The sequence below is a fragment of the Bos indicus genome, chromosome 22 (assembly GCF_029378745.1).
Source record: "Bos indicus isolate NIAB-ARS_2022 breed Sahiwal x Tharparkar chromosome 22, NIAB-ARS_B.indTharparkar_mat_pri_1.0, whole genome shotgun sequence".
Classification (NCBI taxonomy): domain Eukaryota; kingdom Metazoa; phylum Chordata; class Mammalia; order Artiodactyla; family Bovidae; genus Bos; species Bos indicus.
Window position 1 is genome coordinate 2,232,794 of NC_091781.1, and position 72,089 is coordinate 2,304,882.

Genomic DNA, 72,089 nt, shown 5'->3' on the forward strand with positions numbered 1-72,089 from the left:
GTGGTTGATTACTACATTATTTTCTTAAAAAGGCTAGTTTTGAGTTAACTATATAATTTTTTTTTCTGTTAATGATGCTACCGTGTTGCTAACAAGATTCTAAATTTTAAAAAGAAAACAAAATCAATCCAGAAAGAGAGAGAGATTTTAAGGAATTGGCCTACCTGATTGCAGTATTTGGCGAGTCTGAAATCTGCAGTGCAGGTTGGCAGGTTAGAAGCTGTAGATTTAAGGCAGAATTTCTTCTTCTCCAGGAAGCCTCAGTTTTTGCTCTGAAGGCTTTCAACTGATTGGATGAAGCCCACCTACATTATCGAGGGGTAACTTCTTCACTTAAAGTCAACGGAATATAGATGTTAACCACATCTACAAAAATACCTTCACAGCAGCACCCAGGTTAGCGTTTGATTAAATAAGTGCATATTGTAGCCTAACCAAGTTGCCACGTAAAATTAAGCATCACACCTTCTCATCTGATTTATAAATACCCCAAAGGCTGGAACGGCAGCTACGTGGAGGACTTGGTGTGCCCTGCTGCCATCAATCTACCTCAACTATTTCTGGCCCATGTGCCTTCTGTCTTCTGGAGACATCTGTTATCTTTCAAAGTTCCAATCTGCTTTCATTTTTAGTTGAAGGTCTTTTCTTCCTGGTCTATGCAGGAATACGCCTTGCCTGGTCCCCAGCTTTGTAACTAGTCAGACTTTTGTCTGGTAACTTGAATGGTATGAGACTTTGCAGCGATTGTTGATGCCATGGCCACCATGCACTATCATGTGGGTTGTATAGTACACAGCTCTGGGCAGTGAGATTTATATCCTAGGCTATGTGACTGTTAGCCTGTAGAGGAGCAGAGGGTAGAGGTTTACAATCCTACACAGAGGGTTACAGTTCCCAGACAGCTGTCCATCCAACCATCCATCCATCCATTACCTCGTTTGTCTCATGACTGCTGCCTTAGCCATCTTTGGAGGGAATCCACATTCAACACTTCATTCATTTGGGAAGACCAAAGTATGGAGAGATCATCTGAAGTTACGAATACCAGATTTGTGTGTGGTAAGTTGCTCAGTCGTGTCTGACTCTTTGTGACCCTATAGACCACAGCCTGCCAGGCTCCTCTGTCCATGGGATTCTCCAGGCAAGAATACTGGAGTGGGTTGCATGCCTTCCTCCAGGGGATCTTCCCAATCCAAGGACAGAACCTTGTCTATTACATCTACCTACACTGGCAGGCATGTTCTTTACCACTAGTACCACCTGGGAAGCCCAAGGTGAAAGTGAAGTCGCTCAGTTGTGTCCGACTTTTTGCAGCCCCATGGACTGTAGCCTATCAGGGCTTCTCCATAGATGGGATTTTCCAGGCAAGAGTACTGGAGTGGGTTGCCATTTTTTTCTCCAGGAGATCTTCCTGACCCAGTGATTGAACCCAGGTCTCCCGCATTGTAGGCAGACGCTTTACAGTCTGAGCCACCAGGGAAGCCCAGGGGCAAGTTTAAATCCTCCTTCATTCTTAAACCCTCAGGGTAAATAAATTTAGCAGATTTTCCCTGAAGGCAGATCTTGATAAGTATATAAGACAGGTAACAAGCCTGACAAAGAATTTGAGAGTATTCTTTGAAAGCAGAAATTCATGAAAACACACTTCACAGATTTCTCTACAGTTAACCTTGCCCTACACTGCTGTTAGATGAATTTTGACTATATTTCTCTGAAAGAAGTACTAGAAACTGACCTCTCTCCTAAACCACTGCTCATAGTATTTTTCTCTTTCACCAGCTCACTGATCATTCAACAAACACAGACTGGGTACCTTTCATGAGTCGGGCACTGTATGCGCCCCAGTCCTTCTTTTCTTGGACAGAGAAGTTTCCAAGTCTAGTCTCCCATTCAGATCCTGCCCTCTAATTTCTAATAACGACCTTTATCCCAAATGCCTGAAGATACTGATAGTCTACGGGCTGAGAAATAGAAGTATTTCTGGTTTATTATAAAATGTAGGTCCTGGGAACATGGAGCATTATTGAATGGGGCCATGGAAGCATTCAACTTAATATACAGACTGGACAGAATGCAGGCAACATGTGCGGTTGTCTGAGGAGCAATAAAAGGTCAGGTAATCTGTGCTAATGACACAGATGAACCAAAGGAAAAAGAGATGGAGCTAAATGATTTCTGTAAGCTTTATGCTTCCTTTCAGCAACAAGTTTATTAGGTGTAAATTGATTTTGGCAATACATTTACATATATTTTCCTTTTCCTGAGAATTTGGAAAAGTACAAATCACAGCCCTTCTGGGACTTGAGAGACCAATCTGTGGGTTGCTATTGCAAGAGCAATAAGTTAGACCATCTCTCCATCTAGAAATCTATTTCCCACTTTTCTAGGATAGTTTTAAGGACTCTTACAAAAATACATGGATTGTACCAAGATTAGAAAAGAAAAATAGATGAAAAAAGTAAGAAATGGAAAAATGGAAAGACCTCTGTGAGTCTACAGCTTGCAGATAGCTTTCTATTTTGTTGAAACTTATCTATAAGAATGTTGTTTCTCACAACTTACCATTTGTATAATTTCATTTTTTCTAATAACCATATCTTCTCCATGTTTTACATCTTTGAAGCTTCTTTTACAAAAAGATGGCATCTTAGATAAATAAAATATAGTAATTGGGTGCCTATAACTAAAGTCAGACCTTATTTGGTGTTTCATATGTATGTCAACCAGGTTTTCAGTTGCTTCTTGTGTCCACATTTTGTTTTTATAATTAGAATTATAAGTTTCTTAAGGAAAAGAGTCCCTAATAGTGCTGGGCCCTTTATATGCACTGTTTTATTATGAATTCTTTCAAAAACTCTCTGTGGTGGGTTATTCTTACTTTACAAACAAGGAAATTGAGGCTCAAGGAGGTAAGGTCCTATAGCAAATTGAGAAGTAGAATCAGAACCTAAGCGCAAATCTGACTCCAGTATCTGTTCTCTCCCAACTGTTCCAGTCAGCATCTGCTATCTCAAAGTCACAGATCAGACCTACTACTGATTTGGGGTTCCCCATAAAGTTTCTGCTCCTTCTATGTAGGCACTTCTAGGTGTTCAATAAATTCTTGTTAATTCAGTTCAATTCAGTCACTCAGTCATGATGTCTGAATCTTTGTGACCCCATGGACTGCAGCATGCCAGGCTTCCCTATCACCAACTCCCGGAGCTTGCTCAAACTCACGTCCATTGAGTCAGAGATGCCATCCAACCATTTCATCCTCTGTTATTCCCTTCTCCTCCTGCCTTCAATCTTTTCCAGTATTGGGGTCTTTTCAAATGAGTCAGTTCTTTGCATCAGGTGGCCAGAGTATTGGAGCTTGAGCTTCAGCATCAGTCCTTTCAATGAATATTCAGGACTGATTTCCTTTAGGATTGACAATTGAAAGAATGATTTCTATCTCATGACCTTTTATAGAGCAATCCAGTTGGCATGGGACCAACTTTGATTTCTACTTTTTTTATTCTTTGGGATGACTTAACTATGTTGGAACTGCCAAGAACAGAAAACGTAAAAAGCAGAGAGCCTCTTGAAGGGCAAATCATGCCTTTTAACTCCCCCACTTTTTACTGAAAGGGTCTTTTTGCTAAGCCCGGGGTTGTAGGAGTAACTCTCTGTGGGGAGGTGAACGTGGGGGTCTATGTGGTTTTGACAAGGGTGGGCTAGAATTTACCCTGGAAATCTTGACTAAAATGTTTTTGTGGGTCCCGGGCACAGTTAGGTTCACACCTAGGAAACTCTCTGAGGGTAAAGCCACAGCTTGGTTAAATTGGGTGACTCACAAGTGCGAAGGTTCATATTTTAGCACCTGGCAGTCAGAGGCAGAATTAAACCACTTAAAAATGAACGCTGATGAAAACTCAGAAGCATTGCAGGGGCTCCAGGCCATGGCATATATTAGACTCTTAATTGCAACAAAGAACTCAATTACCATCTAGTTGATCGTTGATTCACGTTAAAGGAACATGAAGCGACGACTCTAGGTGGGCGAGTTGAGCCTTTGTGTCCTGTCCTCAGGTCATATTCTGTGCTCAAATGGATCTGATTTCAGAAGCCCCTCCTAAAAAGTAGGTTCACTGTGATATTTACTGGGTAGGCTTGCAACAGGGCAATTTTGAGGTCCTGAAAGTTATATATATTTTTTAAAAATTCAAGCCTCAGAGACTTGCAGAGGTAAGAAAAAAAATTATAATTGTACGAGTATATCTAAAATTCAGTACTTTGTTTAAGGATTGCACTTTTGTTTCTTCAGGGAAAAAAATGCAATTGTGTGCATTGGGGGGTGGCTTGAGGAGGGGAGGCCCTACTGTGTGCCAGTGCCCTCTTAGCGGCAGCCACCTCACTGAGCAGAGAAGACAGAGGAGTTGGTAACTGCAGCTCACCATACTTCAGCACCCTTCCGCCTGGGAGAATTTGTAGATTTTTTAGAACTTCTGTTTAATTTTTAACCCTTCTGGTATTCTTTTGGTGATTCTTCCAGGGCTATCAGTTTATAAACATGATGGAAGTAATGAAAACGAGAGTGGTTTTATTGCTGACTTGTGGAGATGTGTGCTTGGAGTTCAGTCATGTACTCTGCCTCCTTAGCCAGCACTGTGGCTCTCCAAGCTTACGCTTCATAGATTTTTAAAACGCAAGCTATTTAGACTTCCCACCTTTTACAACTTTTCAGGATATTGTCTTTCCCTACAGTTTGAGACACTGACTTTTATAGTAAATATTGAAGCTTATTTTTAATTGATTTTAATTGGAGTATAGTTGCTTTATGATGTTGTTAGTTTCTGCTGTACAATAAAGTGAATCAATTATGCATATATATATATATATATATATATATATATGTACACTTTTTAAGATTTCCTTTTCACTTTAGGTCACCCCAAAGCATTAAATAGAGTTACCTGTGCTATAAAGTAGGTTCTTATTAGCTATGTTTTATATCAATAGCGTATATGTGTCAATCCTAATCTCCCAATTCATCCTACCCCCCTGCCCTCTTGGTAACCATAAATTTATTTTCTACTCCTTTGACTCTGTTTCTGCTTTGCATTAAATAAGGTTACGTAGTAACATGGATGCCAAGCTTATGTCTCCAGGGTTCTTGGTTCCTTGGAGAAATAAAATAAATAAGAATTGGATCCACATTAAATTTAATCATTTCAACCTCTTTTTCTTACTGGACTTCAAGCTCTGTGTGGAGAATCATGGCTGATTTTGTTTCTCTCACAGTGCCTGGGGATGAGGCAGGAATGATATGAATATCTGGTTAATCAAAGAATGAATTAGTGAATAAGGCAGAGGAGGAACTGTGCCTGCCTGTCATATCTGCATTCTGAAGTGTAGACCTTGGTACTAATATATGTTCAATAAACAATAACAGAATTGAATATCTTCCTGGAGCTCAAAATATCAAGTTGCTAGGTTTCATGAAATTCAGCAATTACTTATATATATTATTGATTTTTAGAGACAGTATTTCAGGTTGGCGCTTCCCAGATAGAGTAAACAGGGCTAGGTCTTATCTTTGCAAAGGCCCACAATAAGGAGGTGCCTCTACAGGTGCTGTGTCCTTGCCTGGCTTTGGAAGGCTCACCCCCTGGCTTGTTTACTTTGACTCTTATAACTCGGAACTGAGTGTATTCAGCAATCAAATCCATTTGTCTTCAGTTGCAGGAATGGTGTAAGGTGGGAAATCTACACCTTGGAGCCACATTACAGAAACCAGAACCACCTAAAATACAGCCCCCTGGGGACAGTGTAATGGACGGTGAGGAGCAACGGATGGTAGTCTAAGGCTCAGGAGGTGCCTGCTTTGCCAGAAACCATGGCTGGCTTAACTTCTTTGTCTTTCTCTCTTTGTCTATAACAGGGATATCTTTTGAAGAAAAACAGTATCAAGGAAATCATGTCCAGGGTAGAAAAAAATTATAGCTAGATGATACATACATCTGTTTGCAAACATACAGTCACATGGTGAATTCCAGTTTGCTTAGAAGTCACTTCTTAAGGATGAATTTCCAGTGCTTTGTTAGAGATCTTGGAAATTCAAATGCAAGTATTTCCCATTCCATCTGTTAAAGGAACCTATAGATGCTGTCTAATAGCCTTATTTGATGCATTAAAAATTGAAGTTCATAATTTATTCTGTTTTTTCCCTTTTTCTTCCTATTCCAGGCAAGATAACATTTGTCAACTCAATCTCCAAGTAGGACTCTTTTGCCTCCCTGTCATCCAACGTGCAATACTTTGATCTAATTGAAATACTTTCTCAATGTGCTATCAAAGAAACTCTAACCATTACACATCAACAGCCTACAGGAAACCACCATCTTGATGTTAGAAAAGAAACAGGATGTACTGCTTATCTCTGGGCCACCAAGATTTCTGAAGCACTTACCTACTCTGCTGGGCTCAGGCTTTGACACCAAAGCTTTCACATCATTTATGGCATTTCCCAAGATTTAACCTAGTTCTTTATAATACCACTGCAAAAGTTCACATGCCAGGAAAATGGGTAGTTCTTAAAACAATTCAACATCGAATAAAAACTTTGTAGTGTTTTCGAATTACAGCTTCATATGAAGAGGAGGATCTAACACATATACAGTAGGAACTAAATCTTGGAAGACACATATAAGTGCACAAATACACACACACTCTGGGAAAGAAGATGGAACGAGATGTACCATATGTCAGAGCTGCTTGCATTAGGTAGTGGACACGGGACAAGAGTTTTACCTGTTTATTTCTGCTTATCTGCTTACCATTTTATCCAATAAGCCTATATTACTTTTGTAATGGGTGTGCATGCTAAGCTGTTCAGTCGTGTCTGACTCTTTGCAACCCTCTGGACTGTAGCCCGCCAGTCTTCTTTGTCCATGGGGTTCTCCAGGCAAGAATACTGGATTGGGTTGCCATGCCCTCCTCCAGGAAATCTTCCCAACCCAGGGATCGAATCCACATCTCTTACATCTCCTGCACTGACAGGTGAGTTCTTTATCACCAGTGCCACCTGGGAAGCCTGTTTATAATGGGAAAAGATTCTACAGAGAAATATTATTGAAAACTATATTAAATAAAACCTTAGTCCTCAGCAGACATTCCATATTGAATTCTGAGTGGAGTCTATGCACCATAATTTGATAAAGGAAGAAACCAAGGCTCAGAGAAGTAAAGTTCTCACTCATGGTCTAGGGGTTGAGGTGGGCAGGAAGCTATGGGAAGCCTGGATTAGAATCTCAGATAGGTACTATACTTCAATAAGACAAAAAAACACAGAAAAAAAAAACCCACAGCACTGTAAATCAACTATACTTCAATGAAAAAAATTTTAAAGAGAGAGCCTATTGTTAAAAAAAAAAAAAAGAATCTCAGGTAGGAGCTCTGTGTATTACCAGTGTAGTTACTCTTGCCTAATGTATATGTCACAGCGGGTAGATCTCTAGATTGGAAACCACTTTAAGATCTTCTCCAAGAGTTCACCAGAAGGAAAGCGCGATTTTCTTAAAAAGTGTGATCAAATATCCTGTCCCCCTTGACTTGAATAATAATTGGCCTGATGATAAGAAAGCAAGTTTCCCCTTATCTGGCAATGAGTGCGCTCAGTTACCCTACCCCAAGGGGGCTGGTCTACTAGGCAGACTTGAGGCCTGGTGTCTGTCTTCTCCACTGACAACCTGAACCAGGCACTGTCCACCGAGAAATGTGTAAACCCAGCGGCGGGGGAAGAGGGTGGGGAAAATACCTTTCCAGGAAAAGGAAAAGAGAAAACCAGATTCTGATGCTGTGAACAAAATAAAAAATAAAACACAATAACCTTGTGGGAGAGATTTTATTTTTAAATTCCAACTTACAGCTGAGTAAACTATCACTGGAAAGTTAAAACATTTGTCAAAGATGATAATTGGGCTTCCCAGATGGCTCAGTGGTCAACCTGGCTGTCAACGCAGGAGACAAAAGAGATGCAGGTTTGATCCCTGGGTCGGGAAGATCCCCTGGAGAAGGAAACAGCAACCCACTCCAGCACTTCTGCCTGGGAAATCCCATGGACAGAGGAGTCTAGTGGACTACAGTCCATAGGGTCGCAGAGTTGGACACGACTGAGTATGCAAGATCATAGCTAACGAAGGACATAGGCAAAATCTGAATTGCAAGTTGCCTTCAACCCAGACTCATGTAATTTCTAATCTTCTCTCGAGTCATAAAAGCCTATTTATTAGGAAGTATAATACCCATTGCATAGAACAGATATAACAAAGTGTTAAACCAGAAGTTTTGGCCCAAGTGCTAGGGTGCAGATGATTTTGCAGACTGGCACTCTCAGAATAGACACGTACCTGCTAGACATCTGGGATGGATACTGTTGGTACTCCACCCAGGTCTCCTTTCCTGGTGCAATGCCTTTCTCCCCTAGATGCTGTGAGTTTTGGTTCTAAACTCCTTTTCTGGAGAACTGCTCTCAGCTGAACAACCCATGGGACCCACCTCACCTAGGAGGCAGCCTCATGACTGACAGAGGTCTGAAGGCTGCCCCTAACATAGGACTCGCCATGTTACAGAGCACCTCATTAGATCTGGTTGAGTTCCATCTCCAGCTGAAACCACACCCTCACTTAGCTTCTCCCCTCATCTCTTTTGGCTTCCCTTGTTCCCTGCCTCCTGAAAGCATACCTCCAATAAATCACTTGAACAAGAATTGAAAGTCGCTGGATTTAGGAAAAACCAACACATAAGATATTCAGTTCTGTTTGGACTGCAGGTCATCAAAGAATGCTATGTGAGTATACATGTGTCCCATGTAATATTTGGAACATACATTTACTGAAAAATTATTTGTTGAAATTTAAATTTAACAGGACATCTTGTATTATATCTGGTCACCAACTCAAATAAGAATTCATATTTCAGACTCTGCTCCTAGGGATCCTGGCCCACAACATCTCATCCACATCAAATACAGAAAAGTAACCGCTGTGAAAATTAAAGAACAGTGCAGAAGGATTTCATTGGTAATTCCCTCATCTGCTGCCCCCAACATGTAAGGGCAGGGTAGCAGGGTCCTGTGGCTACAGTTGGGAAACTGCATTCCCGTCTGATGGTAATCATAGAGTGTGGATATCAGGGCCCACATGTAGAACTCATGGAAGGAGTGTGGACCTGGGGTCACTTTTAAAAGAAATTATGCCCTAGAGGGTAACCCTGGGAAGGGAACGCCAGCAGGTTGTTAGGTGGGCATCCAGCCAAAGGCACAACAGAGCTTAGGACAGGGGTTGGAAACCCTTTAAAGGGTCTGATGGTAACAACTTAACCTGTGAGTCATAAGGTCTCTGCTGCAGTTACTGACTCTGTGGCTGTTGCACAGAAGCAGCTAAAGGCATTATATCAATGGGTGGGCATGGCTGTGTTCCAATAAAACTTTATTTACAAAAACAACAAAGATGGAATTTGACCTCTCTGCCATAGTTTGCCAGTCCTTCTTTGGTTTAGAACAAAAAAGAGAAATTAGAGGGAATGGACAGGGGAATCTACAGAAACCCTATGAATTCGCCCATCAGAGAGTCCCTTCCAGTGTCTGGTTGTTTCCTGTCTACACCAAGCTAGTGGAATCAGATCTGCTGCCCTTGCTCTCTGTTCCTCCCAAACCACAGCTTTGGGAAGGTCAGAAATGACGATGAGTAAACCGAAAGAGAGTAGGAAAAGGAAAGACTTCACTTTCAATCAAATTTGCAGGTCTGACAAAGGCACTGGGCAATTTTGATTCTTGAATTGAAACTGTGGTGTAAAGCGGCTGTGGGATTTCCCATTAGCATCAAGTGACCAGAAGAGGCACACAGCCTGGTTTGTTTTCACCCGGTGACAGAGAAAGGACGCTCTCCACGGAGTACATTTGAAAGCGGTAGTGAGAGACAGAAATAAAGGTGCTTTTTGATTACCCGGTATGTGTCCAACTGTTGGCGGTACCTCTTACATTTATATCTGTGGGTCCTAGTCTGGGATATAATCTGAAAATGTTCTCAACATTGGGGGCCCTCCGAAGAAGCCAAGAAAAATGCCTCTTGAAACAGAGTCAGTTTTAAATACCACTGAGGTCCGGAGATTACAAAGCTAGGGCAGGAGCGGGTCAGTTAAACTTTTCTGTTCCCTTAATTCTCTGTCTTCCTCTCTGTTCAATCAGAAGAGTCAAGTAGAGAGAAGAATCAGAACTATGGATAAACAACAAGGTCCTTCTGTACAGCACAGGGAACTATATTCAGTGTCCTGTGATAAACCATGATAGAAAAGAATATAAAAGAGTGTGTGTGTGTGTGTGTATATACATATATCTGAGTCACTTTGTGGTATAGCAGTAAATAATACAACATTGTAAATCAACTATACTTCAAATAAATAAATAAATTTAGGGACTTCCCTGGTGGTCCAGTGGCTGAGTCTCCAAGCTCCAAATGCAGGGTCCCAGGTTCAATTTTTGGTCAGGAAATTAGATCCCATATGCTGCAACTAAAGATCCTGCATGCAGCAGCTAAGACCACGAACAGCCAAATAAATCAATAACATTAAAAAAAAAGGTGAAGAAGAAAGAAAGAAAATTTTAAAAAGAGCATTGAAGTACATGGAACTCTACTCAATGTTATGTGACAGCCTGGATGGGAGGAGAATTTTGGGGAGAATGGATACATGTATTGTTAACTGGCTATACTCCAATACAAAAGAAAAAGATTTTTTTAGAAAAGAGGTATTGACAGGCCAGTGGGGAGTTGGGGAGCGGGGAGGAGGAGCACACCCTGCCCGGAAGGCACAGGGGGCTGGTGGGTGGGGTTACATTTGCTTTGTTCAGAAGTGACCTGATGCTCTACAGTTAGATTCCTGAATTAAGACTGTTTGGGACTTGAAATGAGTGTAGGACTTTCCGTGCCTGAGAATTAGTAGTTGGGTCGCGGCCTCACTGATCTTTCTGGGGAAGGAAGGGGCTGTTCCCACTGAGCAAGACCGGAAACAGGAACACAGTTTCCATGGTTACAACACAGGACTCCCCCACGTCCAACTGGCTGGGTGGACAGGAAAATGGGAAGCAGAGCAGGATTTGGGGAGACCTGTGTGCTGGCTCCTGCCCCACCCCTACCCCATTGCAGTTCCTGGGCAGGAAGGCCTGCCCAGGATACCTGGGTTTCAGCGTGCCCAGCTGGCAACCACTGTGCCCCGCTGGTCCTCCTTTAATCTGGAGGCCTGCAGAAAATGGTACAAAACCGCCGAAGTGTGATGACACCAATTAACTACCTCTTGGCATTTTCCTTGGAAATGTGCCTCAAATGGACTTCAGAGTACATCCTAGAGCGATGCTATATTTCAGGATTCAGCTAACTTTTCCTCTAAGGGGCCAGATAGTAAGCAGGTTAGGTTTGGTGAGCCCTACAATGTCTGTGGTGGCCCCTTGGGGCTGCTGTTCTAGCTTGAAAGCAGCAGGGACCATCTATAAAAAAGTGAAATGCTGTGTTCCAATGAGATTTTATTTACAAACACAGGCAGGTGTCCTGTTTGGGTTTGCCAATCCCTGCTATATGGTGCTGAATTATCCGTTTTCTGTTTTTCTAAAAGAGACCCGATTTTTCATCCAGAACCACCCCTCCCACCAACTCCACTCCCAGGCCATGTGGTTCAGATGGTTTGGTCTCCACTCTTGACCCAGCAGTCGGCCTGTGAGCCAAGCCTGATCAAACATCCTGTGATCCTGTATTCACTATGATTGACCTGAGCTGGAGTCAAATTAATTTAAATGAAGGGGTTCTTGCTTGGACAGCTCTGGATTTCAATCTAGAAAGAGGTAGGTCAGAAATGTTTGAAACAGCATCTATAAGGAATCTGCCTGTCTTCAGTGGGATTCCCCTTATCCCAGGATTTTCTTCCCAGGAAAAGCCAAGGGGGCATATGGAAGTCACACTTGGAAGGGAGGGAGGCGGAACACAGATGTAATAGTAGGCAAAGTTCTATAACTGTGGCTCAGTTTTTGGGGAGGTAGGACAGCTCTGGGGATACTGCAAAGCCCCCTGCAAAGGTGCTTCCGGTTGGGGTGAGGGGGTTGGGCATTGACACCTCTGCATCTGGACTTTTACTTTCCTAGGCAAATCTGACTCTCAGGGAAGCAGCAGGCAATGCTGCCTCAGAACCAAAATGTGAGGAAGCACGGGCCCTTAGAGGTGAAAGGCCCTAGGTAAAGAGACACCTGTATACAATGGAGTATTACTCAGCCATAAAAGGAGCCAGATTGTGCCATCTGCAGAGATGTGGATGGACCTAGAGGCTGTCATACAGAGTGAAGAAAGAGAAAAGCAGATATCATATAGTAACGATATGTGGAATCTAGAAAAATGGAATTTGTTGTTGCTTAGTTGCTCAATCACGACTGACTGTTTTGTGACTTCATGGACTCTAGCCCATGTAGCTACAGTTCATGGGGTTGCAAAGAGTCGGACATGACTGAAGTGACTTATCATACACGTACTGTAGCCCACCAGGCTCCTCTGTCTATGGGATTCTCCAGGCAAGAACACTGGAGGAGAATACTAGAGTGGGTTGCCATTCCCTTCTCCAGGAGACCTTTCCAACCCAGGTATTGAAGCTGCATATACTGCATTGGAAGGTGAATTCTTTACAGGTGAGCCACCAGGGAAGCCCTTACACTGTCAATGCTGTGTATAAAATAGATAACTAATGAAATCCTACTGCACAGCTCAGGGAACTCTACTCAGGGCTCTGTGGTGACCTGAATGGGAAGGAAATCAGAAACAAGGGGATATATGTGTACATATCGGAGAAGGCAGTGGCAACCCACTCCAGTACTTTTGCCTGGAAAATTCCATGGATGGAGGAGCCTGGTAGGCTGCAGTCCATGGGGTCGCGAAGAGTCGGACACGACTGAGCAACTTCACTTTCACTTTTCACTTTCATGCATTGGAGAAGGAAATGCAACCCACTCCAGTGTTCTTGCCTGGAGAATCTCAGGGATGGGGGAGCCTGGTGGGCTGCCATCTATGGGGTTGCACAGAGTCGGATACGACTGAAGTGACTTAGCAGCAGCAGCAGCATGTGTACATATAGCTGATTCACTTTGCTGTACAGCAGAAAGTAACACAACATTGTAAAGCAACTATACTCCAATAAAAATTTATTTTAAATAAAATATGTAAGTTTTTAAAAAGGCATATGAGGGCACGTGCCGAAAATCAAGTGTTTCTTCACTGCTAGAGAGAGAAGCTGACAGAGGAAGGGACAGAGGATGAAATGGGGGATCATGAGGTCTGAGGACGTTTTTTGAGCCCCTGTGTTCAGTATTCCTAGAACCCTAACACAGCCCTGGACTTCGCATCTACGTAGTGGAGGTGGGGGATCCTCTGAATTAAGGTTTCTATGACTTGTAAGTAAAGGTGTCCTGATTGGTAGAGACACACAATTAATCAGCTTCTGCCATAACACAGTGTTAAAGTTCCTCTTAACAAATCTTAAGAGGTGACAGATTGGTCTTTGGACCTCAAATCCTGGAAATACTTCTCTCAGCTGAGCTTTTGTGTCTCCATTTCTATTTTTCATAACAGCCCGCTTGTTCGGGGTTATTGCAGGGTATCTTTCACACTCATAAAAACTCAACTCCTGAGAACAAGGAGGCCTGAGAAGTCTGACCCCAGCTGGCAAGGAGCCCCAGGTGCATTCAAGACCTTAATAAATAATGGAGCACAAAGAGAAGGAAAAGCAAGAAATGTGGGAAATATGATATCTCAGTTTGGAGGCCCGGTGGGCCAGCCCGGCTGTCGTGGGTAGAAACAGATTAAGTGTGAGAAATCACTCGTCCCTAATATGCAGGCACTCCGTAGGCTCTGCTGTTGTGAGAGGCGTTCAGCCTCAGTGCGTCGCAGGCAACAAAATGTGCATTTTTTCACTTCAGAGGACTTAGCCAGTTGATTAACTACAAAAAGTGGGATGCTGGTGGGTAAAAGACTGGGCTTTCACTTCAGGGAATTCTGGTCGGAGCCCTCCAGGAAACGGAGTTCACGTCTCAGCTCTGGGGCTCGTGGATAATAGCTCACATCAGAAAGCCAACGTGAAGGATGTGGCAAGCAGGCGATCGGGCAGAGAACTCTTGAAATTTCACTTCCCATCCTCATGGCGGGGAAACCCTTAAAGACATGGAAGAATAAGTGGAGAAAACTGGAAATCCTGCATTAGATATGATTAGACAGAAATCACTTCCTATTTTTGAAGAAACAAAGAATGTGAGGTGCCTACAAAGAAGGTGACCATCCTGGAGGCATTCTTCCTCACTAACTCTGTTTATTCTTCGTTTTCTTTCTTTTAAGGGAATCTGCTTGTCACTAGGATAGAAAATCAGGGAAACATTCAGAGTCACTAATGTCAGTGTACTCAGGGCTGGATTTACCAGCAGGCAGACTGGGTTATGTATAACTTGGCTACATTGCTACTATGAATCTCTGCGGACTCATTTTTTAAATGCTATTATTTCAAACATCTAAAAAGGACCTCAACTCCACCACTAAGTAGCTGTGTGACCTTAGGCAATGTTGAGATCTTTAAGTTCCAGTAGTCGTGGGCTGCTCCACGTGTTCTTGCCTGGAGAATCCCAGGGACAGAGGAGCCTAGTGGGCTGCCATCTGTGGGGTCGCACAGGGTCGGACACAACTGAAGCGACTTAGCAGCAGTAGCAGCAGTCGTCTGTTGTAAGATAAGATAATGGTGGTAGTGGTTTAGTCACTTAAGTCATGTTTGAGTCTTGCGACTCGATGGACTAGCTAAGATAATAAAAGAAAATATTTTATAGGGATCATTCTGAGAATTGTAAGGTAATTTATGTAAAATATCTTCACATACTAAGCACCAAACAAATACGGGCTAGGATGAATTATTATTATTATATCATTAGCATCAGTAAAATTACTAGGGCAGGTCTAGACAAAAATAAAAAATGTGGAGCCCAATTTCCACATTCAGCCTTCCAAGTTCACCTTTCTGAGGATCTATCCCCTGCACCGACAATGAATAAATAACTTGAACTTGGAGGTAAAGCCTGGATCTAGTGTCCACATTGCTTCTTTCCAACTGTACAAGCCCTCAGTGAGTTACATCTCCCAGCCTGGGGTTCCTTATTTTCAGAGATGAGGTTATCCATCTGATGGGTCTGTGGTAGAGACTGAATACAGAATCTCTCCATTGTGCCTGAGAGGTGTCCAGTGACTCCTGACCCACGGCTCAGCTGCAGTATCTTAGGTGCGCAATGGTTCTGTCTTACCCGGAGGTAAGCCTCACCTTCCCCAGTCACAACCTCAGTTCTCCGGATCCTGCTTTACTCTCTCTGTTTGAGAGACTACCTAATTAAAGGTATTAATATCACACATTTATTCAAGAATGTTTTTGGTTACTTGGTAGGGGCCAGGCACTGGGGTACAACGTGAATAAAGCAGACAAAAACGCCTGTCCTCTGAGAACGTACTTCCACAGGGTTTCAGCTGAGCCGTCTGTTACCAGCAGGACACAAAATAAATAGTGCTGACGTTGTGAGATGGGGGTCGTTATTTCCCCCCAGCTGTATACATACAGACCTGTATAAGCTCAAAGTACACAGCATCATGATACGACTTACATGCATCATGAAATGATGACCAAAGTAAGCTTAGCGAACATCCAACGTCTCATGTAGGGACATTAAAAAGACGGACAAAACATTTTTCCTTGTGATGAGAACTCTTAGGATCTACTCTTTTAACAACTTTCACTCATCATACACAGCAGCATTCATTATATTTTTCATGTTGCACACTAGTACACCCCTAGTGCTTATTTATCTTTATAACCAGAAGCTTGTATTTTTGACAGCTTTCAGCCAATTCCCGCTCCTCCAGCCCCCACCTATGATAACCACAAATCTGGTCTCTTTTTCTAGGAGTTCTCTTGTTTCTGTTTGAAGATAATTGACCTACAACAGTATGTTGGTCCTGTTATATAACATAATGATTTGGTATTTCTACGCATTTCAAAATGATCATGATAAGTCTAGTCACCAGGAAATAATTCTTAAGGGTAAAAAAATAACATGGAGAAGAGGGAGGGGGATCAGAAGCGTTTATGGGTGTGTGTATAAGTGTGTACGTGGTTTTGTGTATCTATGTATGTGTGTGTATATGTGTATATATATGTGTGTGTGTTTATATGTGTGTGTTTGTGTAAGTGTGTGTGCATGTACATTTTAAGGAGGTTGCCCAGGAAAGGCTGACACAGAACTGGACTTTGAGTATAGACTTGAGAGAAGAGAGCAAGTGAAGCTTGCAGGAGATGGGTGGAGAGAGATGCCTTTCAATTCTATGATCTTGTTATATAATACAGAATTCACAGGACAGAATTCTTACATCAAATTTAGAATTATTAGCTTTCACTCCTAGATCAACCCCAGGGTTTGTTCACCATTGCCCTTCTTCTAACATTACAGATGTAATTATAAACTAGTATTTGGGGAAACCAAAGCAAACACTAACCTGGTTCTGACGTGATCATGTTCCACTTAATGACAATTGAAAGATCCTGATTTTCTTTTTTTAATTTAATTTTTATTTTATATTGCTGTATAGTTGATATTGGGAGAAGGCAATGGCAACCCACTCCAGTACTCTTACCTGGAAAATCCCATGGGAGGAGCTTCATAGGCTGTAGTCCATGGGGTCACCAAGAGTCAGACATGACTGAGCGGCTTCACTTTCACTTTTCACTGTCATACATTGGAGAAGGAAATGGCAACCCACTCCAGTGTTCCTGCCTGGAGAATCCCAGACATGGGGGAGCCTGGTGGGCTGCTGTCTGTGGGGTCGCACAGAGTCAGACACGACTGAAGTGACTTAGCAGCAGCAGCATAGTTGATATTACAATGTTGTGTTAGTTTGAGGTGTACAGCTAAATGATTCAGTTCTCTCTCTCTCTCTCTATATATATATATATATTCTTTTTTCAGATTTTTTCCCATATAGATTATTACAGAATATTGAAAGTAGAGTTCCCTGTAAAGCATCCTGATTTTCAATGCTTTTCCCCACCCTCTATCATCAGTCAATATTCTTTTCTGTCAAAAATGCCCTTAGCTGTATCATACAATTTACTGCTCTAAATGCCATGATCCAGAAGCATGAGCAGTAACAGAGCCTGACACTATGCATAGAAGGTGCCAGGTGTGGTTCTCAGAGCTTTATATCATTACCTTATCTCACCCTTTCAACAACTCGGTGAGCTACGTTTCTCTATTATGATCATTTCTGGATAAGAAAACTGAGGCATAGAGAGATTAATTCGCCCAAAGCTAGGCAGCTGGTAAAGCAGAAGAGTAGGAGTGTTGAGTCTGGTTGTATGTTTGACACCACATCAGTGGTTTTCAAATTCCAGTGTGTGGAAGAGCCCCGTGAAAAGACTGTTAAACCCAAATGGTGGGACCCAACCAAGAGATTGGAATCAGTAGATCTGCGGTAGAACCTGGTAATCAGCATTTCTAACAGTGGTCCACTGCTCTGTGTTGTACCGCTTCAAGCTAGGGGGGACTTACTTCTTGGTGCTGTGACAAAAGAAAACAGTACTGTCCTTTAAAAAACTTTCCAAATAGAGCTGCCATATGACCCAGCAATCCAACTCCTAGGCATATACCCAGAGAAAACCATAATTCAAAAGGATACATGCAGTGTTCATAGCAGCATTATTCACAATAACCAAGACAAGAAAGCAATCTCAATGCTCATTAACAGATGAATGGATAAGGAAGATGTGGTACATGCATGCAACATAATATCACTCAGCCATAACAAGAATGAAATAATGCCATTTGCAGCAACATGGATGCAACTAGACGTTATCACCCTAAGTGAAGTAAGTCAGAGAAAGACAAATATCATATCATATCACTTATATGTGGAATCTTTAAAAAATGATACAAATGAACTCATTTACAAAAGAGAAGCAGACTCACAGACATAGAAAACAAACATGGTTATCAAAGAGGAAATGCAGACAGAGGACTAAATTAGGAGTTTGGGATTAACATACACATGATAATATATATAAAGTGGATAATCCACAAGTACCTACTCTACAGGGAACTCTACTCAACTCTCTACAGGAAACTATATGGGAAAAGAATCTGAAAAAGAATAGATATGTGTATAACTAAATCACTTAGCTCTATACCTAAAACTAACACAACACTGTAAAACAACTATAATATCAAATAAAAGTTAAATTTAAAAAGAACCTATCAAAGAAAATACCCACTTTCACTCTGTTTGTTGACAACAAACTGGGGAGTCTGAGCGCTTAACTTAAATTCAATTGCATCAGCATGGAGCTCCTGTTAGCAGTTCCCAACCTAGTTTACTGTATAAAACAGCGGCACCAAGAATTTTTTAAAAGGCAGAGTGTGATTAGAGAACTATGAGAGCTTTGGGGGCCCACAAAGATGGCTACACAGAAGACAGGTATTAAGACAGGAGTCCCCAGTAAGTCTACATCCCTTTGCCAAGTGATGCTGCTTCTACTCCCTTCAAGAACCAAGACCTATTTTCCATCCCTGTTGAGTGGAGCTCTCTCAGGACTATGACAAGTAGAAGGTGGTTGATGTGCTTTCCTTCCAGTCCTGGGGCCTCTATCTTAAGAGACATTTTTTCTTTTGCATCCGCCCTTCCCCACTTGGAACCTTGAAATCCTGAGGCTAGTTGAATGGAGACTGGACCAGCAGGAGGAGCTGCAGACAAGTGTGCAGTAGGCACAACAGTGAAGTTCCCTGGACTTCCTGTTCACTCCACAGGCTCTGCTGTTTCCAGCCCACCTAGATAGCATATTCAAAAGCAGAGACATTACGTTGCCAACAAAGGTCCATCTAGTCAAGGCTATTGGAGAAGGCAATGGCACCCCACTCCAGTACTCTTGCCTGGAAAATCCCATGGACGGAGGAGCCTGGTAGGCTGCAGTTCATGGGGTCGCGAAGAGTCAGACACAACTGAGCGACTTCACTTTCACTTTTCACTTCCCTGCATTGGAGAAGGAAAACCTACTCCAGTTTTCTTGCCTGGAGAATCCCAGGGACAGAGGAGCCTAGTGGGCTGCTGTCTGTGGGGTCGCACAGAATCGGACACGACTGAAGCGACTTAGCAGAAGCAGCAGCAGCAGCAGCAGCAGCAGCAGCAGCAGCAGTCAAGGCTATGGTTTTTCCAGTGGCCATGTATGTATGTGAGAGTTGGACTGTGAAGAAAGCTGAGCACCGAAGAATTGATGCTTTTGAACTGTGGTGTTGGAGAAGACTCTTGAGAGTCCCTTGGACTGCAAGGAGATCCAACCAGTCCATTCTAAAGGAGATCAGTCCTGGGTGTTCTTTGGAAGGGCTGATGCTAAAGCTGAAACTCCAATACTTTGGCCACCTCATGCGAAGAGTTGACTCATTGGAAAAGACTGATGTGGGGAGGGGTTGGGGGCAGAAGGAGAAGGGGACAACAGAGGATGAGATGACTGGATGGCATCACTGACTCGATGGACGTGAGTTTGAGTGAACTCCGGGAGTTGGTGATGGACAGGGAGGCCTGGTGTGCCACAGTTCATGGGGTCGCAAGGAGTCGGACGCAACTGAGCGACTGAACGGACTGAACTGACTGACCAGCCGCTACTAAGACCCTCCAGGTAAAATTTCCAAACCCAAGCTGGCCTGGTGATAGAAAGTTCTATCGTTCCCTGGAGGGGTTGCTGGTCCCAGCCGACTCCCAAGCCTGGGACGTGTGTTTTCCGGTGCACCTGGGGCTGCGAATCAGGGCTATAATGTTGACTATTAGTATCATGTAGACTTATTCCTTTGTAAGTTCTCCTGCCTTCCTTCCAGTTAGGTCAAGAATAATTCCCAGGTGGCTCAGTGGTAAAGAATCCGCCATGGGTTTGCAGGAGACACGGGTTGATCCTTGGGTCAGGAAGATCCCCTGGAGGAAGAAATGGCAACCTTCTCCACATTCTTGCCTGGGAAATCCCATGGACAGAGGAGCCTGGCAGGTTACAGACCATGGGGAGGCAAAAGAGTTGGACACAACCACAAACCGAGCTTTAGATGAGCACAAATAAAGTAGGCTCTAGGTTACTTCATTTTGTATGACTGTCTCTAGGTCCATCAGTATCAGAAATCCAAAAAAGAAGGGATAAATGTCTGCATATTCTCCACTTTGCTGTACAGTAGAAAGCAACACAATATTGTAAAGCAACCATTCCCCCCAATAAAATTAATTGAAAAAAAAAAACAGAACAAAAAACAGCAAACAGCAAAAAACACAGTCTATGCAAAGAAACTTTGGCAGTTATCTCGGACTTAATAATAGTATTTTGTTTTCATTGCATGTGTGTGTGTCTTATCTATTTATGTATGTTGTTGTCAGTTACTGAGTCATGTCTGACTCTTTCAACCCCATGAACTGTAGCACTTCAGGCTTCCCTGTTTTATCTCCTGGAGTCTGCTCAAACTCATGTCCATTGAGTCAGTGATGCCATCCAACCATCTCACCCTCTGCCACCCACTTCTTTTGCCTTCAATTTTTCCCAGCATCAGGGTCTTTTCCAGTGAGCCAGCTCTTCGCATCAGGTGGCCAAATTATTAGAGCTTCAGCTTCAGCACCAGTTCTTCCAATAAATATTAAGAGTTGATTTCCTTCAGGATTGACTGATTTGATCTCCTTGCAGTCCAAGGGACTCTCAAGAGTCTTCTCCAGCACCACAGTTCCAAAGCATCTGTTGTTTAGTGCTCAGCCTTCTTTATAGTCTAACTCTCACACCCATACATAGCTACTGGAAAAACCATAGCTTTTACTATACAGAATTTTGTCATAGCTTTTCCTCCAAGGAGAAAGGGTATAGTGGTCATGCTTTGCCATGAGTGTTTGTCACATGAAATTTTATTTTGAAGTAAATGGAATAATTTTGCAACTAGATTCACTTATAGAAAAAACTAATAATGAATGACAACAAGGAAGTAAACATATGTGGTAAAGCATAGGAAACTGTAAGGAAGATGAGATGGGGTGGGGGGGTTAAAACAGGTGCCTCTGTGTTCACATGACCTCACAGACCCCCTCCCAGAGCATGTGCCCCGAGGGTCATGGAACAACTATCCTGGTTCCCAGGTTGCCTCTCCTTTCCTCTCATCCATCTTCATTTCAGGTTCCTTGGAGACGGGCTCTCCCAGGCTCGAACTTGTTGGAGGAAAGTGAAGAACTGCCTCCTGGGAACTTGGCCCCTTCTCCTGCCTCCTCCTCTACCCCTGAGCTCCACAAAATTTGGTGTCTGTTTCTATGAGATTTTTTTTAAATCAGTGAGATGGTTGGATGGCATCACTAACTCAATGGACATGGGTTTGGGTGGATTCTGGGAGTTGGTGATGGACAGGGAGGCCTGGCATGCTGTGGTTCATGGGGTTGCAAAGAGTTGGACACAACTGAGCAACTGAACTGAACTGAACTGAGATCATAGATCATACAGTATTTATCTTTCTCTATCTGACTTAAGGGCTTCCCTGGTGGTTCAGTGGTAAAGAATCCACCCACTAATGCAGGAGATGCAGAAGATGTAGTTTTGATCCCTAGGTGGGAAAGATCCCCTGGAGAAGGAAATGGCAACCCACTTCAGTATTCTTGCCTGGAATATCACAGGGACAGAGAAGTCCATGGGGTTTCAAAGAGCTGGACATGACTTAGCATCTAAATAGCAACAATCTGACTTAAATTACTTAGTACTATGTCGTCAAGGTTTTTATGCCTGAAAAAATGTCTATATCAGATTTGAAAGATTTTTTTTTTTTATTGCTACTCCTTGGAAGGAAAGTTATGACCAACCTAGATAGCATATTCAAAAGCATAGACATTACTTTGCCAACAAAGGTTGGTCTAGTCAAGGCTATGGTTTTTCCTGTGGTCATGTATGGATGTGAGAGTTGGACTGTGAAGAAAGCTGAGCGCCGAAGAATTGATGCTTTTGAACTGTGGTGTTGGAGAAGACTCTTGAGAGTCCCTTGGACTGCAAGGAAATCCAACCAGTCCATTCTGAAGGAGATCAGCCCTGGGATTTCTTTGGAAGGAATGATGCTAAAGCTGAAACTCCAGTACTTTGGCCATCTCATGCGAAGAAATGACTCATTGGAAAAGACTCTGATGCTGGGAGGGATTGGGGGCAGGAGGAGAAGGGGACGACAGAGGATGAGATGGCTGGATGGCATCACTGACTCGATGGACGTGAGTGTGAGTGAACTCCGGGAGTTGGTGATGGACAGGGAGGCCTGGCGTGCTGCAATTCATGGGGTCGCAAAGAGTCGGACACGACTGAGCGACTGAACTGAACTGAACTGATAGCCAGTGGAAAGTGAAGTGAGGTCTGTGAACTGGGTAAGCTGCCTATCATCTCTTTGCATTTCAGTTTCCTCACTTGCCAAATACTGGGATAAGACTGAGTAACTGGGTCCCCAATTCAAGTGGTTATTAGATTGATCTCAGTTGCTTGCTTACAACCCAGATCCCTAGGCCTCAGGGTCAAAAATTGGACCTCTTATGAGGTCTCGCATGGAAAGCCTGAGGCTAAACAATCCTTTTGTGCCCTTAGCACCTGGATAGTTTAGTCTCTGAATTTCGGGTCTATTATTTAATTTCCTTTTTAACTAGAAATTCTTTTATGAAGGACAAATATGCTAACTATTTTCATAATTAGACCCATTTAGAGTCTTACACTGAGCTTCAATATTGCATAGAATAGGCCATGCATTATCAACATATGGAAGCACTTAGTTGATGGAGTAGCAGGGTGGGTGTTAGGAGAGGATGTTATGTGATTTGAAAATTTTTTAAAAATATATTTATATATGGAAAGTAAAATATCTTTTTTCATGTAACTTGAAAATTAAAGGCCATAATTTTTTTTCTTGTCTGACAGGATATGCAGGAAATAGAATTTGTTCCCTGTACTAGCTCAAGATGGGAGTTAGAGGTGGAGTGGGGATGGTGTCATGAGATTTTCAAGTTTATCCAAAAGGGTCATGGGTCTAAAAAGGTCTCAAAGCACTGTAGCACTGAGATGGATTGGTTTCTGAAGAAAAGTGAGAAAAGAAAACCATTAAGTTCAACTGTCACTCTTCCAACTGAATATTGAAACCACTTGGGAAAAAAGTTTTGAGTGAGGTTTACAGTCAGAAGCAACATTGCTGTTTTTGAGGTTTGTGCATGAGTCGCCATTTAGCTGTATTTAGCTGTACCACACTCTTCCTAGAGATGTGATTAAGTGCCATATTTTGAAGCTTTCGAAAGTGTTAAGCTGCTTGTTACGCTGGCCTGACTCATGCAAGGGTTCATTTGGATGAGTGGATTTGTGTGTTGCGTTATGGCTTCGTGGACAGAGGATTTGGGAGGTTGGAATTTCCATTCTACTTTCTCAGTGACGTGGTGCGTGAACACTAAGTATCTGAGAACGTTGAGGTCACTGAGCGTTTCATCTTTAAGTCTTTGTGGACTACACTGGACTCGCGGGTGACTGGCTCAGTCGTGTGACCCGTGGACTGACAAGGTTCATGTGACTCATGGACCGACCTGGCTGACAAGGTAAGTGTCCTCCTCCTACTTCCTTTTTCATTTTGAACATAAATAATAGCATGTGACCATGCTTGTAACTGTGCTTGTAACTATTAATAAGTAACAAGCGATAGTTACTTATACTCATGGAGTAATGGAGTAATAGTAGCAGTAGTCCTCCTATAAATCACTCCTCCGTGTAAGAGGGAGACTGATTTTGGAGACCAGAGCAGCAAGTCTAACATTAAAAGCAGTGAGTGTAGAGACAAGAACACTGATTTGGGTGCTTGTTCTCCCAGCTCTGTGAACTTGATCAGGGTGGTTTCAGCTTCTCAAACTTCAATTTCTTTGTTTGTAAACTTGAGATCATAATAACTATAGAATTTATTGTTTTCGGATAGAATTGTTTTCAGAACTGAAAGAAATATTTTTAAGCACTAAGATCATGCCTGGCATGTTGTCCTGAAGATGATGGAGCCCTGTGCAGATTTTTAAGTAAAAGAATGATGTGATTAGATTTATGTGGTAGTCAATGTGAAGAATGAGTAGGAGGTCCATAAAACTAGAAAATAAGAAAACTTATGCAGAGAGATAGACAGAAATTATATTAAAAAATCATACAAAATTGTATTTATTATATCATATTATAATATAATATATAAAATATAATATTATATTATATAAATATACATTCATAATTAAATATATTAATAATTAATATATATTATTATATTAATTATATTATAATTATACAAAAATATACAACTGAAAAATTATATGATCTTAAATAAAGCAGAAGAGGAAATGAAGAGAATGAGCCCTGCTTGAGGTATAAGAGAATAAGTTTCTTGGGAGCAAGGTCCAGGCCTCATTTATCTTTGATGACTTAGCACCAGGCCAATATCTGGTCTGTACGGTAGGTGCTGAGAAAACATTTCTTACTTGGTCATAGAATTGATTCAGTCTGGTTGAATGACATCCAAAAAGGAATAATGTGAGAAGTTTTCTAATTCTAACTAGTATTTTTTCTTCATGTTTCCTGTCGCTCTTAACTCTCTCCCTTTGTCTACCTCCGACTGGGGAGCTGAGCATTTGCCTTCTTTTTGGAAAAGGGATGCAATAGCAGAAAGTGGACTTTCAGAAATCTGATAAAGTTCATAAGTTTTGGCTTTTCAAGGGCCTCATCTCATTTGGAAGAAAACATGATGAATCAGAGTCAGTATTTACTTCAAAGAGATGAACAAAGATTCCTTATTCTGAATGTTGGGGAGATTCAGAGGGGACATGATGAGACCTGGGAGCCTCCTGCGGCAATGGGGTGGGCCGAGGGTAGAGGAAACGGAGCTAAATTTGCAGGTAGGACAGCGGAGAAGACATGGGCGTCTGTCCCTGGGTGCTGCCCAGGGTGGAGGTGGGGAGACGCAGAGCCAATGCCTAGCACCAGTTGATGAGGACTCTCAGTGCTCTGTGGCATAGATGGGTCTATGGGTCACCTGCACAACAGATGGGTCTAGTACCTGAAAACACAGCAGTTTCCCAAGATCAGAGTCACACCATGTAGTAGAATTTCCCCCCATACAGGTGTGACTCAGGGGGACCCTGGGGTCTTAAAGAGGCCTTAAAGATGGGAAGCTCATGGTAGGGTGGGAGGGTACGGTGCTGGTCTGCTAACGACCAGTGACTGACGTCTCACAGGAAAACCGGGACACCTGAGTGGACAGTAGAGTAGATGCCCACTGACAACTGGGTGCTCTCTCCCAGTCCCCCCCAATTGAGGTTGTTATCGTTTAGTCGCTTAGTCGTGTCTGAGCCTTTTGCGACCCCATGGACTGCAGCCCACCAGGCTCCTCTGTCCATGGGATTTCCCAGGCAAGAATACTGGAGTGAGTTGCCATGCCCTTCTCCAGGGGATCTTCCTGACCCAGATCAAACCCTTATCTCCTGTGTCTCCTGCACTGGCAGGCAGATTCTTTACCACTGCAGCGCCTGGGGAACCCATCCACCCCGGTACTCTGACACAGTGAGCCTACAGCCCCCCAGAATTCTGATGCAACCCTGGGGGACGCGGAGGAAGCGGATGTGAGCTGACTCGTTAAGTTTCTGCCCCCCAGAGACTCACACTATAAATTGTACTCAGTTCCAGAAAAACAAAGAAAAGTTCTCGACCACTTCATTTTGCCTGAGATCCAAGTTCCCTGTACAAATATGACTTTTGGACATATTATTATTAGAAGTAGAGTACATAATTTGTATTTGCTGCCTGAATGCATTCTGTGTCACACAGGTCCAAATACACCTGAACGAAGGATTCAGTCTAGGAACCCAGTTTTCAAGAGTATTGCCCAATGGAGCCTGATGAGGATGAAAAGAGAATCACAATCACACGATGGGAGAAGCAAACAAGGACCCGGGGTCTTAGCTGCAACGCTAGCACTTTTCTAGTATTCAGAGTTAAATGCAGACCAAGGGGGGCTTTCTGTGAACATTTATGTAGCACTTTCTGTCTTCCAGGAGCTGTCTCAATCACCTTATGTAAGTTAACTCTTCATTCTTGCAGCAAACAATTCAGTAGGTGTTATTGTTGTTGTTTTTGTTGCTCAGTTGTGTCTGACTCTTTTCAACCCCAGGAACTGTAGCCCACCGTAGGATCTTCCAGTCCCAGGAATCAAACTTGTGTCTGTTGAACTGGCAGGCAGATTGTTTAGCGGCTGAGCCACCAGGGAGGCAGGTACTATTATTAGCATCTGCATTTACCAGGTATAGAAATGGAGATGTGGAAATGTTGCATCATACCTGCCTGAACTCACACCGCCCGTAAGTGACAAATTCAGGTTTGCTGCAGGGCTCACAGCCTCACTTTGCTTTCAGATGTGTTCGAATTCATGTAGTAACAAAGACCTTTATAGTTAGACTGGCCTCAGAAGTCGTGATTTCGCTAGGAGAGGGTAATGAAGGTGTGGTGGGTTGTGTGGAGAGATCTGAGATTCTGGTGGGATCGGCATTGGACTGAATGATGCTGAGGTCTCTGATTCTGAACCCCTAGGACGTTTTATTTGTTGGTTAAAATTATTTAAAATTCAGTTTGAAATAGGCTTTTTCTTCCGGTTGTGGCATGTGACACTTCCTCAAGAAAAAACTGCAGTAAAAACTAACTCAGGGACTTCCCTGATGGTCCAGTGGTTAAGACCGCCTTCCAGTACAGGGGGTACGGGGTTCAAACTAAGATCCCACATCCCTTGTGGAGAAAAAACCAAAACATAAAACAGAAACAATATTGTAACAAATTCAATAAAGACTTTCAAAGTGGTCCACATAAATAAAAAACCTAGCTCAGGTTATATATGTAATCATAACTATCCATCTGAAAAATAGCAGACTTTTTAAAGTGAAAATATTTTATTTATGTAGCTAACAGAGCTAATTGAGGATGACGGGTGGAATTATTTTCAGACTCTTCTGTATTTAAAAAAATTTTTTTTTAGAGAGGCTGACTCTATTTCCTGGTTGTAAGTTCTGTTGGCTGAATTTCTTGGTGTTTGTTTTCTGTGCGTTGTCTGGAATTTTGGTTTGAGAGCCTGTCTTGGGTGTGATCACCCGCCCATCCCCCTTTCTTCCGTCTCTCTGTGCTCACTCCTATCTGTCTAACATGTCTGAGATTATCATGGTGGATCCAGTCTCTCATCTCATTATGATCCTGGGAATGTCCCACTGAGTGTCTGCGAGTCTATCCTTTAGGGGCTACATTATAGTACTTCTGGAAAGCATTAGACAGTGGATGTGTGTGATGAATTGAGTCTAGACTTCAACTTGTTTTCTGTATACACTGACTTTTTCAAGGATGTAAACACATAAAAATCAAGAGAAGATTGTTTTTTGTTTTAGACTGAATTTTATCAACAGTGGTTTACCATTTTGGAAAATCATGTTACTGACAGTCTCTCAACTCAGGCTTTTGAGTTGCGAACACCCTGCACCTCACTAACAGCTATTCATGGTGATTGCTACATAGACTTACAAGTATCTGCAACTTCTTGACACCTTGTCGTGTGACCGTGACCAAGCATTTACATATTGAGATTATGAATGTCTTTCCTTCTATTTATTCTTCATATTAAATGTAGACATTAACTTTTAAAAATATTTATGTGTAGGTAGGTTAAGTATAAATTTCATGGCATAGAACAGAGGGTATCACAAGAATACTTCTTATAAAATGGAGGTTTGAGGATTTATAGAGACTTCATTTTGCTTTGAGTTTCTATAACCCCCAAAACCTCAAAATGAAACCAAGCCAAAACCTCTACATTTTAAAACCAGAGTTTCCTTGAATCTTGACTCAGGTTTACTAAAAGAATATATGACAACTTCACAAAAGTTGGTAGGAGGTAAGGTTTCTGTGGAGGGCAGTGTGAAACAAATAGCAGGTTTAGGAGAAACCATTATAAAAATAAAATTTTACTTTCTCAGAATGTTTTCAGAGACTTTCTATTTATATGACATGTTGTAAAGAGCAAATTCAATAAGCAGCAAGTGTGGTGTCAAGGCGGCTGTAATCATTCTAATAGAATATTTATGTGTTTCTTCTCTTCTCTAAGTCTCTTACCTACATGATCTTCTATCGGCAAACTTTGCTTTGAGACAGCTGAGATGAGGAGAAGACAACCCTCCTTTTTTAAACTCCGTGCTCCGCGGGACCTGAAGTGCATCTATCCAGAGCAAGTTCTTCTGCCTTTTCTCTGTTTCCCGCTTTGAAATACCTTTTCTTTCTTTATCTCCACTCTTTAATGTCCCATGTCGTGTATCCTAAAGAATAAACAGGCAAAAATGTCTTATGAAGAAAGACATAATCCAAAGCTTAATGAGTGAGGAGTCATCTTGCCAAATGATAAAGTGTATTATAAAGCTATGCCAGGTAGCATAGCAGGTTACGGGTCCAAAAATGGGTACAAATAAGAGGTGTTACAGAAGCTGATGCTAGTTTGTGAAAAATTATTATGATATAATTTACCTTGTCACATAAAGGGTGAGTACACCATAGAGCAAACTGTGAGAGCAAATTAGAATCTCACTATATATTCTATATCAAAAGAAACTGAACAGAATTGAAAAGTTTTCTTAATATAACAAAATAACAAATTACAATTAGTGCCATGATCTCCGAGAGAGAGAGGGGGAAAAAAAGACTCTAGAAGCAAAAATAGAAAGCAAAACCAGTGGAGGAAATCACAAAAGGAATGGATTGATCAAATTAACTAGTTTAAGTTTTGTTTTTAGTGCTAGAGACAGCAAAATCAGTAAAAACTGACTGCTTGCTCCGGGTCTCACGCCGCAGTGATAAAGTGGGCTCTGAACCTTCCCAAGTGCGTGTCCACAGAGGAGCGCAGCTGCTGTTCACAGATGTACGGGCTGCGTCCTGTGCATGGGCGCGTGTCCACAGAGGAGGGCGGCTGCTGTTCACAGATGTACGGGCTGTGTCCTGTGCCTGGGCGCGACCATTCATAGTGTAGGCTTTCACTATTTTGAGATATTTTTTTATAGTTTTACTATAATGTTTTAGGTTGCAAAGACAGGCTATTTGTGTATTTGTTATGTTCGTTCCCTGACCAACCAAGTGACATACCTTCTCACTGACAGAGGAGACAGGTATCATTTTGCTTTGACTCCTGAAGAAGGAAGGGGTTCCACGAACAGAAGACTTGTTTAGTGCTAAACAACGCTCCTAACACTGGAAGGTCCTTTAGACGTTCATGCTTCCCCAGTGGCTCAGCGGTAGAGTCCGCCTGCAACGCAGTAGCCCTAGGAGACACAGGTTCGATCTCTGGGTTAGGATATCCCCTGGAAAATGGCAACCCACTCCAGTATTTTTGCCTGGATAGTCCCATGGACAGAGGATGGACAGAGGAGCCTAGTGGGCTACAGTCCATGGGGTGGCAAAGAGATGGGCATGACTGAAGCGACTTAGCACACATGCCAGCCGCACTGCATCAGAAAATATCTTCAGATGAAAAAGTGAAATTCCCTATAGTAAAAGTTAGCTAAATCTGATGTCTCATTTTGCAGTTCACAGTACTGTAATTTATTTTATGAAAATGATATTGCAGTATTTCAATTTAAGTCTAACAACACTTTAAACTGACATAAATGACTGTATAATAAGGACCTAATATTTATTTTCCATGACCACATAATCACTGAATTATATCACAGCTATTATTTATTGGTTGTTGTGAACATTTTATCATGCAGTTTTGATCGTTGTTAAAGTTTAACGGTTTATTTAAATAAATATAATTTTAAAATAATACACATTTGATGGTAAACTAATTAAATGATCATATTATTTCTGCCTGGTATTAGAAAGCTAAGAAAATAACATATCACAGTCAGAAAAAATAGAAAATGGGAATCTACTACACAGTAAAATGAAAGAAAATTACTTGGATTGTTCAATGCCGGGTCAGTCTCAAAAGGATCCAGTACAGACACTTAACACTATCTCAGAGGGGGAGATAGTGAACCCACTCTTTATTTTCACGTTAGTAAGAATGGATGAATTCCTTTTAAAAAATGAGAAAAAAAAAACATGGGGAACCCATTAAATGAAATGTACTTTCTGTTGATTTAGTTATGTCTTTGAATATTAAACAGCAGAACCCCCTCTTGAAGAGATGATCCATCTCGAGTAACAAATGTTTATCTTGCAGAAGAAAGCACAGGTAAGAAGTTTCTGGAAACTTCTTACACAAGAATACTGATAAACAGTGGGAAAAAAATTTGAACTACTTTATTTTTTTAAGCTTGAAAGCCCTTCTTTCTAAAAAAAATTTTTTTTTAATTTGTAAACTCTTTAAGGATGAAGAAAAAAACAACTGAGTGAAGGAAATGGTAGCAGATTTTATCAGTCAATTGTTGTAAAACAGGAATAGAGTGAAATGCACCACAAACATGTTACTGAATGTTTAAAATTTTAAATTATTGAGAAGAAGATATAATTATTGATGTGACAAAATAATTACTTTAAAACAAGAAAATGTTAACATGCTACTAATAAATATATACTATAAATATCTATGTGGTTAGCAAAACAATTGGCATTCAGAGAAAAAATTACAAAACTGGGATTTTTCTTCATTTGGTAGAAATCATAGCAGAAGGGTGCTCGGGGCTGGTGCACTGGGATGACCCCAAAGGATGGGATGGGGAGGTAGGTGGGAGGGGGTTTCAGGATGGGGATACATGTACACCTGTGGCAGAGTCATGTCAATGTATGGCAAAACCACTACAATATTGTAAAGTAATTACCTCCAATTAAAATAAATAAATTTGTATTAAAAAAAGAAATCATAGCAGAATTTGACAATGTCATGACTCATACTTATCCATAATATAAATATTGAAGATAAATAACAACATTGTACATTACTGAGGGGATGAAATACAAAACCAAAAATTAAGATTATAGATGATGAAATTAACAAATTATTTAATTTCATGAAGGTGAGCTCTGCTAATTATTATTCAATTACTTTAGATACAACTAGTGGTGGGCTGAAAAACTGACTCTCTTAAAAAAGAAATAAAAAAGCCAATTTCAATGGTAACACTGAATGGTAAATTAAACAACCCTAATAAAGCTTATTTCTAGTTTAATAACTGGCTCACAAAAGTCCTTCAGGTTTAACAATCGATTTCACCAACCAGTGCAATCCGGCTCCTATATATACAATCTAAGTCACGTACAACAGATGACATAGTTGCTTGATGTGTGAATTTCAAAATACAAGTCTTGTATCTCTAAATGAGACTATTTTGACAATGTTGTCCTATAGGTAACACCAACTCAAGAATGATTCTATATAATTGACTACTTACAAAGATATAATCTGGACATCTAAAATCAGACTACAGTAAGAGCATTGATGTTCATGGAAAACATACCAAATTGCAACTGACGATGTTTGAAAATGATAGAATATCCTGCATTCTGCTTTCTGTGCATTTTTTAACTGGAAGGAAATGAGACAGCAAAAAATCTAACTACACTGAGCAGCTTTTATCTTGCACAAACTGTACAACTGTTTTGTAGACTCAATAGAAGTTAAGACTATTGAAACCACATTTGCTAAATATAAGTACTTGGCCACCATTGAATTTTTAATAGGAAATGAAATTGGTAACATCATGTTAATAAAAACACAAGTTGAAGCAGGTTAAAGCTCTTTTAGACTATTTTAATATTAATAAAGATATTAATAAAGTTATTAATAAAGATATTAATCTAAGAATTCTAGAATATAAACCAAAGTAAACTTGAAAAAGTATCGACATTTATATTTTATAACATTTGGTTAGTACTAATTTACCATATTTTTAATATGTGAGAGTTATAAGCAAACTGTCGCAGGAACCAGATTCAAAAGATGTAATATTCTCAAAACTTCAAAGAGAGTAGGAGATTCCTTTTAAAAAGAAATGTGATTTTTCTGAAGAATCTGTTATTGTGCTAAAAAAAAAAAAAATTACAACTTGCTGACACAGGTCTGAACCTATCGTTTTAGATAAAAACTAAAAGTAAAAGAATCAATTTTGACTGGGAATCCCACAGTCAACCCATTGGTGATCCAAAACCAAAATTTCCAAGTCACAAATTTTGGGTTTTGTATTAAATGCAATGATGTCATCATTAAGGAAATCATTAAAGAAAGTTTCGTGATGCTAAGCAAATACCGTGTCTGTTTGATATTCTAAATAACATGTCATTTGAGGAAGTATGAGGACTATGAAATACTACAACAACATAAAAAGCTATAATTGCCACCCACTGATGGCTGTAACAGAGGATGTGATATTGGTGAGTCGTGAATATTTGAGAAACTAGAATTTTTAAGCTGTTTTCTAAAATCTTGATTGATTTCCCCTGAGATATTACAATTTCACTATTGAGTTGTTTTCCACAAAAATTTATTAAACACATTTCCATATACAGGCACTTTGGAGAAACTATGGGTTCATTTCCAGGCCACCACTGTAAAGCTAACATCGCAGTAGAGCAAGTCACAGATATTCTTTTGTTTCCCAGTGGGTCTAAAAGCTATGTTTACACGATCTTTGGGCCTACTGTGTGCTATAGTATTGTCTAAACAAATGTGGTGGTGGTGGTGATTTAGTAGCTAAGTCATGTCCAACTCTTTGAGACCCCATGGACTGTATCCCGCCAGACTCCTCTGTCCGTGGACTTTCCCAGGCAAGACTACTGGAGTGGGTTGCCATTTTCCTCTTCAAGGGCATCTTCCCAACCCAGGAAGATTTAAAGAATGCTTTACTGGTAATGAAACACTATCATCTGAGCCTTCGGGGTGTCATAATCTTTTTGCTGCTGGTGGTGGTTTAGTCACTCTGTCATGCCCGACTCTTGTGACCCCCCCATGGACTGTAACCCACCAGGCTCTTCTGTCTATGGGATTTCCCAGGCAAGAATACTTATGTGGGTTGTCAATTTCATGGAAGTTGAAATATTGCAAGAATTACTAAAACATGACACAGAGACACGAAGTGAGCAAAGTCTGTAGGAAAAGTGGCACTGTCAGACTCGCTAGTGGAGAAAACAGAGTATCAAGTTTTACATGTACTTAAAACTACTTAAGTTGATCAGCAGTATCTGGAGAAAACTAGAAAGTCAATCTGAGGTGATTTCTGTGGGAAATGACATACTGAAGCAAGTAAGCATGGAAATCATCATAAATGTTTCATTTCTGTAAAACAACTGTTTAAAAAGAAATTGTATTATTTGTAATTATTTTGTTTAAAAATTTCACTTTCTATTATTTTATGTTTGGTATCTTATTTTTATAATTTACACAGCATATTTGGTAATTTTGTGGTTTGTAGAAATAAATAATACATTTTTAAGGAATATATTAGTAAAAAAACTTATTTAATGAAAGAGCACTATTTTTTTGAAAGTGCAAGGGCCTTCTTATTTTTTTATTTAGGTGTAGTTGAATTACAGTATTATATTCATTTCAGGTGTATAATACAGTCTTTTGAAATTTAAATACTAAATGAAATGATCACCACAATAAACCTCATCACTGTCTGTCACCAGGCAAAATTATTACAATATTATTGACTATATTGTGCTATATACTATATGCTATATATAGTATATAATATATTTATATATAATATATATGCTATATATTATATGCCATGATTTATTTTATTACTGGAAATTTGTACACCTTACTTCCATTCAGCTATTTTGCCCAGTCCCCCACCCTCTCCCCTCTGGCAGTCGCCAGTTTGTTCTTTGTATCTATGAATTTATTTCTGTCCTGTTTTGGTTTTTTAACCTTCACATGAAAGCAAACACACACAATATTTGTCTTTTTCTGTGTGACTTATTTCACAATGTATAATACCCTCTATATCCATCCATGTTGTTACAAATGGCAAGATTTCATTCTTTTCTTTATGGCTGACTATATTCCATTGTGTATCACGCAATTTTTTTTTTATCCATTCATCTATTAATATCAGTGGACACTTAGGTTGCTTCTGTATCATGAGTATTGTAAATAACACTACAATGAACATCAGTGTTCAAAATTCTTTTTTGAAATAGTGTTTTCGTTTTCTTTGGGTAATTACCCAGAGGTAGAATTGCTGGATCACAAGGTGGTTCTGTATTTTAATTATTTGAGGAACCTCTGTACTGTTTCCATAGAGGCTGCTCCAGTTTAAATTCCTGCCAACAGTGCACAAGGGCTCTTTTTTCTCCACGTCCTCACCGGCTCTTGGTATTCCTTGCCTTTTTGATGGTAGTCTTTCTGACAGAGGTGATATGATATCTCGTGATTTGTTTTGTATTTCCCTGATGATTAGTGGGGTTCAGATCTTCTTGTGTGTCTGTTGGCCATGTGTATGTCTCCTTTGGGAAAATGTATATTCAGGTCCTCTGCCCATTTTTAACTGGATTGTTTGTTTTTTTGATGTTGAGTTTGTATAGCTTGAATTTTAACCCCTTAGAGGTTATACCATGTACAAATATCTTCTCCCATTTAGTGAGTTGTCTTTTTCATTTTACTGATGGTTTTACTCACAGGACCAAAGCTTTATAGTTTACTGTAGCTTCATTTGTTTATTTAGGCTTTTGTTGCTCTTCCCTGAGAAGACAGATAAAAAAAAATACTACTAAGACTGATGTCAAAGAGTTTGCTGTCTATCTTTTCAGTTCTATGGCTTCAGGTCTTATACCTAAGTCTTTAATCCATTTTCACTTTATTTTGTATATAATGTAAGGAATGGTCTACTTTCATTCTCTTGAATGTAGCTATCCAATCTTCCTAACACCATTTATTGAAGAGGCTGTTTTTCCCCATTGTGTATTCTAAGAATGCTATTTGTAATATGCCTATTTTCTGGGACAGCAGTATCATGATTGTGCATATTTATTTCTTTATATGTGGTTATGTGTAAATATATATAAAAGTCACACAAAAATATACATTTTAAGTGATATAAAGATGAAAATGGAAATTATTGCATTTTTAACATATTTTATATTAGCAGTAGTAGTGGTAATGTATTTTACTTATACCCTTGGTTCAGTTCAGTTCAGTCACTCAGTCGTGTCTGACTCTTTGTGACCCCGTGAATCACAGCACGCCAGGCCTCCCTGTCCATCACCAACTCCCGGAGTTCACTCAGACTCACGTCCATCGAGTCAGTGATGCCATCCAGCCATCTCATCCTCTGTCGTCCCCTTCTCCTCCTGCCCCCAATCCCTCCCAGCATCAGAGTCTTTTCCAATGAGTCAACTCTTCGCATGAGGTGGCCAAAGTATTGGAGTTTCAGCTTCAGCATCAGTCCTTCCAATGAATATTCAGGACTGATTTCCTTTAGGATGGACTTGTTGGATCTCCTTGCAGTCCAAGGGACTCTCAAGAGTCTTCTCCAACACCACAGTTCAAAAGCATCAACTCTTCGGTGCTCAGCTTTCTTCACAGTCCAACTCTCACATCCATACATGACCATTGGAAAAACCATAGCCTTGACTAGACGGACCTTTGTTGGCAAAGTAATGTCTCCGCTTTTGAATATGCTGTCTAGGTTGGTCATAACTTTCCTTCCAAGGAGTAAGCATCTTTTAATTTCATGCCCTAAAATGGTTATAAATAATAGTTTGTAAACAGCAGCATTATTTAAAATGCTTTACCACAATATTGCCTTTGCTATTTTAAGAGTGCATCCAAAGAACTGTTTTCTTAAGTTTATTTTAATACCTACTTTTAATGCTGTCACAGATGAAATTTTTCTCTTCAGAAAGATATTTCAGTATAAACATCTACCATTAAGTTTAGGGGAAAAAAAGAAGTACTGTATGAGCATCATGTGAATTTTAATGTGTAAAAATAAATTATGGATGTTTGTTTTTACCTTTATGTAGATGGTCTTGCCAATTACTGTGACCTCCCGTTGCTATTAGCTACTGAGATGAAATGTGCACAGGGTGTCAGTCTATGTGTACGTGTCAGATAGCCTTCTCGTTCATTTTATCTCTGATGACTAATCTCTTGGCATATCTGGTGGGTTTTGAAGGTAGATACTAAGAAGTGGGGTGTCGCTTCTGCTGTTCTTTTGTGGTTCACTTCCTTTTGCATTGATGATAGTGTATCCATTCCACATTTATTTGCAGGAAAGTTTCTAGACACATGTCCATATCTGAAGGGTAGTTTAAATAAAGCTGGGTTCTAACATCTATAAATCCACTTTTTAGGCACATGTAAATAAATGGTAACACACTGAAATCCTCTGCAAAGGAAGGAAGATAGGAGAGCATCACTGCTGCCTTCTCCCAGGGTACCTCCTATAACTGATATGTGATCCAAGTACAGTCCCAGGGCTCGTGTCTCTATTAAATATTAGTAAAGTTTCATTTCTATATTTTTTAAAGAAAACAATCAATGAATAGAGACACTTCAGTTTTTTTTCTGTTCTGTCCTAGTGAACCATACACACCACCACCAGGCATGTGCCTTGTCTCATTCCAAACCCAACAACTGGAAATGTTCTCAAATTAGGAAAAGCGTTAAGATGTTGAGTTTCCAAAGATGATGCCAGCTCACTATGATTACGTATATTGCGTATTATCACTGAATATGTTACAAGAAAACTCAACAGACTTTGCTCTTAAAAATTAAAAATTTTAGAATGCTTTTTACATATAAATATTTAATGCTATAGGATAGATTGAGGGTTTTGCAATAAATATAGAAAATGAGTTAATGTCATATTTTCTTGCAATCAACAAATCTAATATATACAGATTTCATAAATGAAATTTAAAAACTGTCAAAGACATTTTAAAGTCATGAACAGATGATTCACAGAACTACAAAATGACTGGGAAACATGAGAAAAACCTCACGAGTAATCAATGAAATGCACAATAAAGCATAAGATTATCACCATCCATCCATCAAATTATCTATTGCAAATGGTCTGTAAAGATGCTGCCGCTTCAGAGTCACTTCAGTCGTGTCTGACTCTGTGCGACCCCATAGACGGCAGCCCACCAGGCTCCCCCGTCCCTGGGATTCTCCAGGCAAGAACACTGGCGTGGGTTGCCATTTCCTTCTCCAATCCATGAAAGTGAAAAGTGAAAGTGAAGTTGCTCAGTCGTGTCCAACCCTCAGCGACCCCATGGACTGCAGCCTACGAGGCTCCTCTGTCCATGGGATTTTCCAGGCAAGAGTACTGGAGTGGGGTGCCATTGCCTTCTCCGTCTGTAAAGATAGCCACCTAGAATTCCTCCATTGCTGTAACATGCATGTCAACCTCTCATCAAGAGGTGGCGTGTATTTCTTTTTCTTTAGAATTGGGATAGTCTGACTTGTATTGAACAATAGAATGGGATAGAAGTGATGCCATGCATCTAATGTGTAAAGATCTGTGTTGCTGGTGTGCATATAAATTGATAAACCTGGATCATATGGTAGTTCTATGTTTAACTTTTTGAAGTACCTGATGGCTCAGTCAGTAAAGAAACCACCTGCAATGCAGGAGACCCATGTTCGATCCCTGGGTCGGGAAGATCCCCCGGAGAAGAGAATGGCAACCCACTCCAGTATTCTTGCCTGGAGAATTCCATGGACAGAGGAGCCTGGTGGGCAAAGAGTCAGACACGACTGAGCGACTAACACTTTCAGTTTATACTATGTTTTATAGTGGTTGCACCATTTTACAATGCTACCAACAGTACCCAAGGTTTACAATGTTTCTGCATTCTTGTCAACACTTTTTGTTTTCTGTTTTTTTTTTTTCAATAGTAGTCACCCTCATGGGCTTAAGGTAGCATCTCATTGTGGTTATGATTTGCACTTCTCTTATATTAATGAGGTGAACATGTTTTTTCCTGTGTTTGTTGGTCATTTTAATATAATCTCTAGAGAAATGTCTACTCAAGTCCTTTATCCAAAAGAACTGAAAAAAGGTTCTGAAGAGATATTTGTATACTCATTATTCATAGCAGTGTTATTCATAATAGCCAACAGGTGGAAGTAGTCTAAATGTCAATTGATGGATGAATGGATAAACTAAGTGTATCATATACATAAATGAAGAAGGCAAGTTTATCACCTGCTATGACATGAATGATGTTTGGGGACATTATAAGCCAGTTATGAAAAGACAAATACTGTGTGATTCCACTCACATGTGTTATCTAAAATGGTCAAATTCATAGAAGCAGTAGAATGGTGGTTACCAGCAGTTGCGGGGAGAAGGAAATGGAGAGCTGTCGTTTAATGGGCATAGTTTCAGTTTTGAAAGATTAAAAAATTCTGAAAATTTCTTGCACAACAATATGAATATACTTAATGCAGCTAGTTCAGTTCAGTTCAGTTGCTCAGTTGCGTCTGACTCTGTGACCCCAGGGACTGCAGCACCCCAGGCTTCCCTGTCCATCACCAACTCCCATAGCTTACTCAAACTCATGTCCATTGAGTCGGTGATGCCATCCAAACACCTCATCCTCTGTCATCCCCTTCTCCTCTGCCTTCAATCTTTCCCAGCATCAAGGTCTTTTAAAATGAGTCAGTTCTTTGTATCAGGTGGCCAAAGGATTGGAGTTTCAGCTTCAGCATCAGTCCTTCCAGTGAATATTCAAGACTGATTTCCTTTAGGATGGACTGGTTGGATATCCTTAAAGTCCAAGGGACTCTCAAGAGTCTTCTCCAACACCATAGTTCAAAAGCATCAATTGTTCAATGCTCAGCTTTATAGTCCAACTGTCACATCCATACATGACTACTGGAAAAACCAAAGCTTTGACTAGAAGGACCTTTGTGGGCAAAGTAATGTCTCTGCTTTGTAATATGCTGTGTAGGTTGGTCATAACCTTTCTTCCAAGGAGCAAGTGTCTTAATTTCATGGCTGCAGTCACCATCTGCAGTGATTTTGGGGCCCACCAAAATAAAGTCTGTCACTGTATCCATTGTTTCCCATCTATTTGCCATGAAGTAAGCCATGCCGTGTGGGGCCACCCAAGATGGGCGGGTCACGGTGGTGAGATCTGATAGAATGTGGTCCACTGGAGAAGGGAATGGCAAACCACTTCAGTATTCTTGCCTTGAGAACCCCATGAACAGTATGAAAAGGAAAAATGATAGGACACTGAAAGATGAACACCCCAGGTCAGTAGGTGCCCAATAGGCTACTGGAGATCAGTGGAGAAATAACCCCAGAAAGAATGAAGGGATGGAGCCAAAGCAAAAACAATACCCAGTTGTGGATGTGACTGGTGATAGAAGCAAGGTCCGATGCTGTAAAGAGCAATATTGCATAGGAACCTGGAATATTAGGTCCATGAATTAAGGCAAATTGGAAGTGGTCAAACAGGAGATGGCAAGAGTGAACATCGACATTCTAGGAATCAGCGAACTAAAATGGACTGGAATGAGTGAATTTAACTCAGATGACCATTACATCTACTACTGTGGGCAGGAATCACTCAGAAGAAAAGGAGTAGCCACCATAGTCAACAAAAGAGACCGAAATGCAGTACTTGGATGCAATCTCAAAAATGACAGAATGATCTCTGTTCGTTTCCAAGGCAAACCATTCAATATCACAGTAATCCAAGTCTATGCCCCAACCAGTAACACTGAAGAAGCTTATGTTGAATGGTTCTATGAAGATCTACAAGACCTTTTAGAACTAACACCCAAAAAAGATGTCCTTTTCATTATAGGGGACTGGAATGCAAAAGTAGGAAGTCAAGAAACACCTGGAGTAACAGGCAAATTTGGCCTTGGAATATGGAATGAAGTAGGGCAAAGACTAATAGAGTTTTGCCAAGAGAATGTACTGGTCATAGCAGACACTCTTCCCCAACAACACAAGAGAAGACTCTACACATGGACATCACCAGATGGTCAACGTCGAAATCAGATTGATTATAGTCTTTGCAGCCAAAGATAGAGAAGCTCTATACCGTCAGCAAAAACAAGACCAGGAGCTGACTGTGGCTCAGATCATGAACTCCTTATTGCCAAATTCAGACTTAAATTGAAGAAAGTAGGGAAAACCACTAGACCATTCAGGTATGACCTAAATCAAATCCCTTATGATTATACAGTGGAAGTGAGAAATAGATTTAAGGGCCTAGATCTGATAGATAGAGTGCCTGATGAACTATGGACGGAGGTTTGTGACATTGTACAGGAGACAGGGATCAAGACATCGCCATGGAAAAGAAACGCAAAAAAGCAAAATGACTGTCTGGGGAGGCCTTACAAATAGCTGTGAAAAGAAGAGAAGTGAAAAGCAAAGGAGAAAAGGAAAGATATAGGCATCTGAATGCAGAGTTCCAAAGAATAGTAAGGAGAAATAAGAAAGCCTTCCTCAGGGATCAATGCAAAGAAATAGAGGAAAACAACAGAATGGGAAAGACTAGAGATCTCTTCAAGAAAATTAGAGATACCAAGGGAACATTTCATGCAAAGATGGGCTCGATAAAGAATAGAAATTGTATGGACCTAACAGAAGCAGAAGATATTAAGAAGAGGTGGCAAGAATACACAGAACTGTACAAAAAAGATCTTCACGACCCAGATAATCACGATGGTGTGATCACTGACCTAGAGCCAGACATCCTGGAATGTGAAGTCAAGTGGGCCTTAGAAAGCATCACTACGAACAAAGCTAGTGGAGGTGATGGAATTCCAGTTGAGCTCTTTCAAATCCTGAAAGATGATTCTGTGAAATGCTGCATTTAATATGCCAGCAAATTTGGAAAACTCAGCAGTGGCCACAGGACTGGAAAAGGTCAGTTTTCATTCCAATCCCAAAGAAAGGCAATGCCAAAGAATGCTCAAACTACCACACAATTGCACTCATCTCACACGCTAGTAAAGTCATGCTCAAAATTCTCCAAGCCAGGCTTCAGCAGTATGTGAACCGTGAACTTCCAGATGTTCAAGCTGGTTTTAGAAAAGGCAGAGGAACCAGAGATCAAATTGCCAACATCCGCTGGATCATGGAAAAAGCAAGAGAGTTCCAGAAAAACACCTATTTGTGCTTTATTGACTATGCCAAAGCCTTTGACTGTGTGGATCACAATAAACTGTGGAAAATTCTGAAAGAGATGGGACTACCAGATCACCTGACCTGCCTCTTGAGAAACCTGTATGCAGGTTAGGAAGCAACAGTTAGAACTGGACATGAAACAACAGACTGTTTCCAAAAAGAAAAAGGAGTACATCAAGGCTGTATATTGTCACCCTGCTTATTTAACTTCTATGCAGAGTACATCATGAGAAACGCTGGGCTGGAAGAAACACAAGCTGGAATCAAGATTGCCAGGAGAAATATCAATAACCTCAGATATGCAGGTGACACCACCCTTATGGCAGAAAGTGAAGAGGAACTCAAAAGCCTCTTGATGAAAGTGAAAGTGGAGAGTGAAAAAGTTGGCTTAAAGCTCAACATTCAGAAAACGAAGATCATGGCATCTGGTCCCATCACTTCATGACAAATGGATGGGGAAACAGTGGAAACAGTGTCAGACTTTATTTTTTTGGGCTCCAAATTCACTGCAGATGGTGACTGCAGCCATGAAATTAAAAGACATTTACTGCTTGGAAGGAAAGTTATGACCAACCTAGAAAGCATATTAAAAAGCAGAGACATTACTTTGCCAACAAAGGTCCGTCTAGCCAAGGCTATGGTTTTTCCAGTGGTCATGTATGGATGTGAGAGTTGGACTGTGAAGAAAGCTGAGCACCGAAGAATTGATGCTTTTGAACTGTGGTGTTGGAGAAGACTCTTGAGAGTCCCTTGGACTGCAAGGAAATCCAACCAGTCCATTCTAAAGGAGATCAGCCCTGGGATTTCTTTGGAAGGAATGATGCTAAAGCTGAAACTCCAGTACTTTGGCTACCTCATGCGAAGAGTTGACTCATTGGAAAAGACTCTGATGCTGGGAGGGATTGGGGGCAGGAGGAGAAGGGGACGACAGAGTATGAGATGGCTGGATGGCATCACTGACTGGATGGACGTGAGTTTGAGTGAACTCCGGGAGTTGGTGATGGACAGGGAGACCTGGTGTGCTGCATTCATGGGGTTGCAAAGAGTTGGACACGACTGAGCAACTGAAATGAACTGAACTGAACTGATGGGACCAGATGCCATAATCTTAGTTTTCTAACTCTACACTTAAAGATTGTTCAGATGGTAAGATTTATGTTATGACTGTTACAGTAATTTTAAAAAATGATAAAGCTTTCTCATTGCAATTGGACAAAAATATCAATATCTTTTTTCCCCACACTGTACCATATGTGGAACTTTCCCAACCAAGGATTGAACCCATGCCCCCTGCAGTGGAAGCATGGAATCTCAACCACTGGACAGATAGGGAACTCCAAATTCATAACCTAAGTCCAGGAAATCATAATATAGGCAGAAATCCATAAGGATGTTCATTATGGTGCTATTTCCCGTAGTAAATTGGTAATTCATTATTGAAATTTCCAACAACAAAATTAGGGGTTGCTCACATGAATTGTTGATATACATGTATGATATTATTTCAGTGACATGAAAATAACCTTATAGTAAAGTGTTGAGTGAATAAATCATGATATAAAACTCTTGATATAGTGTGACCCAAATATATAATATATATGCATACACATATATGTATACCTATTTGTTATATAGATGATATAATTATACATGGATATATTCTCTACACATATATATATATATATTTATACCATATATATTATATAACGTATGTAACCAATTTGTTGCATAAACTGGACTTGGTAGGTTGCAAATATAAAATACCTTTATTTTTTTCGTACAACATTTCGGATAAATACTCAATACTCATATCTTCTGTTGCTAGGATGAACTTGTGAGCAAATCCTTTAGCTTTTCCAGCCATTTGAAGATATTAAATAGTCTAGTCTAAACTAACATCCAACCTTCAGTTTCTTATTTAATGTAAACTTCTCTACTGAGAAAGGATTTGGTTGGTTTCTTTATAATTGTGCCACTTTGCTTCTTTTTCTTTTATTTTTTACTTTTAGGAGTTTATTTTTATGGAAGCAGCATCGATTCATAATCAGAAAAGCAAATTATACACATTTAAAGACATACTTTTGTTCTTTATGAAAACGCAAAGGCTGTACTCCAATTTTGGAAATCTTGGTGAGTGAACAAAGAATGTTATGAAATGGTCGAGAAAACATTGCACAGTATAGATTTTTGCATGTTTCATTAAACTCGCATTTACTTAGCTGTAATTACAGTATGTGTATATACTTTGGTTGCAGTAAGAAAACACCTGCTTAGTTTTTCCTGTTTTCTAACTTTAAGAGCAGTCAGTGTTTGTTGTCCTTTTTAATTGCTGACTGAATTTTAAAATGCTGGTCATCTGAAGCTGGAAGGCAGGGAGGAAAGGAGAGGTCAGAAAAGATGGGTGCCATCTGGTATCCTCAGAGCCTGTGCTGTGCCCCTCCCCACAGCGTCATCTTCTGACCCTTCTCTCTTCACAGCTCCCCTTCTGCTCTCTCCACTCATCAGGATGGTTCTGTGCCTCACGACTCTCTCCTCAACCCTCACCCCAGGCAGTCCATCGTGATTTTCAATATCTTCTTGGAAATGATCCCTTTGGAGATGATCATAGTCATGGTCCATGTGGCCAACAAAACGAAGAAACAGGGATCTTGGTCCCAGTGAACTCCTGAAGTGCAGGTACTTTTCTTTTAAGAATATTATGATTTATTTGTCTATGTCAATAGTTAAGAAAAGCCTCAAGTCAGTAAACTCTCAGCATTTTGAATTCCTAAATTGTCAAAATATCAGGTCATTTAAGAGAAAAAACAGAGACATTTAATGGAGGGAAAGCATAACATCTACAGAATGAATTGAATATTTCATTTTGTGTTCAGTTGCTATGGTGTCATGTAGATATAATTTATAAACATATAGTTGCTTCACATTTTACACATTTAGAAATTAAATCTACATTCATAAGTATTTCAGTATTTGAATTTCTTAACAAAAAATACCCAATTTTATGTCTGAAATTTTTTCCAGCTTTATTGAGATGTGTGAAGTGACTCAGTCATGTCCAACTCTTTGTGACCCCATGGACTGTAGCCTGCCAGGGTTCTCCGTCCTTGAGATTTTTCCAGGCAAGAATACTGGAGTGGGTTGCCATTTCTTTCTCCATTATTGAGATATAATTGTCAAATAAAAATCATATACATTTAAGGTGTGTGCGCATGCATGCTCATTCTCTCAACGGTGTCTGGCTTTTTGTGACCCCGTGGACTATAGCCTGCCAGGCTGCTCTGTCAATGAGATTTCCCCGGCAAAAATACTGGAGTAGGTTGCCATTTCCTTCTCCAGGGGATCTTCCTGACCCAGGGATTGAACCCATGTCCCCCTACATCTCGTGCATTGGCAGGTGGACTCTTTACCATTGTGCTACCCAAGAAGCCCCATATTAAGGTGTACATGTGATAATTTAATATACATATACACTGCGAAAAAATGACCACAATCAAGTTAATCAACATATCTACAATCTTGTGTAGTTATCCCTTTTGTTGTGTGTTTGGTGAGAACACTTAAGACATACTTTCTTTTTTTAAAATTTTTTTTATATAAAGGCTTTCAATTTTTTTTTTTTAACAAACATATATGGGATTTGATAAAGTTTACTAACTGAATGAGCTCTAACACACAGGTTCTCTGTGACTTTGACACACTCAACTTCTTTTCTTTTTTTCACACTCAACTTCTAAATGATCAGCTAGCTAGTTAGGATTGTACATTTGGTACTTTTTTTGTTGTTCAGTCACTCAATTGTGTCCAGCTCTTTGCCACCTCATGGACTGTAGCCCGCAAGGCTCCTCTGTCCATGGGATTTACTAGGCAAGATTACAGGAGAGGGTTGCCATTTCCTTCTCCAAGACATACTTTCTTAAACTTCAAGTATACAGTACAGTTTTTGTTGTTGTTCTGACGTGCAGGTACTTCTTAACTCAGGCTCCCCCACCCCACCTGCTGGCACTGATTACTTCCCTCAGCTCCTCCTCTTTCATTTTTCCAGGAGAGCATCAAATACTACTACTGCGTCCAGCAAGCTCAAGAGGCCCAAGGTATCCAGGTATTTTTCTTGAGTCTCTTTACTTAGATCAGGGCGAGACGGAAGTGCTCCTTGCAAGCTGTGGGGTGGAACAGTGCAGCTGCTCAGGATGACACTCTCTGTAAGGCAGAGATGACACTCTCTGTTTTAGCACTGTCGACATTTGGGCCTGGATGCGTCCTTATTGTGGGGTTGCCGCATGCATTATGGAAAGATAAGCAGCATCCCAGGCTTCTACTCATGAGATGTTAGTAGCATCAGCTCTCAGTTGTGGCAACCAGTGATGTCTCCAACCATTGCCAAAGGTCCTTTGGGGGTAAAACTGTCTCCACCTGAGAGCCACTGACCTAAAAGCATTTTTTCTACAAACCTCCCTACTTAATGACTCCTTTAGCTTTTCTTCTTTTTTATGAAGATGGGTGGTAAGCTAATGCTGGCAAAAGAGCACCCCAGATGAAAATCCTGCATAGATGCTCTGGTACTGTGCCTTAGAATGTGGGGACATTGGCCAACCCTGAGATAGGAAGAGTCGTGTTAAAGACGTTGCCGTTTTAGATAAAATTATAAAAAAGACCAAGTGGTAGATAGGAAAACACACCAAAATAGTAACAGGGACTATCTTTGAGTGATGGAATCATTAGTGATTTTTTCTAATTAACTTTAATATTTTATACAATGGATTCATTCATGTTTAAAAATACTAAAAAAAAAAGACAAACATGAATAAAAAGCAAGGTCCTACTGTACAGCACGTGGCACTATATTCAATATCCTGTGAGAATATTCAATATTCTCAATATCGTAATGGAGAAGAATATGAAAAAGAAAGCATAGATGTATATATGTATAACACTTTGGTGTACAACAGAAATTAACACAACATTGTAAATCAACTATACTCCAATAAAAAATATTGAAAAAAAAAAAGTCCAAACAAATCTTACCATTTTTCAAGATCCAACCCAAGTATTGTCTCCTTCATGACATGTTTTCAGATTATCAAGTGAGGAATACTTTTTTTTCCCTTCTGGAACAATCACATTTGACATTATTTAATCTTCACAGTCACCCCCATTAACTCGGGGTCTTGTGATTTTTGTTTTACAGGAAACTAAGTTTGGAGAAGTAACTAGAAAGTAACTAAGTTGTGTAATTAGCCTGCTACTACACGGACTGGTAAGTGACAGAAGCATCACTCAAACCTGGTCCACCTCTTCAGCCCATTTCCTGCCTCCCATGGTACCGGTCACTGAGTGCCCGGAGCTTCATGGTGTTTTAGGTGAACTTAAGCAATACTGAGCTATATCTCCTTCATTTGCATCAGATCAGATCAATCGCTCAGTCGTGTCCAACTCTTTGTGACCCCATGAATCGCAGCATGCCAGGCCTCCCTGTCCATCACCAACTCCCGGAGTTCACTGAGACTCACGTCCATCAAGTCAGTGATGCCATCCAGCCATCTCATCCCTCTGTCGTCCCCTTCTCCTCTTGCCCCCAATCCCTCCCAGCATCAGAGTCTTTTCCAATGAGTCAACTCTTCGCATGAGGTGGCCAAAGTACTGGAGTTTCAGCCTTAGCATCATTCCTTCCAAAGAAATCCCAGGGCTGATCTTCAGAATGGACTGATTGGATCTCCTTGCAGTCCAAGGGACTCTCAAGAGTCTTCTCCAACACCACAGTTCAAAAGCATCAATTCTTCGGTGCTCAGCCTTCTTCACAGTCCAACTCTCATGTCCATACATGACCACAGGAAAAACCATAGCCTTGGCTAGACGGACCTTTGTTGGCAAAGTAATGTCTCTGCTTTTGAATATGCTATCTAGGTTGGTCATAACTTTCCTTCCAAGGAGTAAGCGTCTTTTAATTTCATGGCTGCAGTCACCATCTGTAGTGATTTTGGAGCCCAGAAAAATAAAGTCTGACACTGTTTCTACTGTTTCCCCATCTATTTCACATGAAGTGGTGGGACTGGATGCCATGATCTTCGTTTTCTGAATGTTGAGCTTTAAGCCAACTTTTTCACTCTCCACTTTCACTTTCATCAAGAGGCTTTTGAGTTCCTCTTCAACTTTCTGCCATAAAGGTGGTGTCATCTGCATATCTGAGGTTATTGATATTTCTCCCAGAAATCTTGATTCCAGCTTGTGTTTCTTCCAGTCCAGCATTTTTCATGATGTACTCTGCATATAAGTTAAATAAACAGGGTGACAATATACAGCCTTGACATACTCCTTTTCCTATTTGTTGTTCCATGTCCAGTTCTAACTGTTGCTTCCTGACCTGCATACAAATTTCTCAAGAGGCAGATCAGGTGGTCTGATATTCATTTGCATAGTTTTCCCCAACTAAATGATAAACAGCTTTTACAGAATAGACTGCTGGGCTGTCAGTACATATCCTCTCAGAGGACGAAGAAGCCAGACTGTTGAAATAGTGCTCTGGTGAAACAAGATGGTGGACAAATCACGTACGTTAATTATAAACATTGACTAAACCATAGTTTACATCATAACTATTCAACATCTTTTTGTAGTGGCAATATGATAAGCAATAAAGATTATCTGACACGTGAATACTGGCATGAAGGCATGTGTTTGAGCAGATGATCTGCTGCCTAAATATTAGCATCATTGTATTCAAGCAAAAGGAATGATCATTAATATATACTATGGAGAAAGACTGAATATATATTAGTATATACTTATATTAGATTTTCGGAGAAGGCAATGGCACCCCACTCCAGTACTCTTGCCTGGAAAATCCCATGGACTGAGGAGCCTGGTGTGCTGCAGTCCATGGGGTTGCTAAGAGTCGGACACGACTGAGCGACTTCACTTTCACTTTTCACTTTCATGCATTGGAGAAGGAAATGGCAACCCACTCCATTGTTCTTGCCTGGAGAATCCCAGGGACGGGGGAGCCTAGTGAGCTGTCTTCTATGGGGTCGCACAGAGTCAGACATGACTGAAACAATTTAGCAGCAGCAACATCATATTAGATTTTAAGACAAAATTATCACATAAATTCAGCCAGTCCATTGTGCCAAACTGTCTTAAATGCACACTCAAGATAATACTAATGGCAGAGCCTATGATGGTTAGAAGGAAGTGGTAACAGCTGAAGAGGCACAGGCCCCTGGGGGGCCTCTGCCAGATCACCAGGTTTGGGGAAACAAGAGCAAGCTGGTCCTCAACTGGAGGAGGAGATGGGGCTCTCCAGATATGACCAGGCTTGGGCTGTAGTAGCTCAGTAACTAGCAGAGTAGAGTCAACAGGCTGCATCCCTTAAGTATGTGGGGCTGGTATAGATAGGGCCTGATATGTGTGCCATGGAAAAGGCCTGCATTTCTATTGCTGTGGCCAAAGTAGGTGCATGCAAGCTTTTGGAAAAGTAATGAAAACAGCGAGGTCCTGGTAAAACTCACCGAGGGAGACTTTGCACCAATGTACCCAAAAAGGTGGTCAAACCTAAAACTATCACAACATTGTTAATCAGCTATACTCCAATAGAAAATAAGAAGTTTTAAAAACTGGCAGAATGCATACACAAGATCTCAAAGAACTTTTTTTCCCCACAAAAGGAGAAATAATGAACAACTTCCTTTATGGCACAGCATAATGCTGATAATGACCTGAATAAAAAAAAAAAAAAAGTAAAATTGTCTTCAATTTGCTATAATTAAGAAGCTGAGAAAGTATAGAATACAGTTTTTAGAGCAAAATTTAAATTGTAGAGGAAAACTGACCATGTATTTAAAAATTAGCTATGATGAAATTTTGTTCAAAATGATTCATTCTCTTAAGACTTTCAGGTAAACAGAGTTTCACTGTTACCATAGCAATTTATCTTAATAAGGAAAATGACAAACTAAAAAAAATTGAGGCCCATGGACCAACATCAGCATCAATTGGGAGCTTACTGGAAAGGCAAACTCTTGGTCCCTAACCTAGGCCTAATGAGTCAGAATCTTTGGAATTGGGATCCAGGAATTTGCATTTTAACCTTCTCCACAGGTGATTCTTGTATTCAAGAGGCACTGGTTCATAGCACTCCCATGACCCACGCCACCCTCACAACCGAAGAAGCCTTTTCTACAGTCCATTTATTTATTTTTTATTTTTTTTATGTATTCATTGTGTTCTTATTTTTTTAATTTTATTATTATTATTATTTTTTTTTTTACTTTACAATATTGTATTGGTTTTGCCGTACATCAACATGCATCCATCAAGGGTGTACACGTGTTTCCCATCCTGAACCCGCCTCCCTCCTCCCTCCCCATACCATCCCTCTGGGTCATCCCAGTGCACCAGCCCCAAGCTTCCTGTATCCTGCATCGAACCTGGACTGGCAATTCATTTCTTATATGATATTATACATGTTTTAATGTCATTCTCCCAAATCATCCTCCCCCCTCTCTCTCCCACAGAGTCCAAAAGACTGTTCTATACATCTGTGTCTCTTTTGCTGTCTCGCATACAGGGTTGTTGTTACCATCTTTCTAAATTCCATATATATGCATTAGTATACTGTATTGGTGTTTTTCTTTCTGGCTTACTTCACTCTGTATAATAGTCCATTTAAAACAAAAGTTTCCAACTGTGTTTTGTCCAAGTAGACACATGGGGCTGTCAAACCTTGAAATGTTGTAAGTGTGAACATGAGATTTCAAAGACTGAGTATAAAAAAGCAATAAAAAGTTCCTCACTAATCATTTTTATAGGCTTCCCTGGTGGCTCAGACGGTAAACAATCCTCCAGCAATGTGGGAGACCTGGATTGGATCCTGAGTTGGGAAGAGCCCCTGGAGGAGGGCATGGCAACCCACTCCAGTATTCTTGCCTGGAGAATCCCATGGACAGAGGAGCCTGACAGGTTCCATGGTATTGCAAAGAGTCGGACATGACTGACAGCAGACACGTGGGGCCGTCAAGCACTTAAAATGTTAAAAGTGTGAACGTGGTGTTTCAAAGACTGAGTATAAAAAGGAATAAAAAATTCCTCATTAATAATGTTTATACTGACTACATATTGAAATTATAATATTTCAGATCAGTTCAGTTCAGTTCAGTTCAGTTGCTCAGTCGTGTCCAACTCTTTGCAACCCCATGAATCCCAGCACGCCAGGCCTCCCTGTCCATCACCAACTCATGTCCATTGAGTCGGTGATGCCATCCAGCCATCTCATCCTCTGTTGTCCCCTTCTCCTCCTGCCCCCAATCCCTCCCAGCATCAGGGTCTTTTCCAATGAGTCAGCTCTTCTCATGAGGTGGCCAAAGTATTAGAGTTTCAGCCTCAGAATCAGTCCTTCCAATGAACACCCAAGACTGGTCTCCTTTAGGATGGACTGGTTGGATCTCCTTGCAGTCCAAGGGGCTCTCAAGAGTCTTCTCCAACACGACAGTTCAAAAACATCAATTCTTCGGTGCTCAGCTTTCTTTATAGTCCAACTCTCACATCCATACATGATCACTGGAAAAACCATAGCCTTGACTAGACTGACCTTTGTTGGCAAAGTAATATCTCTGCTTTTTAATATGCTATCTAGGTTAGTCATAACTTTCCTTCCAAGGAGTAAGTGTCTTTTAATTTCATGGCTGCAGTCACCATCTGCAGTGATCTTAGAGCCCCCAAAAATAAAGTGTGACACTGTTTCCACGGTTTCCCCATTTATTTCTCATGAAGTGATGGGACCGATGCCATGATCTTTGTTTTCTGAATGTTGAGCTTTAAGCCAACTTTTTCACTCTCCTCTTTCACTTTCATCAAGAGGCTTTTGAGTTCCTCTTCACTTTCTGCCATAAGGGTGGTGTCATCTGCATATCTGAGGTTATTGATATTTCTCCCGGCAATCTTGATTCCATCTTGTGCTTCTTCCAGCCTAGCGTTTCTCATGATGTACTCTGCATATAAGTTAAATAAGCAGGGTGACAATATACAGCCTTGATGTACTCCTTTTCCTATTTGGAACCAGTCTGTTGTTCCATGTCCAGTTCTAACTGTTGCTTCCTGATCTGCATATAGGTTTCTTAAGAGGCAGATATATTGGATTAAATAAAATGTATTATTAATTTCACCTCTTCTACTTTATTGGGGCTACTTGGGCATTTAAACTTACATGTGTGGCTTGTGTTATAATTCTATTGGGCAGCACTTAAAGAAGGATTTCTTTCTTTCTTTCTTTCTTTTTTTTTTTTTGAAGGATTTCTTTCTAATCTACATTTTCTAGTTATAAACTAGCCAGGACTTACTTTAAATAATGACAAACATAGAAAATAGAGCATTTGTTTCATGTTTAATATGTGCTAAACCTGTACTTAGCATCTTGCCTGGATGATTTCATTTAATCCACACCATAAATCTATGAAATTCTTAGCCCAAATTTACGGATAAGGAAACTGAAGCTCAGAAAGTTTAAATAACTTGCTCATGGTACCAGCTGATATGTGACTGACATAGAAGTCAACTCTGGTTCATCTGACCCCAAATCACATACTTTTATATATTTCCCTGTACTTTTTATTATACGATGTCCTGAAAGAACATATTTTTAATAACATCTCAAGTGTGTGCTTAGTTGCTTAGTCGTGTTTGACTCTTTGCAGTCCCATGGACTGTAGCCAGCCAGGCTCCTCTGCCTATGGAATTCTCAAGGCAAGAATACTGGAGTGGGTTGTCATTTCCTACTCCAGGGGATTTTTCCCACTTAGGGATTGAACTCAGGTCTCCTCCATCTGCATCGGCAGGTGGATTCTTTACAAGCAGCACCACATGCTCCTGCTGCTGCTGCTAAGTTGCTTCAGTCATGTCCGACTCTGTGTGACCCCATAGACGGCAGCCCACCAGGCTCCCCCGTCCCTGGGATTCTCCAGGCAAGAACACTGGAGTGGGTTGCCATTTCCTTCTCCAATGCATGAAGGTGAAAACTGAAAATGAAGTCGCTCAGTCGTGTCCAACACTTAGCGAGCCCATGGACTGCAGCCTACCAGGCTCCTCCGCCCCTGGGATTTTCCAGGCAAGAGTACTGGAGTGGGGTGCCATTGCCTTCTCTGGATGAATACACTATTTAAGCCTAAATCAAGTAGAAAAAAATTATTAGAAAAAATGACAGAATCATCTCCACATGTGATGTGTGAATCTGTAGATGTTTAAAATTTGGGAACTGTGACATGATCTTCCTCAGCTTTGCATCTGATTAAAGGGTAACCTTTTCAATAATTCCTCATAATAACTCTTTTTAAGGTTTGATGTTTTAAAAATATATTTATTGATGTATAGTTGATTTATAATGTTGTGGTAATTTCTTCTGTACAGCAAAATGACTCAGTTTTATATGTGTGTGTGTGTGTGTATATATATATATATATATATATATATATATATATATATATATATATATTGGATATTCTGAGAGTTTGTCACCAATAATGAAACTGAGCTGGTCACAGCCAATCAGTTCCAAGCTATTCACAGCCTTCATGGTCATTTGCACAAGCACTGGGGAATGTCCCAGTGCCTTTTGGATCAAATCTCCAACAGGAGATTTTAGAATCAACTGGACCCTTTCCACCACTGGCATCCTCAAGGAACCTATATGTGGACACAGAATTTTATCAATCGGAACTTCTAGGATAGTGTTTGTCTTCTTCACAACATTTGTTCTTTCCAACATCACAACCCCGGACTTCTCAGGTTCTGAATTCACAGAAAATGTATTTTAAGGATTGCAATATTTGCTTATGGATTTCTTAATCCATATACATTTGTAGTACCATCACCAGTCAATAAAATGAGCTCAATCTCTCCAAAATCAACAGAGGTCACTCCACAATTATGATCCTCCAAGTTAAGTCATGAATGTTCCTTGCTGCAGGGAAGGTTGACTGCCAAGTCATTTTTTTGGGAGGTCTAACTAGCAGTGTTGGGGTTGTGATGGGAAATGAAAAAGCCCACACATAAATGAACCCATGCAGTCCAAACCCGTGTTGTTCAAGGGTCAATGGTAGTTGCATGAACATAAAGCATTTTTGCAGCTTATACTCAGGTGGCATCTTGGCTGCTGCGGACTTGTATGAGCTCTTTTATTTTCACCAGTTCCTTAGGAAGCCAGATTTCAATTGCCACTTAGAGTTCCCAAAGCCTGAGTGTGTCAACCCCTCTATTTGTATAACTCACTCAGAATCTCATCTCATATAAAATGCAAGGAACTAATGCCTAATGACAGTTTTTTCCACCTGGTAAATACTAGCTTTCACTTGCTTGAAAATATCAAGATGAAGAGGGAACAAAGACTTCCTCTTGATTGCAGAAGCTCGTGGAAATGTGACTCCCCGGGTCTAGCCAGTGGTGAAAAGCGTCAGCATAGCCCTAGCGTTAGACCCAAATTAAAACCATCAGCTCAGGCTGACTGTGATGTGGCCATAACATTTCGCCACATTAAATGTGTGATAACTGTGCGCAGGCAGGTAATGGGATCTGACAGTGCTCCCCGTCACCACAGAGCTGTCATGTCTGTGCTGCGTTCTCATCCCGGAGAATCCATGTCCATCATGAGGCCTTATTCTGGCATAAATGCACTGTGACAGTAATAATACATGCGGGCATGGAAGAGTCTAGACCAGGGGAAACACATTCATACTGACTGAGTGTGCACTACATATCCATGGCAGATGGATCTAAGGTGACCCCTCAATGATCCTTCACTTCCTGAGTCCCCTCCTTTGTGTCATCTGCTTCCTGTGAGTGTGTGCTGGACCTGGGACTTACCTCCTCCCAACAGAGTGTGTCCAAAGTGATGGGTGTCACTCCTTTGAATAGGTTACATTATAAGGCAACAATGATAGACTGCCATTTCTATGATGATTTTATATTATGTACGATTCCTTTCTGAGGCTTCCCAGGTGGCACAGTGGTAATGAATCTGTCTGCCAATACAGGAGATACAAGAGATGTCAGTTTGATCCCTGGATCAGGAAGATCCCCTGGAGAAGGAAATGGCAACCCACTCCAGTATTCTTGCCTGGAAAATTCCATAGGCAGAGGAGCCTGGTGGGCTACAGTCCATGGGGTCTCAAAGAATCAGACACAACTGAGCAGCTAAGCATACACACACACACACACACACACACACACACACACACACACACAATTCCTTCCTTCCTAGCAGAGATTCTCCTGGCTGACTTGATGAAGTAAACTGCCATATTGAGGAAGCCCATATGGCAAAAAATTTGAGAGGCCTCTAGGACCTGGGTATAATCCCTAACTGACATCCTGCAAAGACTCAGGGTACCCTTCCATCACATAACTACAAGGAAATGAATTCTGCCAATACCCTGAACGCACTTGGAAGCAGACATCTTCCCTAGATACAAATGCAGTCTGGCTGATACCTTGATCACAGCCGTGTGCAAGCCTGTGCTTTATAATCTGTCCCTGGACTTCTGGTCCTTGGAAACTGTGAGATGACAAATGTACATGCTGCTCTGGCTGCCATATTTGTGGCCGTCCGTTATGGCAGCTGTGGAAAATGATACATTGTCACCAACCTTGTTTCTGTTCTACATCCTTTATCTTATTTCATCACCTCAACCACCTAGGAACTCTGGTAGGTAGGCAGGAAATAAAGTTTAAAAGTGTTTGCACTTGTCTTAAGAAAAAAGTCACACAAGTTTTCAGGGTGCTGCTCATGAACTGAGGAAAATCTGCCTTGATCGCCTCCATCTAATCCCTGAATAATCATATGTAAATTATGAGTCAACCATCTTTAAAATGACTTGACACAAATCATGCCCAGTGGGATGTTAGCAGATGCTGCAGTGCCTTGCACATCTCCCACCCCCGCCCCCTCCACCCCAGCTCGGCATGCCTGTTCCCCTGACCACTTCATGCTGCCAACACCTGTGACTCTCTATGCTAGCAAATACTCAGTGTACACTTGGCTCAGGGTGGCTCTGGGGAAATGATGTCTCTGGGAGCATCCCTTGGCCAATGGTGATGGAGTTGGTGATGGTGATGGAGTCGGAAGAGAAGCTCCCAGCCTCCTCGCTCCTCAAGTGTAGCTGTTCTCAGGAGTGCTCTACGTCATTCCTCATGAGTCCCCAGTGGGACTGAGACCCAGGTGCTCACAGCGACAACCTCCTCGACACACCCTGCAATGGTTTCTTTCCCTTTCTTGTCTCACTTCCCAGCTCCTCTCCAAATAAATGATTTGAACTAATTCCTTTTTAAGGGATCTACTTCTGTGTGGAGTCAACCAAAGAGGTAGGGGCACTTCACTTTGGATGGACATTTGGTAGAAACCCAACAGAGAGGGACAAAAACAAGCACGTAGACTGTCTTGAAGAATACGTTAAGAATGTTCTAGGAAAAGTGAACGGAAAGGAGAAATGGCTGATTCTATTTGTCAAACTCAATATTTACCAGCCAAGCTCTGATGAGTATTTTGACCCCCAAATACTCTCTCAGTGTGTATTTTCACAGGGGAGGCAGCGTGCTGGTTGGTGGACACTGATTTTCTTCGCTGAATGGATGCTGCCCCTGCTGTGAAATCACGTGCCCGCATTCTGGTTATACATCAGTCTCTTAAGTTTGGTTAGTGTGAGTCAGTTTCTCCCGTCAGCTCTAACAGCAGTCACTGACCACTGGGCTCATTGCGGTAATCATTTCACAACGTGCACAAGTATCAGACCATTGGGTTGTAAACCTGTGGTATGTAAACCTGTAAAATGCGGTATGTCAGTTACACCTCCATTTTAAAAAAAGAATCAGACAATTTTTGGCTGATAAAGAATACTTATATATTAAAAGATCAAGAGTCATGATTTAGACAGCCAAATTGGTAGCATGGCCCTTTGACTGTCTTTCCTAAGAATCATTTTCTTCATTGGTTTTTGAAAGTTGAGACAGAGACAGTAGTGAGCTCAGCGTCACCTCCAGGGTGGCCCCTGAACTCGGATGTTCTGAACTTCGGTCCAAAGCAGGCCCCTGTGTTGTGGGCAAGGATGACAGTCATGCAATGGCCATTCATCAGTGCCGCAGGTGCTTTTCTCTGGGGGAGACTTACTCCGCGACCTTGTGGGTAGTGTCGAGGCACAGGGAGGGGGACACTGGCTACACCCGAGGCGTGGCCCAGTCAAGAGCTGAGACAGAGCAACCCTCTCTATAAAGTGTGGAGGGGGAAGGCTGCCTCCAGGAGGCCGTATTGGCTCCAAGCTGGTGTCTTTGGGAGATTCCTCTGGGACGCCAAAGTGCATGTATTCAACATACAGCTAGATCCCTAAGCCCACAGCTGTGAATACCTGTCAGGAGTTCACTGGACTCTTCGGGATCATGGCATTCTCATGCCTGTACAGGACTTCACACCCTCGTATACACCTTCTCTTAGTTCTTCCGGGAACCCTGTCATGGGAAGGTCAGAGTACCATAATCATAGATGAGACGAGCACCTCGTCTCACACAGTTCGCCTCTCTCAAGGCCGCTTTGCTCGTATGTGGCAGAAACACGAGCAAGACCTGCCCGTCTGAAACCAACCTGGCAGGCAACTTTGAGTCAGACATAATGTAGAAAAAGAACCTGAAAAAGAACGTATGCAAGTGTATACAAAACTGATGTAGTTTGTTCTACATCTGAAACTAATGCATCACTGTAAATCAATGTTTTAAAAAATTAGGGACATCCACAACATTATGATATTTACCTTCCAAGAACCTGAAATGAAAATTAATTCAAATAAAAGCCACTATGAATTTTTTAAAAAGCATAATGTCACTGCCCCTTGAGAATCACAGAACCTTTCTCAAATCAGACTTTCTACTCACATCATGTTCTTCAAAGCAGTACACTTGCCACATCAAATGCAATATTCAACCAAACATGTTTGGAAGTCCAGTTCAAAACAGAAACATTAAAGTTTCACATAAGTAGAATAATGATTTTACATCTAAATCTTGCGATTTAGTATCAATCATTGTATCAATACAATGTATCAATACATAGTATCAATCCAAAAACATTGGATAATGTTTTTATGCACAAGATACTTTATGTGGATTATTGCATTTCATCATCACCACTGTCCCCAGAGGTGTTTACCTTATTTTTAAGGCCGGAAAAGAGGCTCAGAGAGTTTAAATGACTTGTCCAGGGTCACACAGCCAGAATACTGATGGAGGGGGATTTGAAATTCTCCCGACAGCCATTTTTTCTATTCTGCACATCCCCTAGATGCTTAAAAATTCCCTCAAGAAAGTCTACATTTTTCTTGGATCATTTTTATTCTTTGCCCCCTCCCACCTAGACCATAAATTTTAGGATTAAACTCTCAGTTAACGTTACCAAGTACCCCTTGAAATGTTATGTGAATTGTCCCAGTGGATTGCAGACAAAGGGAGGTTGAGGCTGGACTTACTCCAGCCTTCTTTTACCCACTAAATATCTCATTACCATTGACCAGCCGGATGTCAGCATGTCACACATTATTCTGAGAGCAGAGCAAGAGCCCCTCAGGTCAGGAGATAATCAAGAAACAGTGTTATGAGAGTTGACATCTTATGAATAATTATTTTAAAAATCTGTTCCTTTCTGTCCCTTCAACTCCAGACGGGCGAGTTGGTTCTACCGAGTTGCTCAGTCAAACCGTGATGAGAACATCACTTAAAAAGGTGCTAGTTGTCCTTATTCATGTATTTTTGAAACTAAGTTTTTAAGAGGTGAGTTTACTCAAAGTTTTCATTGTGAGAGTGTGCAGTCAAAAGGCCAATAACTCTGGGTGTAAGACAAGCAGCCTCTGGACTCCCTGGCATCTCTGGAAGATGCGGCCCCTGGATTCCTCCTGCATCACAGAGTCTGTGGGTACCACGTTTCTGTTTCCCAGATGGCCGATGATAGGAAGATACTATAGAAGTGAACAGAATACAGTTTTAAGGTCACCATCATATACTGGGTGCATGCATGCTAAGTCACTTCAGTCGTATCCGACTCTTTGTGACTCCATGGACTGTAGCCCACCAGACTCCTCTGTCCATGGAATTCTCCAGGCAAGAATACTGCAGTGGGCTGCCATGCCCTCCTCCAGGGGATCTAACCTGTGTCTCATCTCTCGCATCTCCTGCATTGGCAGGCAGGTTCTTTACCACTAGCACCACTCGGAAAGCCCAATTTTGTGGGATACCTAGCTACATTTTGAGAAGGAAGAGTTTGAGAGTGAGGCTGGACAACAACTTCCACAAATAGTGTCTGAGCTGCAGATGTGGGCTCATGCCGAGCGAGTGGTCCCAGGGGAGGAGGTGGGGGCATGTCCTACTGTCCTTGGGGGCTGCTGAGGGTCTCCCCAAACCAGGGACCCAGCATCGCCAGTCAGCATCCTCCTCTAGCCTCCGTTTCCCCTTCTGTCCTGTGTGCGGTCGCTTGATCCACATGATATGGAAGTGAGGGAGCAGAAGACAAGGAAACCCTCTCCCTGAAGAGCCAGGTGAGCCCTGGCCGCCGTTGGTGGTGAGCGGTGGGGGCAGCAGAAGGGCTGCAGCCTGGCCTTGAGGTCTGTAAGCCAGTACGTGTCCTCTGCATCATTGCAGACCAGTGCGTTTATGGGACCGGCTTTCTTGGAAGAAATCGGAGAGAGGAAACTTCTCGGCCTAGAGTGGCCCTCTGTCTTGGTTTACTTGTGACTGAGGGGTTCCTGGGCTACGAGACAAATCTCAAACAAACCAGAACAGAATAGTCACTGGTGCTAGGCCCCCGTTTCTTTTCCCCGCAGTGTTCAGCCCTGGCTGCAGAGTAGAATTCCCGGGAGAGCTTAAAAAGGCCGGTCCCTGTGTCACCCCAGATCATTGAATCTGAATCGCTGGGTCTATACGTATAATTGTTTTTAATTTCTGAAAGTTATTCTGATGTTTAGTAAAGATTGGCAAAACCAGCCTTAATGACTTTCTTTCCTCAACAGACCCCATGAAAAGGGATAAGCTCACATGATTGTCCACAACAAAGATGGGAAAAGTGGTTCAACAGAGTCTTAGCCAAAGGCACAGTAGAGAAGGTAGGTTTCCTAAGGATGTAACAGCTGGAGCGAGGCCTCAATTGACTAAACCAACCCACTGAGGTGCTGCGGGGACTCTGAGGACCACCGTGCCGGCTGCAGCCCCAGGACTTGTGGGGACACAGATGCTGCTCTGGAAAACCTTCCCTACATCGGCATCCAGCCCCTAGCCATCACGAGGAGGAGGCAGAGCACAGGCAGAATGTTATGGTGAAAAGAAATCTCTGTGGGGTGGTGAGGGTCTTTAAAGTAGTGGACAAAAGAAATACATTCTGAGAGTTTAGGGGAGTTTGACTCTTTTTTTTAAAGAATTAAAGATTTTGGAAAGCCTCAAGTTAAAATCTTATAAGGAGAATTATTACTTGTTTTAATGTTTAGTTTAATTTTTATTTTATATTGGATAGGTGGCGCTAGTGTTAAAGGACCCATCTGCCAATGTAGGAGACATAAAAGACGTGGGTTCAGTCCCTGGGTTGGGAAGATCCCCTGAAGGAGGGCATGGCAACCCACTCCAGTATTCTTGCTTGGAGAGCCCCATGGACAGAGAAACTTGGCAGGCTACAGTCCCTAGGGTCTCAAAGAGTTGGACATGACTGAAGCGACTTAGTGTGAACACAGCGTTGATTTATTATAATGTGCAAATTTCAGGGTAGAGCAAAGCAATCCAGTTATACATATATACATATTCATTCTTTCAGATTCTTTTCCCATTTTATTACAGAACACTGAGTAGATTTCTCTGTGCTATACAGTAGGTCCTTATTGAAGGAATCATTTCTGAATTAAGCTTCACATGAGAAAGAGACTATCACTTAATGATTATGAGTTCTGACTTGCCTTGTTTTTTCTGATCCTGTGGATTTCTGTCCCATCAGCTGTCCTGTGAGAACAGACTAACGCTGTACTTTTGTGACAGCGGAAAGTTGAGGATAGCTTCCACCTATGTATTTAAAAACTGCACATCGGTGTTAACTGGTGCCTAGTTTATGACATGATTTGCCCACAGGCAGTTACAGTAACCAGAAATCCAAAGTAGATTTGAACAATCTGTATAGTGCTACTTTTTAAGATCATTTAAAAAATTTTACAAATAACTGTTGATTCCAGTTTTGAGCAACAATGAAAAAAATCTACTATTCCCCAACAATTATTTTCATCTTTGTGTTTCTACATCCATCTTCATTTCAGATGAGAGTACAGTAAGTCCCCTCCATACAAACCTTCAAGTTACAAACTTTCAAGGATGCCAACGTGTGTTTGCGTGTCCAATCATGTAGGATGGCGTACATTGTCATGTTCGTGTATCCTCTACCAGTAGGTATGCTTTTGTGTACTTTACTGCACAGTACTGTGTAGAGTACAGGGATTTAGTGCATGCATGCATGTCCAGTCAGGTTTGAGTCTTTGCAACCTCATAGACTGTATCCCACCAGTGTCCTCTGTCCATGGGATTTTGCAGGCAAGAATACTGGAACTGGGTTTCCATTTCCTTCTCCAGGGGCTCTTCCTGATCCAGGGATCGAACCACGTCTCCTGCATCTCCCACATTGACAGGTGGATTCTTCACCAATGAGCCACCTGGGAAGCCCAGAGTATAGTATCTTTAAGCCCAGGATGTCCTGAAGCAAGAGTAAAGCAGCAATGATGTAGCAGTACTATTGTACTTTCCAAGGTGCTGTACTGTAAGATTAAAAATGTTGGTCTTTTGTGCTTGTTTTTTGGGCATTATTTGTGTGAAAAATCTTATAAACCTATTACATTATGGGACTATGTGGCCGATTGTGTTAGTTGGGTACCTAGGCTAACTTTAGACCTATGAATAAATTGGACTTATGAACGTGCTCTCAGAATGGAACTGAGTTCGTATGTAGGGGACTCACTGTATCAATAAGATGGTAAGAAGAAATCAGAATGTGATACTTATTCTATCTCTCTGGAGCAGGATGACTTTGTAAGCTTTGAAGCAAGAGAAAAATTACAAAGAGGAATAATGACCAATTTGATTATGTAACATTTAAATCTCTCTGAACGTGGTCTGACTATGTGTGTCAGACGTGGTCAAAGGACCCTTAGACTCTTCACCCCCTTTCTGATCACATGCCTTCCTGTGCTTCAGAGGTCAAAGGGTAAACAATGATGTTCTTCAGGCCCCTTTGCGGGCGGTATATTCAAATTAGATTCACTCATTAATGCATTCCTGTGAGAATTTGCAGGCAGAAGTGCATTTGACTGCTTGTTTTGTTATGTTTTTAGCTATGAGTCTTCTGAAGCAACATCTGTGTCTATCCCCCACCTTTGTCAACACAAGGAAACACTTGTGTTGAGAGGGTGGTGGCTTCCAGATTCTGGGGTCACAGCTGCAGTGGCGCATTCTCCCTGATGGTAGCAGATATCCCAGAAACCTTCAAGGACCAGTTCTGTGTTGTTGCGGGAGTCACTCACCAAGGCCCAGGCTGGAGGCGGTCTGTACAGAACTTCCAGATTGAGACAGAGAAGCTGTTTTGTGGTGGGAAAGAAAAGTGAGCAAAGGAACAGAGTTCTCATCGCAAGAAGAATGTTTCCTTTTCCTATTGTTTTGTATCTGCGGTAGATGGTGGACATTCACTAAACTTATTGTGAGAATCATTTCATGATGTACACCGTCAAATCATTTGCTGCACATCTTACACTTGTGCAATGCTGTGTTTCCATTGCATCTCAGCAACACCGGAAGGAAAAAAAGACAAAACAAAGATGCTAGAGGATTTCCTGTGATGCGGGCGCTTTGTTGCTGGACTTTGACCTGTGATGAGCTGAAGGATTTGGGACAGTATTTGTCCAGGACAAAGGCATCTGGAATCAGAAAGACTGAGTTCAGATGGTCGTCTATGTCTGATTTTACTGATCATTAAAATGACATGTTCCAGCTCCATCCTGCAATTCTCTGCTGACAGAGAGCCGCTCAAAAGGGAGCATTAAAATGCAAAGCCTGAGCAGAAGAGGAAGGAGAGGTTTTGTGCTGTGGTGGCTGAGGTGCCCTCAGACTGCAAGTTGGTGTGAAATCCTGGCTGAGGGGGAGCAGAGACAAGCCCGGCTCCGCTCACACCAACAAACATGTGATAGCCAGGGGCTGTGTCACCCTGGTTAAATACCAGGGGAACTAAAGGCCATGGCCAGCAGCTGTGAAGAAATGTCACTGGGATGGTGTCTGATGGCCCGGTCAACACTGTGAGGGAAGGGCATCAGCTCCTCAGGGAAGGTCAGTGCATTTCCAACCGTTCAACTGCGGGGTTTAGCTGGAGGCACCCACACACACACAGGTGCCGGGAAACGTCTGCTCCTTGCAGTGTGCACCGGGACAGGCGAGTCCACGCTGTCAGCTGAAGGGCAGCGTGGACCCCAGGGTCATGCCACGGCAGGGAGGGACAGCAAGGCTGGGCAAGGGCTCCCGGGGGCAGAGGAAATAGTCTGTGTTAGGACTTCTTTTCCTTCTTCTTTCTGCTTTTCCCAAGAGAGGACTGAGTCTACTGTGACTCTGCCTACTACTGTTATTATAAACTTTGCTTGAAAGAGAGAGAGTGAGCTGACCCCCTGGAGTTGGATTCCTGGGGAGGAGGGTCTGTGAGTTGTCTAAGGTGGGGACAGCCAGCTGGGCTCAGGGCTCCGTGATTCTCTTCAAACAAAGATGCTCTCTTCTCGCTGTTTCTTAGCTCAAGCTTTGGACTGAGATGTTGATTAACAAATGATTCCATTGTTCAAAATAAACCAATAAGGGGCTTCCCTGGTGGTTCAGTGGTTAAGGATCCACCATGCAATGCAGGGGACGCAGGTTTGATCCCGGATCAGGGAACTGAGATCCCGCATGCCTCAGGGCACCTAAGCCCACACACCACAACTACTGAAGCTTGTGTGCTCCAGATCTCTTGCTCTGCAACAGAGAGAAGCCCAAGGGCCGCACAGCCAAAATAAAAGAAACCAATAAGCAAAATTAAGGCCACCAAATCAGAAAAACTTCCCACTAACTTGCTCACTCTCATACAAATTCCCTAAAGATTTTGTTAACATGCAGATTCTGGGTCAGCAGTTCTGGAGCAAGGCTTGAGATTCTACTTTTCCAACAAACTCCTTGATGATGTCTAGGCTGCTGACCTATGGACCACACTTTGAGAAGCAAAATACTGGATGCATTTCTGGATGAACATCTCATGGCACTAGGATCACTATTAGGATCATGCCTTCTCTTGTGTTTGCTTTTGTTCTTGAGTTTTGAGTATGTTTTGTTTTTGTTAAATTCGAAACAGCTTTATTGAGACAATTATGTACCATTCAATTCACCCTTTTAAAGTGCACAATTCAGTGGTTTTAGTATATTCACAGAGTTGGAAACCACCACCACTATCTAATCTTAGAACATTTCTGTCACCCAAAAAGGAACTTGTCATGATTAATTTTATGTGTCAGCATCCCTAGGCCTTGGAATGCCCGGATATTTGGTCAAAAATTATTCTGAGTGTTTCTGTGAGGGTGTTTTTGGATGAGATAAACATTTCAATTGGCCATCTGAATAATCTGAATAATTAGATCATTTTCTCTAATGTGAGTGAGTTTCGTCAAATCAGTTAAAGGCCTCAAAATGAAATGTCAGCTCTTCATGCATCTTCATCCTGCATCCTTCAGACTGGACCACGATGGGCTCTCCTGGGTCCCCAGCTGCCAACTGCGGACCTGGGACTTGTCAAGCTCCATAATCATGTGAGCCAATTCTTTATAATAAAGACCCAACTCAGTTTTAGGTCTCCACAGTGACCCAGGCAGAGGAACGGGCACTATTGATAGCTGTATCTGCAGCGCCAAGAGTAGGCCTGGAATTTATTAAGTGGATAGTTGTTCAAAGAATACATGAAAGAAAGTAGCTGTAGAGCTAGAGGTAGTAGAGAGCAAGTTCAAGGGTGGAATCAGGCAGAGGAGCCCAGGGGTTTTAGCGTGTGCAGGGAGAGGGGGATTGCTATTAAGCACGGGTAGGAAGCATGACCATGTGATTTTCCAGTAAATACATACACCCACTTTTCAGCTCATCCATTACCTGGGCCAGGTTTTAGAGCAACTGGCTTTACTTCAGAGCTGTTTCAAGGTCAAGCTGATGTATGCATCTCATGTTATTCATTAAATTTTTTTTTTTTTAAGAAAAAAGGAAAAAAAATTCTACTCGATCAACTTAATTCCTTTTCTTTATCTTCCCTCCCTCATTCCCCTTCCCCTCCCACCTCTTTTCCAAGTTGTTTTACTTGCAGGATGTTACTAGTAATGAATCGCAGGACAAGGCAACCTGAACTTGTTTTCTCCTAAGTGTTTGAGTTCAAAATTCCTGTATCTAAAGAAATACAGTTAGAGTTATTAATAAAAAAAGTTTATCTTAAAAAAAACCATTGGTCATGGGAGTCTATTTCAGCTTGAAGGACCTGCCACAATGGTCTTAGGGAATGTGAAATGAGTGGCATAAAAATAATTCTGAAAAACAAAGTGATTTTCTCCTGAATTCACTTCAATTAAAACTGAAATAAATCAAAGAATGACTAAACAAATACATGGACAAAGAGAAAGAAGGTTTGAGAACATTGGGGGATCAATCCAAGCATGTGGCATCCCACCATCAGGAGTGAGTTATAGAGAGAATAGTGGAGGACGGAGGACTAGAGGGGAGGAAGTTGTCAAGAAAAATTACAAGAAAACCTTGGAAAAACTAAGGACAACTGCAGAAAACAACCTACAGATTGAAAGGGCCCATCACAAGGAATGAAAAAGACATACCAACATCCATGATTATAAAACCCAAAAATACTGTTGTGAAAAAATGACGCACGAAAAGGTTAAAAAACAAGGAAATGGAATGAGAACCACTGGGCTTCTTAACCTCAGTACTAAAAGGAGATAATGGAACAATGCCTTCAAAATTAAGGGGAGATGATTTTAAAACTAGAGTTCCATGGCTTGTCAAATCATCAATTAAACATGAGCCCAATATTGAGATATTTCAGACCTATGAGGCCCTCCTGTTCATCGTTTTCTGAGAAATGTTTGGAAGATGTGCTTCAGTAAAATGAGAGTAAAACAAAAAGTGAAAGCATGAGATGGGGAAATACGGAATTTTGTGTAAGAAAAGAAGGAAAGCTCCACAGTTGGCCTGGAGAGCTGGGATAGGGAAGCCACTGGGACAGAAATGGAGCAAAGACTGTGCATTCTGGGTTAGTGCTTGGAAAACAGAAGAAAAAGTGGGACAAATATCAACTCCAGAAAAACAAGAAGTGCACAGGAAAGAAAATACTATGTGACTCCATAGCAAACTCTATTTACATCATGAAAATATCGTAAATATTGAGTACAATTTTAAACCGAGTTATAAGACATGTTAAGTTATATGCAGTTCCTATAACAGAGCAAAGTATAACAGAAGTTAATAGATAATATTGAACATTTAAAACTGAGAGATCAATAAATAGCAATGGAAGTAGTCTTTGCTGATAGGATAGTAAGTAAGGAGCAAATACAACAGTAAAAGATTTGACAGTAGTTTACTGTATAAGAAATAGAACTGGAATGTGGGAGTCAGTGGGGCAGGGAACTTGGTAACTGATTTTATAATCTTTTATTTTACTAACATTTTGCATTAATTTTAAAAAAGAAATGTATGTATAGGCAGTTAACTTTAAAAGTTAAGAAGACCAAGATATCTAAAGAAAGTGGAAGGGAAATATCAATAAAGACAAAACTGAAATAAAGTAAAATTAAAAAAAACATTAAAAATAGTAAAAATAAAACAAATAATAAAAGCAGACCATAAAACTGAATCATTCTTACAAAAGCCCAATGCAATAGTAAAACTTTGGGCAAGTTTGATCCAAAAAATGAGAAAACAAATAAATAAACGAGACTAGAGGTAAAAAAGAGGTCATCCCACTGAAACAGGCAATGAAAACAGAAATTTTAAGAGGATAACTTATGCATCTTGATATCAAAGTATGTCAAAATCTAGATGAAATCGAGATGATCTTTTAGCAAAATCAAGGGCTAGACACTTGACTAGATCTGTAACCACTGAGCAAACTGAACTAGTAACAAGAAAAGATATACAAAGTCCAGACAATTTTCAAGGCCATTGCTTTTAAGGTCCAAGAGAGATAGTTCTTATTATTGTACAAAAAAGAAAACTGTACACCAATCTCACTAAGAAATGTAATGTGAACATGCAGATAAAGCATGAATCAATTGAATTTAGTATTATGTTAAAAATAAGTATCCTAATGATGAACTAAAAACATTTACCTACTTGTTCAGAAAATTAAAATTCACTCATTCATTCATTAAACTAATATATGCATATTAATACATATATTAAAGTCATAAAATAACACAATTATTGCAATAGATGACTTTCACATCTTTTACTTTAACATCTGGTTCTGATTCTTAAATTTCATTAAATTTATAAAAGTGAACTATTAGAAACCTTGAACAAATATAGTACCTAATGGTGAAATAGTTTGAAATATCCCCATTTATATCAGGAATAAGTCATGGTTAATTAAGATACTTATTACTACATGTGGTATTCAATGTTATTTTTAAAATTCTAGTCAATATTTGAGATAGATAAATAAGAAGGACAGATAAAAGGTAACAACAGAACTATTTTTATTTTTTAGTTAATATGGTTGTCTAAAACAACACAATTTGTTTACATATTGAAAAATTGTACCTTGTTAACAAATTAAAAACCTACAACTGGGATTTCCTGGGAGTCCAGTGGTTAAGACTTCACCTTCCAATGCAGGGGATGCGGGTTCATTCCCTGACTGTGGAGCTGAGATCCCATATGCCTCATGGCCCAAAGAGCAAACCATAAAAAACAGAAGCAAAAAGAAAACACCCAGAATCAATATTGCAACAAATTAAAGACTTTAAAAATGTTCCACATTAAAAAAAAAAAAAACTCTTAAAAAAACCTACAACTAATAAAAGAGTTGAATCAGATAGATGGATATAAGATGTATAAGCAAAAATCAATACTTTTTCTATATCAGAAACAAAATTATAAAATATAATGGAAAAGTTCACTTTTCCATTAGAAATAGCAAAAGTAAAAAAATCATAAATTACCTAGGAATATACCTAATATTATAAAATATTATGGAAAAGTTCACTTTTCCATTAGAAATAGCAATTTCTAAAATTGCTATTTCTAAAAAATTACCTAGGAATATACTTAAAATTATAAAATATAATGGAAAAGTTCACTTTTCCATTAGAAATAGCAAAAGTAAAAAAATCATAAATTACCTAGGAATATACCTAATGGAAATTGTGGAAGATCTGTAAATATCCAAAATCCATAAAGATACAAATCTTTCTGAAGGGATTAGAGGAAGACCTGCTGCTGCTGCTGCTGCTGCTGCTAAGTCGCTTCAGTCGTGTCTGACTCTGTGCGACCCCATAGATGGCGGCCCACCAGGCTCTGCTGTCCCTGGGACTCTCCAGGCAAGATGATGATGAGTTCCGCTCAGAAGACCTACATAAGTGGAAAGACATATTTGGTTCCTGGTTAGGAAGAATCAATAATCTATCATCTCGCTGAATGAGTTTTATATATTAGCCACTGATCCCAAGAGATAATCCTTGGTATCCACATAGCTAAATCCTCCACCTTCTTCAAGTTTTGTTTAACTGCTCCTTTTTCAATGAGGCTTTTCCTGATCACACTCACTGTTCAAAGCTTCCACCTGCCACCCCAATCCAGAATTCAGACTCCCTTACCCAATTCCCCTAAATTTAGTTCAGTTCAGTCGCTCAGTCATGTCCGACTCTTTGCAACCCCATGGACTGCAGGACGCCAGGCTTCCCTGTCCATCACCAACTCCTGGAGCCTACTCAAATTCATGTCCTTCGCACTGGTGATGCCATTCAAGCATCTCCTCCTCTGTTGTCCCCCTTCTCCTCCCATCTTCAATCTTTTCCAGCATCAGGGTCTTTTCAAATGAGTCAGTTCTTCGCATCAGGTGGCCAAAGTATTCGAGCTTCAGCTTCTGCATCAGTCCTTCCAATGAATATTAAGGACTGATTTCTGAGTCTTCTCCAACACAACAGTTCAAAAGCATCAATTCTTTGGCACTCAACTCTCTTTATAGTCCAACTCTCACATCCGTACATGACTACTGGAAAAACCATAGCTTTGACTAGACGGACCTTTGTTGGCAAAGGAATGTCTCTGCTTTTTCATGAGCTCTCTACGTTGGTCATAACTCTTCTTCCAAGGAGCAAGCGTCTTTTCATTTCATGGCTGCAGTCACCATCTGCAGTGATTTTGGAGCCCAAAAAAATAGCCTGTCACTGTTTCCACTGTTTCCCCATCTATTTGCCATGAAGTCATGGCAATTCCCCTACTTTTCATCTGTTTTCCATAGCATACCTTCCCTCTAACGACCACACAATTACTCATTTATATTTATTGTTTATTGTCAGCCATGCCCTGCCACGTGTAAATGCCACGAGGGCAGGAAACACTCCTTGTGTTGTTCATGAGGCCCAGCGCCTTGTGTCTGACATAGCAAGTTGCTCATTAGATACTGCAAGTATTTTTCTGACATTTTCAACTGCATTTCAATCCTTTTGGAGATGATTTTGCCATATGAAAGTTAGTGTTTTGTGTGTTTTTTTGTACCAAAATCTAGTTTCTTAGTCAATTCAGAATAATATAATAACAGCTTATCTTTTGGTCTAATAGGTTAGTAGTTTTTAAAATAAAACTGAATTAAAATAAAAGCCCAAAGGTATTTTTAAAACTGGAAGAGTGCCTGTGTTAGAAGTATAGAGATAATTGAAAATACAGAAATTTCCCATTAGATATCAAAACGTGATAGAAATGTGCAGGAATTAAATAGTGTGATAGAAGTAAAAAAAATAGACCAAAGAATTAATAAGGAAGAATAGAGAAACCAGCACCTAGCTCATATACAATGGGAATTAAATATATGCTATAAATGCAGAAAATAATAATTTTAATAATTTAATAAAAATTATTGCTGAGATAATGTATTAGACATGCAGAGAGAAAATAAAGTTATATCCTTTCTTTCTTCACAAATACAAAAAAATTCCAGGTAAATTTAAAAATGAAATGTGTTCTTAAAAACTGTAAAGTACACTAGTCCCAGGGCTCTGTGGGAGGGAAGAAAAAAAAAAAAACTGTAAAGTATTAGGCCAAAATGTAAATAATTATTATATAATCTTGGCAAGAAAGTCATTAAATTCAGAAACAAGGTAAAATTCAACAGATTTTTACTATGAAAAGTAAACAAAAACTAACTTTCATGTGGCAAATATTCCATAAAAATATTTACAATCCATTTAATACGCAGGGTAAATACCAGTACTACCTAAGGGGCTTAATAAGTGAAAGCCCAACAACCCAATAGAAATTAAGTTGTCAAAGGATATTACAAGACAACAGATGTGTGAGCACACTCTTTAAACCAAATTCAGCATTGAAACCAGCCCAGGAAAAAGCCATAATGATAATCAGTTCATGATTATCAGCTGAGGAAACATATCTAAACCACAGAACATGACTCATCTGTGGGAGAGAGTCACCATCATTCTATAAACACAGTGCCTGGAAAGGTACTAAAGATACATGATGATGGCAATATTTCTACTCTCACTGAAGCTATGCTATTAATAAGATGCTCTACTCTAGTTGCCCTTAGGGAAATGGGGGCCAGTTCTAGAGAAAAGTGCTAAGATTCTTAGTGCTTCCAGCTATTTAGTCTCAGAACAGTGTCCTCTCAACCTATTTCACATCAAAAACTGCTGCTCAAAATTGTGATATGTTAAGAGTGTAGTTAAAATACCGCTAGAGAATAGGCCAGAAAAAAATCAATTCCATTTAAGAACATTTTTACTGAAGTTTAGTTGACTTACAGTGCTGTGTTAGTTTCAGGTATACAGCGAAGTGATTCAGTTATACATATATCCGGGCTTCCATGGTGGTTTGGTGGTAAAGAATCCGCCTACAATGCAGGAGACCCAGGTTCAATCCATGTGTCAGGAAGATCTCCTGGAGAATGGAATGGCTACCCACTCCAGTATTCTTTCATGGAGAATTCCATGGGCAGAGAAGCCTGGTGGGCTGTACCCATGAGGTTGCAAGGAGTCAGACACGACTGAGCAAGTATCACCTTCACTATATATATATATATATATACATACATTTTCAGATTCTTTTCCATTATAGTTCGTTGCAAGGCATTGAGTATAGTTCTCTTGTTATTTACCTATTTTATGGGACCTTGTTGTCTACCTATTTCATATATTGCAGTGTCTGCCTATTTCATATATTGTAGTGTATATCTGGGAGAAGGCGATGGCACCCCACTCCAGCACTCTTGCCTGGAAAATCCCATGGACGGAGGAGCGTGGTAGGCTGCAGTCCATGGGGTCGCGAAGAGTCAGACATTACTGAGCGACTTCACTTTCACTTTTCACTTTCATGCATTGGAGAAGGACACGGCAACCCACTCCAGTGTTCTTGCCTGGAGAATCCCAGGGACGGTGGAGCCTGGTGGGCTGCCGTCTATGGGGTCGCACAGAGTTGGACACAACTGAAGTGACTTAGGAGCAGCAGCAGCAGCAGTGTGTATCTGTTAATCCCAAACTCCTAATTTATCTGCCCTCTGCCCTCTTCTCTCTCCCCGTTGGTAACCATAGTTTGTTTTCTATGTTTGTGATTCTGTGTTTGTTTTGTAAATTAGTTCATCTGCATATTTTTTTTTTTTAGATTCCACATATAAGTGATATCAGGTGATACTGTCTTTTTCTGACTTACTTCATTCAATATGACCCATGTTGCTGAAAATGGCATCATTTCATTCTTTTTCATGGCTGGGTATACCACTATGTATATACACATACATACATACACATATATACCACATCTTCTTTATTCATTCCTCTGTCAATGGACATTTAGGTTGCTTCCATGTCTTGGCTATTGAATTAGAGTTTTCTCCAGACATATGCCCAGGAATGGGTTTACTGTATCACACAGTAATTCTATTTTTATTCTTTAAGGAACCTCCATGTTGTTCTCCATAGTGGCTAAGCCAATTTGCATTCCCATCCGGAGTGCAGAAATGTTCCTCTCTCTCCACCCTCCCCAGGACAAACTCTTTGTAGACTTTTTGATGATGACCTTTCTGACTGGTGTTAGGTGGTAGGTTCCTCACTGTAGTTTTGGTTTACCTTTCTCTAATAATTAGTGATGGGGCTTCCCTGGTGGCTAGGTGGTAAAGAATCTGTCTACCAATGTAGGAGATATGGGTTTGATCCCCGGGTCAGGAAGATCCCCTGGAGAAGGAAATGGCAACCCACTCTAGTACTCTTGCCTGCAAAACCTCATGACAAAGGACCCTGGCAGACTATAGTTCATTAGGTTGCAAAAGAACTGGACATGACTTTGTGACTGAACAACAATAATTAGTGATATTGAGCATCTTTTCACATGCCTGTTGGCCATCTGTATGTCTTATTTGGACAAATGTGTATCTAGGTCTTCTGCCTATTTTTTTATTGCATTTTTAAAAATATTAAACTGTATGAGCTATTTGTATACTTTGGAAATTAATCCCTCATAGTAGCATTATTTGCAAATATTTTCTCCCAGTCTGCAGGATGTCTTTTCATTTTGTTTATGGTTTCCTTTCCTTTACAAAAGCTT

General features: G+C 40.8%; 1 long non-coding RNA gene across 1 annotated transcript; it reads left to right on the forward strand.

Annotated features, from left to right (window-relative positions):
• The first annotated feature begins 23,374 nt into the window (after window positions 1-23,374).
• LOC139178715 (uncharacterized) lies at window positions 23,375-49,443 on the forward strand. The gene is made up of 5 exons (XR_011563196.1): window positions 23,375-23,672; window positions 43,241-43,361; window positions 43,709-43,907; window positions 45,274-45,330; window positions 46,417-49,443. It is a non-coding gene; the product is annotated as an uncharacterized lncRNA (long non-coding RNA).
• Window positions 49,444-72,089: the final 22,646 nt, after the last annotated feature.